Here is a 60,948-nt window from a genome sequence, read left to right on the forward strand (position 1 = left end):
AATACACTGTGGTTTTTATTTTCAGTGGCAGCAACAGCTATTTCTAAATATTGCCGATCTGCTGAGATGTATGAGGGTATTGAAAACCTAAGGGGAAAATTGCAGATCTTGATTTTCATTCTGTAGTTTCCAGGTATATCTTGCTTAAAGCACATCAATTTGCAATGGAATTTTCCCTCGAAGCTTGAAATGAAATGTCCGATTTCTCAGCTGTTGGCAGTGCGATCGGTGGTGGTAGCGACAGCGCCGCAGTGCAAAGGACATCAAAAGAGACTTTTCTAGCAACAACAGCCAGAGTAACCATCGCACTCAGCAGCGCGGGGAACGCAAGGCCGGAGCGTTTGCTTTCCGGATGGTTGATTTCTACTGGTGATGCGTGTGAACGAGCGGGAAAGGCGCCGGGTCGCCACACGTGTGCGTGACCGTCCCCGCACGCTCCGCTCGGCACACGCGTGTTTGCACCGCCCGGCGGGGCAGCCTCCCAGCGCCAGGTCCTGAGCACGCGTGAGGTGCTGAGCACTCCAACAGCAACGGGCGGTTGGCGCTTTGGAGCCCGAGCCGGCTGAGCCGCGGCCGACGCTGCTGCAGCGCCATCCCGGGCCTGGGCGTCGGGAGCTCGGCCTCCGGTCAGCGCCATCACGGCACCGGGGTGCTCAGCACCCTCTGGGGAGCTCCGGGTGGTTTGCTTGTGTTTCTCGTGGTACCCGAAGTCCTGGCGCTGCCAGCCGTGCGTGGGGGTGGGTCCGGCGGGCGGGCTGTGTTGCTGGGCTGTGGGTGACAGGTGACAGATGATGTGCTGTGTGTCGGGAGGCCACAGGGACACCGACCCGCCTCTCGCAGCTCTCGTGTGCGTGGCTCCGGCGCCAGAAAGGGTTAAACATAACAGAAGTGAGTTTCTCCTGTATCCGAATGCATCTGATCCTCCAGCTTTCACTGCAGAGATAAAACAGACCCAGTTTTCCACCTGGCTGGTGCTCTTCATAATTATTTTTATTAACATGTTCTGCATTAGATGTGGAAAATAGAAATGTGTTTTCTTTGTGGTCTATTGATTTCCCAGGACTAAACAATTAAATTGAAAGACGAGAACAAGCTTTTAAGTAGATGTTTTGAATGAGTCCTTAAAGAGTTGCACTGGAGATCCATGGAGTTTTCCAAGGTTGTGACTTAGTCTTCTTTCTCGGTTAAATTTAATGGTTCAAATTCAAGACTTTTTGTATGATCCAGTAATGATAATAATTACCAGCAGTATTTTGCAAGAGGCCAAGTACAAATGGAGGGGTCGGTACATTTAGAACCCATAGAAGAAATGTTCTTCCCGCAGAGCGTTGCATCTCTCTGGAATTCACTGGTGCAGAGGATCCAAACAAGTAGGTTGGCCAGCATAAAAAGAAAAGCTTTGGCTGGATCATTTTATGTCCATTTATAAAGAACATCTGTGCTCTGCAGCGCTGCCCGCCGTGCCTGAGTGACCAGACCCCCACGCTGGGACGGGCCCATTCCGTGAATCTGTGCTGCGATCCTAAGATGTGGTTTGGGCTTTTTGAAAAGAATGCGGTTTCACTCAGATGCATTTTTGTGATGGTCTTGAGTTTATTGCGATGAATGGGCTGAGGAGCCAAAGCCGCCGGGGCAGCTCTGCGGGGTCAGCTCTGCGGGGTCAGCTCTGCCGGGGCAGCTCTGCGGGGTCAGCTCTGCGGGGTCAGCTCTGCGGGGTCAACTCTACCGGGGCAGCTCTGCGGGGTCAGCTCTGTGGGGTCAGCTCTACCGGGGCAGCTCTGCGGGGTCAGCTCTGCGGGATCAGCTCTACCGGGTCAGCTCTGCGGGGTCAGCTCTGCGGGATCAGCTCTACCGGGGCAGCTCTACCGGGGCAGCTCTGCGGGGTCAGCTCTGCGGGGTCAGCTCTGCGGGATCAGCTCTGCGGGGTCAGCTCTGCGGGGTCAGCTCTGCCGGGGCAGCTCTGCGGGGTCAGCTCTGCGGGGTCAGCTCTGCTGGGGCAGCTCTGCGGGGTCAGCTCTGCCGGGGCAGCTCTACCGGGGCAGCTCTGCGGGGTCAGCTCTGCGGGGTCAGCTCTGCCGGGGCAGCTCTGCGGGGTCAGCTCTGCCGGGGCAGCTCTGCGGGGTCAGCTCTGCGGGGTCAGCTCTGCCGGGGCAGCTCTGCGGGGTCAGCTCTGCTGGGGCAGCTCTGCTGGGGCAGCTCTGCCGGGGCAGCTCTGCGGGGTCAGCTCTGCGGGGGCAGCTCTGCCGGGGCAGCTCTGCGGGGTCAGCTCTGCCGGGGCAGCTCTGTGGGGTCAGCTCTGCCGGGGCAGCTCTGCGGGGTCAGCTCTGCGGGGTCAGCTCTGCCGGGGCAGCTCTGCGGGGTCAGCTCTGCGGGGTCAGCTCTGCCGGGGCAGCTCTGCGGGGTCAGCTCTGCGGGGTCAGCTCTGCCGGGGCAGCTCTGCGGGGTCAGCTCTGCGGGGGCAGCTCTGCCGGGGCAGCTCTGCCCGCGCAGGTGGCTCCGATCACAGTCACTTGGAACAGCTGCTCCTTGGAGAGCGGCTTAGAGACCAGGGAAAATGGCTGTGATGCTGCTTGTGGATGTGAGCGAAATGAGAAAAGGGAGGAGAAGAACACCGACTTGGCTGTTTGCGGCCGCTGGGCTCTGTGGTGTTTACCGGCGGGAGCCGCGGCGCTGCCCAGCGCACCATGGGCGGAACGGCCGCTCCGCTCGGCACGGCTGTTTTCGCTTACTCAGGAAGTAGCTGGAGCCTGCACGGTGCTTCCCAACGGAGGAGAAGATGGCGCATTGTACTTCTAGTGAAGTCATTGTTTTTGTTACGAAAAAAGAACGGACTTGCTGTGTGTTTTTGAGTGTGCAGTCCGTCCCATTCCCCGGGCGGCTATAAAAGCGTCCAGCTGGTGGATAGGAAATTGTAGCTTAGTGTGTCCAAACCTGTGACACATCAGGCACCTTTCGGGAAAGCGAATGTGCGTTTCTGGTGGCCGGAGCTGCTGTTCCAGTGAACCCGCAGTGCCGAGGCCGCGGCAGGAGGGCGGTGCCACCGCCGGGGACCGCGGCGCCGGTGCCACCCAGGGCTGTGCTGGCACAACACGGGCAGAGCTGTCGCGTCAAACGTTTCTGAGGCTGAAGCAGAGACGTGGAGCTGCGGAACTGCTTCAGAGGGCGTCCCTGCCCCGTGCCACCGAGGCAGCTTTGTGTGGCCGCGTACCAGTGTCCCCAGTGTCCCCACGCAGCATTGCCTGCCCCTCGGGCAGTGACACCAACGCTCAACCGTGCCTGGCTGCTGACACCAACGCTCAACCATGGCCTGGCTGGTGACACCAACGCTCAACCGTGGTCTGACTGGTGACACCGACGCTCAGCCATGGCCTGGTTGGTGACACTGATGCTCAACCATGGCCTGGCTGGTGACAGCAACACTCAGCCATGGCCTGGCTGGTGACACCGATGCTCAGCCATGGCCTGGTTGGTGACACTGATGCTCAACCATGGCCTGGTTGGTGACACCAACGCTCAGCCATGGCCTGGCTGGTGATACCGACGCTCAGCTGTGCTGGCCTGGCTGCTCCAGCAGCTCCTGTCACGATTCGGGGTGCTGGGTGGAGATTTGGAGCCGGCAGCGGGGGCTGTGACCCCCACCCAGCCCGGCCCTGCTGCTGCCCATGGCTGGCAGACACCCAGTTAGTGACTTCCAGGCTTCTCTTCATTCATTTTGGGTTTTCTTTTCCTTTTTCTACCTTTTGCCCTCTCTCCCCATGCCCACCCTCCCATGCCCAGGGCCCCCGGTGCGTCGTTAGCACGGGGAAGGGTTCATTAGCACAGCGTCATAACCTCCAGGGAGACAATGGCTTTCAAAGCCATCAGCTTAAGAGGAGCGTGTTTGAGAGGACATCACACGACCCTGTCAGCAGTTTGGCTCCTTGGGTTATTTTAGCAGGGCACTGTTATTATCTGGTGTGATGGGTGAGAGGCACCTGGGCAGGTGCAGCTCGCCGGGGCGGTTTGGTGGGCGCAGGGAGGCTGTGAACCCAGCAGCCCTGCCCCGGCCCCCGAAACCCGCGGTGCCGAGGTCCCTTCAGGGTGGCGCTGGCAGCGTCCCGTGATGTTTCCAATTTGCAGGATTTCTTGTGTAATTATTTCCTTGGCCACCCCTCGCTGTTAACAGTTTTTCTCGTGAGTCACTAAATAATGTGTAATCTATACAGCTGTATTTTTTGTTTGGAATAAGCATTCAGCTTAGCAAATATTGCAAATAAATTTTAGGATTTATGCAGCAATCAGTCTCAAAGCCCATCGAAAGCAGCAGAGACAATATTGCTGTAAGATGAGCAGAAACGAATGTCACCTTTGCGTAATTAACCACACAGTGCTATGCAGGTGAGCCTCCTGCTTTAGGAGAGTTCTAACTCACTATTAAATGTGGTGTGACTTTCCTGCGAGCATCGTGCCCTTGTCCTTTGCAGTTTAGGTTACTAGCAGCACCTTTCTGCCCACTGATTTCAATTAGGCAGCTCCCCGTAGTCTTTGAAAACTGGTGTCACACCAGGAGAGGTGAATGTCACGTCGTGGCAGCTCTGACTGGCGGTGGTGGTGCTGGCGGCGGTGGCGGTGCTGGCAGTGGTGGTGCTGGCGGTGGCGGTGCTGGCAGTGGCGGTGCCGGTGGTGGTGGTGCTGGCAGTGGCGGTGCTGGCAGTGATGGTGCTGGCAGTGGCGGTGCCGGTGCTGGCGGTGGCGGTGCTGGCGGTGGCGGTGCTGGCGGTGGCGGTGCTGGCAGTGGCAGTGGCGGTGCTGGCAGTGGCGGTGCTGGCGGTGGCGGTGCTGGTGGCGGCGGTGCCGGTGGCGGTGCCAGTGGTGGCGGTGCTGGCAGTGGCGGTGCAGCCGGCAGCTGCCGTGCCGTGGGTGAGTCAGTCTGGTGATTCACTGCTGCGCCCAGGGATGCCGCTGCAGGAACCCGGGGCTCAAGGTGACATTTGGGGACATTTGGGGACAGGTGGTGTTTGTGCTGTGCTGAGGAGCACCGATTCCTCCTGGGGTGCACAGCCCCGTGATAAAACCCAGCACCACCCAGGCGGAGCGGGTGGTCGTGGAGGGTGCGGGTCCAGGGGAAAAGTGCCGTTTAAAACTCCAGTTTGTCTGTGGTGCTGCAGGCGTTTGTGCCAGGCCGAAATGTGTCCCAGCAGCTTTCGGAGCAGCGTGCCCGGGTGTCACAGCCGTGTGGGCTGGGCAGGGGACCGGCGTTCCTGGGTGCCACGTCCCTGTGCCCATCACTGCCCACGCGCAGGCGGGCTGTGTCCTCAGCAGCCAGCTCGGGAAGCTGCAGTAGCTTTTAGAATGGATTGGATAAAACCCGAGGGCATAAACCACAATGTGGAAATGGGCTCGTGCGACCCCTGGGAAATGGCACCGGCTGTGCTGTTTGTCCCGGGGCAGGAGCGGCCGCAGAGCTGCTCCCGCTCCCCTCGGCTCTGCCAGCGCACGCGGTGACGTGTCCCTCGGCCACAGGGCTTCGCTTGTCTTTCCGGGGACTGTGATGAGAGCTTTAGCTTGGGCTAAAATTCAGGTTTTGGACTACGTCTGAAATCTTCTGGCTGTCCCCGGAGTCATAGTATATCTGGGCAAAATTTGTTGGATAATCGCAAGAAGACCCAACAACAAGTAGCTGGAATATTATGCCCATAGCAAGAGGCAGATGTTCGTTAGCAGGGAAATGGCCTTATACAGATCTACTATATACACTTCATTAATCATTTATTATGTAACAAAGCTGCGGTTCCGCTGGAGGCTCCTCTGGCCAGCGCTCTGCTGTGTGCTGCAGGCAGCTCTCGTGTGAGCCGTGGGATCCTGCGGGTCCGAACTGGGCTTTCCTTGGAGCTGGGGAGTCCAAAGAATGTTCAGAGGCCCTGTAGAACCTGCAGGGCTGACTCCGTGCTCAGGAGATTCAATCTAAGGCTTGGCTCTTGGCTTCTTCCTGGCTTCCTTCCTCCTCTCCCAATCAATAATGTAAAATATGTTGAACAAGGAAAAGATGTTACAGTTCACCTCATCTCATCGATGTTCTCGTTTATAGGTACGGAGAACAAGATGACTACACACAAAGGTCCCAAGCCTCCATTTCTTTGTGATAAAAGTAGATTTTAGAGGACTCATTCTTTAAAGTGGTTTTTCGTAGCTATAAAAAGAATATGGCAATGTTTCCCTTTGGTATGTCTGTATCCTTCCGCCCAAAGAAGCGATTTCCGTTTTTCCTTGCTGAGTAGGGAGTTCTCCACTGCAGGTTCAGCTTTGATGTCTCGGGAAAAGAAAAATCAAATTAGCAAATCTACAGGAAGGGGTCAGCACAGCGCTGCTGCCTGGGCCCGCGGGCCAGGGGTCAACCCCGGGGTTCGCGTTGGCGTGGCGCGGCTGGGCGGACGGCACCGCGCGGCTGGGCGGTCCCTGCGAGCCCCCGAGGGCAGAGCTGTGCCGTGCCGTGCTGTGCCATGCTGTGCCGTGCTGTGCTGTGCCGTGCCGTGCCATACCATGCTGTGTCGTGCCATACCATGCTGTGCCGTGCCATACCATGCTGTGCCATGCTATGCCGTGCTGTGCCGTGCCATGCTATGCTGTGCCGTGCTGTGCTATGCCATGCTGTGCTGTGCTATGCCATGCTATGCCGTGCCGTGCTGTGCCGTGCCGTGCTGTGCCGTGCCGTGCTGTGCCGTGCCGTGCTGTGCCATGCTGTGCCGTGCCACGCCATGCTGTGCCATGCCATGCTGTGCCGTGCCATGCTGTGCCGTGCTGTGCTGTGCCACGCGATGCTGTGCCATGCCATGCTGTGCCGTGCCATGTCATGCTGTGCCGTGCCATGCTGTGCCGTGCCATGTCATGCTGTGCCGTGCCATGTCATGCTGTGCCGTGCCATGGGGCTGCCCTCACCACGGCCCCGCTCGGCAGCCCCGCTGTGCTGCCGCAGCTGGCCCCAGCTGGGCCTCTGATGCAAAACAGGCTCAAATAAAACCCTGAACGCCTCAAGTCTCTGGGCGCAGAAGCCGAGGGAAACCCCTGGCTGAGATGCATTTGCTGTGTGTTCCTTCTCCCGGGAAAACTCAGCTGGACTGATTTAATTTACTGTGTTTGGGGTTGTTGGAAGGTGGGTGACACAGAGCTGCGTTCTCTATGTTTCACCTTGTGAACAAACCCCTTTTCTCCCGCCGCTCTGACCCGTGTCCCGGCGTCCTGCCCCGGGTGCCCCCAGGCCGGTCGGAGCCCCCTGTTCCCCGCGGGGCGGCAGGACAGCGTCCCCTCGCCCAGCCGCCGTTAGTGCAGAGCCGAAATCCACGCTCGGTGTTGGTGCGGAGCCAGAAGAGCCCTCACAGCCCAGAGCACTGCTGGTGCCCAGCACTGCCGGCCCGGTCCCGGTCCCTGTCCCTGTCCCTGTCGGCAGGGACCGCGGGCACCCACAGCCTCCCCAGCCCGGCAGGGGCAGCGCGTTCAAGGTCTGTGTCTGAGCGCTGTTTTTCCATTTCCTTTCGTTGAGCAAAACCTCTGCCTTGTTTATCTGAGCTATAAATAGCTTCCTCGTGTCTGCTTCATCTCGCTGTGGTCGAAGACGCCGTGTTGGGGGTTGGAGACGGGCTTTTTTAAAGCTGGTTATTTTTTTGCTTATCACTAGTATCAGAATGGAGTGCAAAACCAGATTAAACAGGGAGAGATCAAAGTGAGAGATCTAGAAATGACTCCAAAAATAACCCCTGGGCTCCTTAGGCCAGCGTGGGTCTGTTACGCGGTGCAGCTCGGTGCCTGTAGAAGTGAGGAGTCCCTTGGTTTCTGTGAATCCTCTGACAGCAGAGCTCGGCTCTGTGTGTAGGGCTGGGGAAGGGGCTGAATAAGCTGTTTCAGTGGCTTTTACCAGTTCTGATGGAGCTGGTTTCCAGGCCACCTACAGAACACTTATATGGACTACTTCTGGGCTCAGTTGTGCTGACTTTATTTAAGTTTTTATCTGTTTAAACCACCAGTAACTCTCACAGAGAGAGATGAATTTTCATTGTCTCCCTGCTGCTGTACACCTCCTAACCAGAGCAAAAGCCCTTGGACCTCTGCATCTGCTTGTTTCCCCCTCTTGCTACGCTAAGTGCACCGAGAGGACCTGGAGAAGCGCCCAGCGTGTGAGCACAGTGTCCGCAGTGCCGCGATGCGCAGCGTCCCCCCGTGCCGCGGCCGGGAGGGGAGGTGGCTGGGGACCCACCGTGCCCCGCCGGGCGCTGGGTGAGCGCGCAGGGCACGGCCAGGGCTGGCACCTTTGCCAAAATGATTTTAACCTGGTGTTTGTTCCTTAAATAGCACTCGTTCTTCCTTAGGGTGACGCAAAGCCTGGTTCCTTCAGCCGCGTGCTGCTGGGCTCCCTGTGCACCCGGACGCACGGTGCAGGGACAGCGCTGGTCACTGGCTACGCTGCAGTGCAGAAGTCACAACTGTTTTCAACACCCTCTCATGCAAGGGGTGTCAGAGTGGTGCCAAACCCCACCAGCAATCCAGGAGTTGGGGCTTTCGTGGTTCCTGACCTGTGTTTTGCGTTCCTGGCCAGGATGGCCGGTGCTGGGGCAGGAGCTGGCACTGGGGATGGCAGCGCTGGTCCCTGCCCCGCGGAACGTCCCCAGCCTGGGGACACCGCTGGTCCTGGGGATGGCAGTGCTGGTCCCTGCCCCGCGGAACGTCCCCAGCCTGGGGACACCGCTGGTCCTGGGGATGGCAGCGCTGGTCCCTGCCCCGCGGAACGTCCCCAGCCTGGGGACACCGCTGGTCCTGGGGATGGCAGCGCTGGTCCCTGCCCCGCGGAACGTCCCCAGCCTGGGGACACCGCTGGTCCTGGGGATGGCAGTGCTGGTCCCTGCCCTGTGGAATGTCCCCAGCCTGGGGACACCAGCTGATCCTGGCTCCAGGGGCAAGTGCCATGGCAGGGATGGAGCCACACCGGGATCACGGAGCAGGACCTGCCAGGGAAAATGGGAAATCCAGCTCAGGGAGGCTGCAGCTGGTGTCCGAGCGGGAGGTCACGCCTGGGGACGGGAGGAACCATCGCTGCCGTGCTGGTGCAGCCCGGCGGGACGGGACCCACACAGACAGGCCCGGCGCCGTGATTAGCGTGTCTGTAATTGCCTATCGGAGGCATTAGCAATACGTCAGGTCTGGAGTAATGGAAAATGTGGAAAGCTGGCACACTGGCTTGAAAACTAGCTAGACAAGAAATAACCTTGTGCTTCTGTAGGTGTATAATTGGGAAGTGTCAATTATATACAGTTGGCGCATAAGAGGATTACTGCGCCACAGAACAGACTTCTTTGTCTGGAAAAATTACGAGTTGATAATGGAGCTATTCCCCTCCCTTCTCTATTGTGTAAACAGTGTTGGTGTATTTGCACTGCGTCTCTCTTGTGAAAGCAGAAATGCATTTGCACGGCCTATGTGTCCCCACGCTGCCGGGACGGTAACCGCTGCACTGTGGCACCTCGCGGCTCCTGCTGCTGCACCTCAAACTGCTTCTGCCACACCTCGCTGCTCCTGCTGCTGCTGCACCTCAAACTGCTTCTGCCGCACCGCGCTGCTCCTGCTGCTGCACCTCAAACTGCTTCTGCCACACCTCGCTGCTCCTGCTGCTGCTGCACCTCAAACTGCTTCTGCCACACCTCGCTGCTCCTGCTGCTGCTGCACCTCAAACTGCTTCTGCCGCACCGCGCTGCTCCTGCTGCTGCACCTCAAACTGCTTCTGCCGCACCGCGCTGCTCCTGCTGCTGCACCTCAAACTGCTTCTGCCGCACCGCGCTGCTCCTGCTGCTGCTGCACCTCAAACTGCTTCTGCCGCACCGCGCTGCTCCTGCTGCTGCTGCACCTCAAACTGCTTCTGCCGCACCGCGCTGCTCCTGCTGCTGCACCTCAAACTGCTTCTGCCGCACCGCGCTGCTCCTGCTGCTGCACCTCAAACTGCTTCTGCCGCACCTCGCTGCTCCTGCTGCTGCTGCACCTCAAACTGCTTCTGCCGCACCTCGCTGCTCCTGCTGCTGCTGCACCTCAAACTGCTTCTGCCGCACCTCGCTGCTCCTGCTGCTGCTGCACCTCAAACTGCTTCTGCCGCACCGCGCTGCTCCTGCTGCTGCACCTCAAACTGCTTCTGCCGCACCTCGCTGCTCCTGCTGCTGCTGCACCTCAAACTGCTTCTGCCGCACCGCGCTGCTCCTGCTGCTGCTGCACCTCAAACTGCTTCTGCCGCACCTCGCTGCTCCTGCTGCTGCACCTCAAACTGCTTCTGCCGCACCGCGCTGCTCCTGCTGCTGCACCTCAAACTGCTTCTGCCGCACCGCGCTGCTCCTGCTGCTGCACCTCAAACTGCTTCTGCCGCACCGCGCTGCTCCTGCTGCTGCACCTCAAACTGCTTCTGCCGCACCGCGCTGCTCCTGCTGCTGCTGCACCTCAAACTGCTTCTGCCACACCTCGCTGCTCCTGCTGCTGCACCTCAAACTGCTTCTGCCGCACCGCGCTGCTCCTGCTGCTGCACCTCAAACTGCTTCTGCCGCACCGCGCTGCTCCTGCTGCTGCTGCACCTCAAACTGCTTCTGCCGCACCTCGCTGCTCCTGCTGCTGCTGCACCTCAAACTGCTTCTGCCGCACCGCGCTGCTCCTGCTGCTGCTGCACCTCAAACTGCTTCTGCCGCACCGCGCTGCTCCTGCTGCTGCACCTCAAACTGCTTCTGCCGCACCTCGCTGCTCCTGCTGCTGCTGCACCTCAAACTGCTTCTGCCGCACCGCGCTGCTCCTGCTGCTGCACCTCAAACTGCTTCTGCCGCACCTCGCTGCTCCTGCTGCTGCTGCACCTCAAACTGCTTCTGCCACACCTCGCTGCTCCTGCTGCTGCACCTCAAACTGCTTCTGCCGCACCTCGCTGCTCCTGCTGCTGCTGCACCTCAAACTGCTTCTGCCGCACCTCGCTGCTCCTGCTGCTGCACCTCAAACTGCTTCTGCCGCACCTCGCTGCTCCTGCTGCTGCTGCACCTCAAACTGCTTCTGCCGCACCGCGCTGCTCCTGCTGCTGCTGCACCTCAAACTGCTTCTGCCGCACCGCGCTGCTCCTGCTGCTGCACCTCAAACTGCTTCTGCCGCACCTCGCTGCTCCTGCTGCTGCTGCACCTCAAACTGCTTCTGCCGCACCGCGCTGCTCCTGCTGCTGCTGCACCTCAAACTGCTTCTGCCGCACCTCGCTGCTCCTGCTGCTGCTGCACCTCAAACTGCTTCTGCCGCACCGCGCTGCTCCTGCTGCTGCACCTCAAACTGCTTCTGCCGCACCTCGCTGCTCCTGCTGCTGCACCTCAAACTGCTTCTGCCGCACCGCGCTGCTCCTCCTGCTGCTGCACCTCAAACTGCTTCTGCCGCACCGCGCTGCTCCTGCTGCTGCTGCACCTCAAACTGCTTCTGCCGCACCGCGCTGCTCCTGCTGCTGCACCTCAAACTGCTTCTGCCGCACCTCGCTGCTCCTGCTGCTGCTGCACCTCAAACTGCTTCTGCCACACCTCGCTGCTCCTGCTGCTGCACCTCAAACTGCTTCTGCCGCACCTCGCTGCTCCTGCTGCTGCTGCACCTCAAACTGCTTCTGCCACACCTCGCTGCTCCTGCTGCTGCACCTCAAACTGCTTCTGCCGCACCTCGCTGCTCCTGCTGCTGCTGCACCTCAAACTGCTTCTGCCGCACCGCGCTGCTCCTGCTGCTGCTGCACCTCAAACTGCTTCTGCCGCACCTCGCTGCTCCTGCTGCTGCACCTCAAACTGCTTCTGCCGCACCGCGCTGCTCCTGCTGCTGCACCTCAAACTGCTTCTGCCGCACCGCGCTGCTCCTGCTGCTGCTGCACCTCAAACTGCTTCTGCCGCACCGCGCTGCTCCTGCTGCTGCACCTCAAACTGCTTCTGCCGCACCGCGCTGCTCCACTCCTGCTGCTGCATGTCAAAAACTGGCTTTGCGCATCCCAGCGGCAGAACGAAGGAGAGAACCAAAGAGCCCACGTGGTCCTACGTGTTTCATTTAACACGCAGCATCAAACACTTGGTATTAGTTACCGTGAGAAGCTTTCAGTTCCCACTTTTGTTTGCAGAAAAAAAGATGATTGGTTTGGCTATAGACTTTGCATAAGTTTGTTAGTACTTATTGACATTCAGGGGTTTGTTCAAGGACAAAACGTGACATTTGAGGAAATGGAGATCTTTAAATGTAGTGAATCTTAGGAAAACTAAGATGTATCCTGAATTAATTTTCAGGTCGCTAAATCTAAGCTGGCACCTACCAGTTGACTCAATGCCCTCTGCCCCACAGATTAGAAGCTGTGGCTGGAAATCATCTGAACTGCAGACGCCTGATGTATGTGTGTGCCATACCTGCAGCACCAGCTGCCAGCTGGGTTAGTGGCCTAAGAGGGCATTTGGGTTTGTGTGACATAAGTTGTGTCTAACCTGTAAAACCAAGCTCTGTGTGAGCCATAAGCTGAAGAGTGAGGGCTTTTCCCAGCTCTGGGTTGAAACCCTTGCAGCTTTCTCCGTAACGGCTGTTTTTCCTTGTAGACGGGTTGGCTTGGCGTGAAGCTGTACCTGATGGTGCAGAAGACGAGATGAAAGGAGGTAGAAAACCCGCGTCACCGAACCCTGCGAGGACAGCGGTGACCCCTCACTGGAGCCCGTGTGCAGGTTCTCAGCTCTGAGTCTCCGTTCCAGCACATTTTTGTACGAGTTTATCTTTCTACATCAGATGACAGTTTGATAACAACGCCTCATTAGAAGTATGCAGTGAGTTCTCTTGATTAAACAGTTATGACTATTCCATCCTCCCGTGCTGTGTCCGACACCGGAGCAGAGCCGCCGTTGCCGTTACCGCGGCTGATGCTCCTGGACAAGTCCCCGGACCTGGAGCCACCGGGCACCCACTTGCAAGGGCACTTGGTCCTGGACGGGGACGTCATGGCCGTGCGACAGCCCCACACAGACCTTCACCTGCAAGTGCTGTATTTTGAGTTAATAACTCTAATTTGATTCTTGATGTCTGATCTGGGGTGAGTCTGAACCACATTTTCTGGTGACACCTTGAGTTTTTCTTTAATAGTTGAATTTTTACCTTCAGATTTGCCCAATTTCTGCTCACAACCAGGTGTTCTCTGATACCCTCTGCTTCAAAATGTGGAATATCTCTGGCTTTGCTTCCTATGTAGCCAAAGAACAGACTCAATCACTCTGGACGCCACAACTGTCCGTGAAGCACAGTGAATCGTAGTGGCAGTGTCACAGTTCTGCGTGGCAGAGTAATGTACACCAGGCTGGTACGCCAGGGCTATTGTTAGTGAGCTGTCGTGATCTGAAATGGAGCCTTGGAACGGGCCCTCCTGGGGCTGGTGCGGCGGCAGCGCCGCGCGCGTCCCCGGGCACCGGCTCCTGCCGTGCTCCCCGTGTCCCGTCGGAACTGGGGGAACGGGGATGTACATCTGCAAAATACTCTTTAGCTTCTACATCTTTGGTGCACGTTTCTTTAAAACTTTCTGTTCAGTCAGGCTAACCCTATCACCTTTTCTCTGATCTGATGTAATCCCAGGTTTGCGTTGTGTTGAGCAGTGATCTCAAGCGCAGTGCGATGCCGGGAGGAGCGCGCCACGTGCAGCAGCGGGAGCCGCCCTGCCCTGCCCGAGTGTCCCAGCGGGGGCCACCGACCCTGCCCTGGGACGGACACAGTGTCACCCCGATTCTCAGGTTTTCCTGCTGGCTAAACCAGCTAGAGGTGAACATCCTCTTCGGAGAGGAAGAAAAAGAAGAGCTCTGTAGGCCATGTGTGTAAGTCAGGGATGGAGTTTCAAAGGCTGGATTTCAAAATGAGAGTCAAAGGCTCTGCCTGTGTAATCTGTGGCTGAAACCATGCCGGTAAATGAGAAAATCCTGAATCATTCCTCAAGTCAGAAAATGTTTTGTAACTTCCCTGACTGCAGGATAAACCCTCTGCATCCTGTTTGCTGCCGACCTTTGTTCCCGGCCTCTGCCTTACTCACCCATTCGGGAGGTTTCCCCAAAAACGCGGTGCCTTGAAACTTGTCTTGGAGAAAACGGAGCAGAGAGGGATGCGGTTCTGAGCAGAATGTACGTGTGTATGTGCACGGATGCTTCTCCGTCGTTCTCCCGTGAGGAAGGGGAACACCTGCGTTCCCTCATTTCCCCAGTGCTCACCGGACACTGTCCCGGGGACCCCGCCACCGCGCTGGGCCGTGCCAGAGCGGGACACGGTGCTGCCGCGGCACCCTGAGCGTGCCCTGCCTGCAGAGCACACACAATGGCAGCGGATGATATTTTTAAAAACAGAAGGTTTGTGTGTGTATGCGTATATATATACACACATATATAGCTTGCTGTGGTTTCACAGAGAAATATGAGAGATTCTGGCCCTGGTTAGTTTGCAGTTTTGAATATGGCTGTTCGCAGACTTGAGGAAGTACCTTCTGGCTCACTGGATGGCAGCCGAAGGGGACTTCAGTTTTCCGCAGTCTCGTAGCAGTCAGGCGCTGCTCAGTGGATCTTCCTCCCACCAGCAATGGCCCATCGCAGTGATTCGGACCTGGGACACCGAGATCCCCACTGGGAACACCTGCACCGACCCATTTCCTTCCCTGTCCGCGAGCAATGGTCTGCAGCATAAAATAACCCTTGCAGCAAAGGCACCGCTCTTGTGTTGGCTTCGGTCTTGTCTCTCCTCGTGCAGGTCCCCAGAAGTTCTCCATCGGCGGCCGGTGGATCCCAGTCTGCTGAGAACAGTCCTGCCTTTTCGGTTGCGTTTGGTGGCCCCCCGGACCTGCAGGGCTCTGGGAACCCCAGCCCAAAACCCAGCTCCCCTGCAGGTAAAGCTCTTGGATTTTGCACGGCCCGGCTGAGGGGAACCGCGGCTGCTCCGGGTTCCCCATCTTCAGATGCCATTATTTTACAAATGCTGAGGAGCAAATATGAATTATTGAATTATGCTTTAGGAGAGACGTTAGGGGACGTGATTAGCACCTTGCCTTTCAGGCTGAAAAATAATTGCTTTACATAATAGATCCTCCCCTGGGAGCCCCTCATGCGCTTCCATTTGCTGCAGCTGTAGGAAAATCAGCAGCCTCCCAGCAAGGCTGTTTGTCCTGCCGGTGCGGGAGCTGCCGCTGCAGCGGCTGCCGTGCCGTCCCAGCGAGAGCCTGCGTCCCAACCCGCTTGCACCGGCCCCAAAACCACCCCTTTCCCTCTGCTCCCCTCACCAGCCTGGCCCATGGCCTCGGCTAAAACCCAGAGAGCCCCCACCCCCTTTTAGGGGTGACTCAGGGGTGATGGGGTGGCACGTGTGGGGTGACAATAGAGCCCCTGTGTGCACAGGGACAGCAGGCACAGAGCCCGGGGTGTGTGACACGTGGGGTCTGCCCCTGGGGACACCCACCGCAGAACACGCCGGAGCACCCCATCCCCACCGGGGACACCAGCGTCGTGCCGTGACAAATATGAACAAAACTCGTAATTATACATTGCTGCAGGGCGAAATGTCTTTCTGGGGAATTAATTAGAGGAAATGTGGGGGCAGCGACCATGATATGCAAATGGCATGAATCATGGTGACTGGGTGGCAGTTCCGGTGCGCCTGGTGCGGGAGAGCCGGGTCGGCGCTGGCCGGGCCGCGCTGAGTCGGGGTCGCGGAGCCGCTCTCGATGGGCTGCACTGCAGGCCCGGCCGCAGGGTCCGCGTGCCCGTGTGTCAGAAAGGGGCGTTTCTGCCCCGCACACCAGCTTTGCTCCCACGTTTTGCTGTCACGCAAGGTGCCCTTTCCCAAAGTGGATTTCCACACCAGAAAATGCAAATTTCATTCCTTGTGGAAGACAGTTAATGAATGCTCCTCAACACTTAGCCTTATTAATAGCTCCTTAATTCTCTAATGAATATTTATGAGCAGTTGCCTGAGAGCAGTGAACCTTGGACTGTGCGGACTGATGTTTCCTATTGATTGTGTTAGAGATGAAAAGAATGGTTTGGGTTTGTTTTTTATGTGAAAAGTGCAGTGAAACAGCCGAACAGGATGAGGATAGCTACCAGTTCTTCTGTTTTTTTTCAATTTATGGCAGTCAGTGAATGATTGAGGGGTCCCTTGCCAGGAGCGCGTTGGGGAGGGTGGTTGGGTGCCAGCAGCAGGGTGCGCAGACCCAGCCCCGGCTGCCGGCGCAGCCAGAACCAGGGACCCAGTTCGGTTCCAGCCCCACGCCGTGGGCCGGGGTCCGGCAGAGGCTGCAGTCCCCGAGGTTCCCGCTGCAAAGCGGCAGCTGAAGGTGACATTTTGTGACCACGGCAGATTGTAGGGATTGGTTTGTCTGGGCACCTTTTTGGTCTGATTTTCTTGTTCTGGGTTGGAGTATAAAGCAAGCGAGCGATGTGTTTGAGAGAACTGTCAAACACACCTGATGCTGCTTACCCCGGGGAAGCTGGGTGGGCTCATCTGCAGGGGAACTTCAGCCTACGTGCCGTGCTGGCTGCAAACCCAGGGTGGGGAGAGCCAGGCCCCCGCTTACCCAAGAGCAGCCGCGGTGCTGCTGGGGACACGGGCACCCTGGGGACAGCACCCCTGGGGCAGGGACAGCACCCCTGGGGCAGGGACAGCATCCTGGGGCAGGGACAGCATCCTGGGGCGAGTACAGCACCACCGGGGCAGGGACAGCATCCTGGGGTAAGGACAGCACCCCGGGGCAGGGACAGCATCCTGGGGCAAGGACAGCACCACCGGGGCAGGGACAGCATCCTGGGGCAGGGACAGCATCCTGGGGCAAGGACAGCACCACCGGGGCAGGGACAGCCCTGGTGGCCCTGCACCCCCACCCACCAACAGCGTCCCCCAGCGTGTTGCGGTCCAGGCGCTTCAGCCCTCGCTCTCCCGGGCCCCTGAGCATCCTCTGGATGCCACGAGTGAGAGCCGATGGCAGAGTTTTGTCACCAGAGGTTTAAAACAGTGGTAGAAAAGCTCGTGCCAGGGGGTTATTGACTTCCTTGCTGTGTTAGCTTTAAAAAAGTAGTAATTTAAAATGCCAGTAAATGCCAGAAGCTGCAGGTTTTGGTTCTCTCTCCGAAAGCAAGGCAGGAGGGGTGTGGGTAGGACAGGAGTAGCGGGCAAGGAGGTGGAAAACCAAATAGAAAATCTGAGCTGGAAACCACAGAAACACGGATCTGAGTGTGAGCTGGGGGTGGGAGCGTGGCAGGAGCAGGGACCTGGCGAAGGTCTGGCAAAGCACCTGGCAAAGGTCTGGCAAAGGCCTGGCAAAGCACCTGGCAAAGTCTGGCAAAGCACCTGGCGCCAGGCGCGTTCTGGGACCCGCTGCGCTGGTGCTGGGGTGTGCGAAGCGCTGGGGCCTCATCTGCAAACCCCCGGCCGTCCCGCACACCAGGGACAGGGGGTGTGACACCCACAGTCACCAGCTCATTAAGATGTCGTGAGGGGCCCATGGAGCACTCGGCCCCCCAGCCCCCTCCTGCCTTCCTCACCAGCTGCATCACAGGCAGAGTCCGGCCACAGCCTATTCGTGCCAGTCCTTCCTGCCAGAATGTTCTGGAATATCCCATGTATCAGAATACTCCAGTTCCAAATATTTTTTTACCCTTGAGGACTTAAAGTCCCCCGATTTGTGAGTGAAAAGCAGCTGTTTGCAAACAAGAGCAGCACAGTTTGGAGTCACTGGCTGATGTCAATCTCCAGCCTTAGACGGTCCTGATCAATACAAATTAACTGAGCAACAGAAGTTGATTAAAAAGCACACAGTCAGTGTTTGTGAGCATTCATTTGAATTTCAGATGGGGTTTCTCTGATAGCACCCATCCACATTTCCCTGCAATTTACTTTTTCTACACAGAACTTCATGGAAGAGAGATGAGAAATAGCTGCTCTTCAGACACAGAAGAGCACACTTGTGCACAGGCTAATTAGTTATTGCGTATTTAGCTCTTGCATAATCAGGATTCGAGTCAGTTGAGACATCTCTCCCTGGGATTGTTTCAGCGGGAGGGTACAGCTTTCCCTAAATTGTGCTTCTAAAATGGTATTTTGAAATGAAAGGTTTTGAATTAGAATTTCACGCTGAGATTTCAGAATGCCGAGACAGCTCATTTAGCTATTGCCTGAGCAGAAATCTTGTGAAACTACTCAGTGTCTCCACTTCTCACCCTAATTTTGGATAAAATCAAATGTCAGAGTGATGGCATTTCCCACAGCAAATGCCTCTGTTGCCTGGGTGAATTCATCCCTCGCCACGCGTTGCTGGAGCCCAGGGCAGGTCCCTGCGTGCCGGGAGAAGGAAGCAGCAATCCTTGCGGGGCCGGGGCGGGCGCAGGGGAAACTGAGGCGGGAGCAGCGCGGTGCTGTGCGCGCGGCGGACAGAGTCACCGGCTCGCCCCACGCTGGGTCGGAGGAGGAGAGGCTTTGCCAGGACCAAGTCAGGGCTTAGGCAGGCTGAGCCTGGCTTTGAAAGCGCCTTTCTGTCCAGCAGCAGTGGGGCCAGCAAAGGACCTGGCCTGGGCTCACCAGTGGCCACTGAGTCCTGGGCGGGCCAGTTGAACAGGGTGACGGGAGCGGCAGGAATGCGGCTCTGGCGCTGCCGGTGCCTCTGCCGCGGGCCCAGCGGCGTCTCCGTGCTCGGGGCAGGAGCTGCCCCAGGGACGGCAGCGCCAGCGGAGGCAGCCGGGAGGTGGGAAGCTGCCCCTTTTCTCTCAGTGTTGAGCAGGAGACCCCCGTGGCACCGCTCTGCAGAGCAGCCTGCGGGGGGGAGCTCATCCGCAGCTTGCACGGCTTGCAATGCACAACCTGAGCAGCTCTGGCAAACACGGAGCTGCCGAACGACCCCGCAAGGAGGGACTTTTCCCTGGAATATTAGCAAGCTTGTTAACTTTAGCGATGGAAATGGAAGATAATGATGGGCTTTTAAGTGGACTCGGCCTACCCTAGTGCTTTACAGGGAGGGGAAGAACAGCACCTGTGGTTGCAGTAGCTAAACTAATGACTAGTAACGTAACAACAACAGTGGATCCTCCTGATGTGTGCTGAGAACCACTCACCAAACCTGAGGTGGGATCCCAGAGCTTGACAAAGCACAGGCAAAGAACTTGGCCAAAATCCGCTGTTGTTGGAGCGTTATGAAGTTGATGCGGGACGTTGCTGTGCTGGGCAGATGCTGGGGCTGGGGCACCCGCAGCAGGGGGCGCGGGGGCTGCGGTGCGGGCAGGGGCTGCGGTGCGGGCAGGGGCTGCGGTGTGGGCAGGGGCTGCTGTGGGGGCAGGGGCTGCAGTGAGGGTGGGCTCTGCAGTGCGGGCAGGGGCTGCGGTGTGGGCAGGGGCTGCGGTGTGGGCAGGGGCTGCGGTGTGGGCAGGGGCTGCTGTGGGGGCAGGGGCTGCAGTGAGGGTGGGCTCTGCAGTGCGGGCAGGGGCTGCTGTGGGGGCAGGGGCTGCGGGCAGGGGCTGCCGTGCGGGCAGGGGCTGCTGGCGCTGCCGGGATGGAAAGGTCTCTGCCCTGTTGTCAGCTGGGCAGGACGCTGCGTTACAGCCCAGGGTGGTCTGTGTGCGCAGCTGCGAGGGTGCGGGGGCAGCGCGGGGTCTGCGGGAGGACGGGCAGAGCCGTGGTCCCCGTCCCGTTATCACTGCGGCAACCGCTGACCGCACCTTGCAGTTTGTGGAGGGCACGTTTCTAAGAATAACAACTGATAATTTCGGTAACAATGCCTGGCACCGTATCACTGCCGGTGGAAATGCCACACGGTGCAACGATGGCGTGTGACAGGGGTTATCTGCCTGCCCGAGGGGACGGCGGTGCTACCGGGCACATCGAGCTGCTCCTCCGGGAACCGATGGCTCCCGCAGCCCAAACGTGCGGAGCAGCCGGTGCCATGGTCAGAATAGCGATCGGTCCGCACGTTAACAGCGGCTCATCAGGCACTGATGCGTTGCTGGGTGCTGGGGGCACTGGGCTCCCGGTCCTCCCCGTCTCTGCTCCGGTGCTGCAGCCGGGAGATGAGCGCTCCCGGAAACCACCGTCCTGTTGCGAAATGGACTTTGTCTGCATTTATTGTATTTGCGTGTTCCCGGCTTCCTCCGCTGCCCAGCGAGAGGATTTCCTTCTCACACGTCACCGCAATGAACACCTGCACAGTATTCACTGCCTGTGGTTTTAACTCTTGTGTGGCTGCTTTCATTTCACGCAGGAACTGACCCACGCTGCCCGTTCTCTATCCATCCTGCAACGTCCGAGTCAAACCATGACACGGAGACCTGCCGGGGCGATGCCATCTCTTTGTGCTTTTGTTTTCCAGCCCCGGCTACCGAGGCTCGGTCTGAAATGACAGAGTCTGTTCTCCCAGAAAAGTCTGAAGTACTGTGACGCTCAGCAGCGTTTTCTCACGTCATCCCAAACGAGGTGGGCTGAGATCGGTGACACCAGGGACGCATCTGCTTTAAACGTTCGGAGAGCTTTGGGTCAGAGGCATTTCTGAGGGTGAGCTGCATGTGCCACCGGCCACTGCCACCGCGGTGGGACCGTGCGGGACCCTGCCATTGACATTTAGGGAAAAACAAACCCAAACAGAAATCAAAGAAGAGATTACTGATAACGAGGAGTGAGCAGAGGCAGAGGAGCGGCTGTCAGGCTGGACAATGAATGCTGCACAAAAGCAACAACAAATCTGCTGAAAATAATGCCCAGGAAGTTAAAGCTGCATCACTGGTGTGTGGGTAGAATTGTGAATTTTGTGTTTTCTGAAGCAAATGTATAAGCTGTTTGGAAACATCTGATACTTAAAACCAGAATACATAAACCCTATTTCATTGAGCTTTTGGAACACGCTGCATTAATGTAGTGGTTTATCACATTAAACTGGGACATTGGTGTGTTCTGCAGGACCACATGTTTACACCTCGTATCTCCTCAGGAGAAGGTGCCCCTGCCTGACGGTGCCAGGTGGTTTTGGTGCCTTTCCCTGCTGGCAGAACCCCTGGGAGGTGTCGTGGGACGGGCACAGCATGGGACCCTGCGGATGGACACGCGGCCGCAGAACTGATCTGCACGCGCCAGCTGCCGAGGAAGCGGTCAGTGATCCGCAGAGCCTGTCCCAGGCACCGTGCCGCCCTGGCGGCTGCGCTGACGTGCGGTGTGACCGGCCCCAGACCGGCCGCACAGCTCCGTGGCCTGGCCCAGTGCTGCGCTTGTGTGGGCAATGCCTGGTTTGTGTGGGCAATGCCGGGTTTGTGTGGGCAATGCGTGGTTTGTGTGGGCAATGCTGGGTTTGTGTGGGCAATGCTGGGTTTGCGTGAGCAATGCCGGGTTTGTGTGGGAAATGCCGGGTTTGTGTGGGAAATGCTGGGTTTGTGTGGGAAATGCTGGGTTTGTGCGGGCAATGCCAAGTTGGTGTGGGCAATACCGGGTTTGCATGGGCAATGCTGAGTTTGTGTAGGCAGTGCCCCTTTGCGTGGCCGGTGCCCGGTTTGTGTGGCCGATGCCTGGTTTGTGTGGCCAGTGCCCGGTTTGTGTGGCCAGTGCCCGGTTTGTATGGCCGATGCCCGGTTTGTGTGGCCAGAGCCCGGTTTGCGTGGCCGATGCCCAGTTTGCGTGGCCGATGCCTGGTTTGTGTGGCCAGTGCCCGGTTTGTGTGGCCGGTGCCCGGTTTGTATGGCCGATGCCCGGTTTGTGTGGCCAGAGCCCGGTTTGCGTGGCCGATGCCCGGTTTGTGTGGCCGATGCCCGGTTTGTGTGGCCAGTGCCCGGTTTGTGTGGCCGATGCCTGGTTTGTGTGGCCAGTGCCCGGTTTGTGTGGCCGATGCCCGGTTTGTGTGGCCAGTGCCCGGTTTGTGTGGCCAGTGCCCGGTTTTTGCAGCCGATGCCCGGTTTGTGTGGCTGACACCCGGTTTGTGTGGCCAGTGCCCGGTTTGTGTGGCCGATGCCCGTTTTTTGCGGCCGGTGCCCGGTTTGTGTCGCCGTTTGGGCACAGGAGCGGTGCCCCCACATCCACAGCACCTCGGTGCCGCAGCCGCCCTGCGCCCTGCCCGGCCTGCAGCGCTGGCGCTGGAGTGCTGCTGTCTGCACGTCCTCCTGTCACAGGAAAACCCAAATGTGCTGATGAGCTGGATCAGAAGATCTGGCCGGTTTCCCGGCGAGCGGCCATGTGTCTCTGCGTGACCCAGATGTCCCCTGCTCAGCTCCTGAGCAGCAAACACCATCTCCCCTTAGCGCCGGGACAGCTCTGCTCTGCTGTGCAGTACTGACAGTGGCCATCGGTGGGTCCTGGCACTCCAGTTCTCGTGAGGGCAGGGAGACACGTCGGGGGGAGGAAAACAAACAGGCAAAAAAACATGTGTGAGCAGCAGTTGGTAAAATAGTGCTGATGGTAGGAGCAGTTACATTTACACAGCCCTAAAATTACATTTGGCCCTTTGAAGGCAACCACAAGGCTGATGTGGCCCTGGTGGAAATGAGCCTGACAGCCCTGCTGTAAAAGCAACAAGGAAATGATACCAGGCTGTATTCTCACAGCAGAGTGAGGAACCCTGCCTCTTCACTGCCTGTTCTGCTGCTGTTCGCCTTCTGACAACGTCGGAAATCACGGAACTGTGACAAAGGAACTCAGCTGATTGTTACAGGACTTTGATCGCTCGCGAAAGTATCTGTAGAGGGAGAACTTGCTCACGGAATGCACCGAGCTGTTTGTGGGGGAAGGAAGGGCCAGCCCTCGGGATGAGAACCCGGATCAAAATGTGCTCCCTCTGCATTGTGGCATAGTAAAACGCTAAATATATCAACAGGCCCTTTATCCAGAAACACATTACAAACTCCTTCAGCCCCATTGGCCACGCCATCACCGTCACGACTTCCCAGAGCTGGTTTGGGTGGGTGAGAGGCTCCTGGTGCGGGAAAGCATCCTGTTAGTCCTTTCAGCCTGTTCACGGGGGCTTTCCAGCCTGCCCGGGCGCTGTGTGGCTGGAAAAGCTGGGTTATGCTGCTTGGGCTCTTCGTGGTGCTGGAACCAGGGCGGGCTGATCAGCTCCAGGTTTAAACTGAAGGCTTAAATCAAAGCGTTCCAGGTGCCCGGCTGCCGCAGTGGCTCCAGCGGGCTCGGAGGTGTGAAGCTGCCTGACTCCGCTGTTCCGCGGGTCGATGCACAGCGGCGTGAAGCTGCCGCCGCAGCAGCAGCGTGGCTCCCGTGGGGACCTCGGGGGTCCCTCGGGTTTCAGCTCTGGTCCCTCTGGGCACGGGTTCCCGCTGCGCTCGGGCTGTGTTGCACCTGCAGCAGCTGCCAAATGCTGCTCCGCTCCAAGTGCTCGTTAGAAGCCAACTCTGTGCTCAGATATGTGCTATTCTGAGAGTCGTGGTTCCTCCCAAGGTGGTTACAAAGCATCTCAAACCCACACACCAAAGTGCTCCCAGCAGTGAACACGAATGCCAAAGATTTTGGCTTAAGAGCTGTTCAGTTGCAATGATTTTGGTGGCGGTGCAGATGGAAGTGGATGGGGGAACAGCACAAGCAGGACAAATAATCCTGTGCTGCAGTGAGCCTGGGATCCCTGGAACAGATCCTGGGATCTGCTCATGCTGTGAGCTCTGGGCTAGGCGCTTCTACAGGGGAAGGGTTTTGGAACAGTGTTAGTTTGACCTTGTAGCAAGACAGCAGTGGTGCCAAGCACCAGCTGGCGGGGTCCAGGCGGGGGGCAGATCACAACAGCCGCTCTGTGCCCCAGATTTCGCACCCCAGCCCCAGAGACCCCGCAGCTTTCGCCCAGCACAAGGAGCTGCGCTGCCGAGGGGCTCACAGCCTGGCTGGGGGTCAGCGGGCGGCAGGACAAACCCTCTGCTTTCGCCCCAGAACAGGTCCCCCTTCCCAGGACGTGCCAGGGCCGTGCAGGCAGAGCCCCGAGCACCAGGCTGCGGAGGGCAGTTAATCACTGCGGCTGTTTTCCCAGCTGAAGCAGAACCACCTCCCAGCTCACAGCATCCCCTGGACACACAGGCGCAAGCGGGGTGTCCCCGGGGACACCCTGTGGGGACAGGTGCTGGTGATGCTCCACCGAGGCCACGTCCCCCTCCCCTGGTCCTCGCCGTGCTGCGCTCCAGCAGAACTGAGTTATCCGGGTGATTTCTGTGTAACCTGGTCGTTGTTCAGCATGTTTCCCTCAGTCCCCTCGGCACCACCATCCTCACCAGCCCGCACCGGTGCAGCCATAGCGGTCCGAGCACCCTCACCGCTGTCCCCGGTGACCTGCGGCCCCGGCTGCTCGGGCTGGGTCCGGGGTGACGAGGGCTGCCCTGTGCCAGGCCCCCATGAGCTCATTTTCCCTGGGACATCACTCACAGCTTTTGGGCCTGGTTTTGTGCTGCAGTGTGTCGTGAGGGATGAAGCCCAGGCAGACAAAGCATGTATTGATTTTGCTGCAGTCTGATGCATTAATATGCTAATTATTAGCTATTATAAATCCTTTTTATGAGATCCTGAGCAATAACATCTACTGGTCTAAAAATATACCAGGAAAGTAAAGAGTCACAAAAACATAAGTGCCAAAAAAGCTATTTTAATTTCTTAATATATTTCATGCTATTAATTTACAACAAAATGGCTTGCTGTGGGTATTAAGCAATTAAATTGCAGCTGTGGGCTGAAAATGTCAAATGAGGTAACATTTTCCCCAAAATGGCCGCTTCCTATTTGGAGCACAACCTGCGCCGGCTATTTTGGGGTTGTGTTTCACTTGTAAAATGTAAACACGTATGCAAAGAGCAGCGTTTCCATCCTGGCCACGGCGCAGCTGTGTCCCTAAACCGCAGAAAATCAGATCTGCACCTGCGGCTTAACTGACCCAGTGCAGGGGACGGGAGCGGGGACCCGGGGAGCTGTGATGGGGGGCAGTGGGGAGCCCTGGGTTTGGGGGGCAAAGATGGGGGGAGTGGGGAGCCTTGGGTTTGGGGCAGTGATGGGGGGCAGTGGGGAGCCCTGGGTTTGGGGCAGTGATGGGGGCAGTGGGGAGCCCTGGGTTTGGGGCAGTGATGGGGGGCAGTGGGGAGCCCTGGGTTTGGGGCAGTGATGGGGGCAGTGGGGAGCCCTGGGTTTGGGGGGCAAAGATGTGGGGCAGTGGGGAGCCCTGGGTTTGGGGCAGTGATGGGGGCAGTGGGGAGCCCTGGGTTTGGGGGGCAAAGGTGGGGGGAGTGGGGAGCCTTGGGTTTGGGGCAGTGATGGGGTGCAGTGGGGAGCCCTGGGTTTGGGGCAGTGATGGGGGAAGCGGGGAGCCTTGGGTTTGGGGCAGTGATGGGGGGAAATGGGGAGCCCTGGGTTTGGGGGGCAGTGAGAGGAGCTTTTTTACAAGCCCCACAGAGCAGTTTGGGTTGTTGGACGGGGCTGGTTGGAGCTGTGGCACATGGTCCCTGGTTTTCCCAGCGGTGGCAGCTGACTCCGCACAAAGCTGCTGTTGGAACCCCGGGCACCGCTACCGATGTGGATCTGCGTTCGGTTCCAAGCTGAGCGCCCCTCTCAGCGTGTCTGGAACACGGCACTGGTCACGCAATGAACGGGAAAGCTGCGGGACGTGGCGGGGCTGCAGCTGCAGCCCCCGAACCCTGCTCGGAACCGGGGGGGGCCGGCAGAGCCTCCCCCTGCCGGCCGAGCCGTCAACTGCAGCGGGACCGGCCGGGGCGTGCGGGGAACCGGGCGGGAAAGTGGCAGGAACGGTGCGGGAATGTGCGGGGATCATGTAGGGAACGGTGCGGGAATGGTGCAGGGAACGGTGCAGGAAAGCAGCAGGAACGCTGCAGGGATGCTGCGGGAAGGCTGCAGGGATGCTGCAGGGATGCTGTGGGAACGCTGCAGGGATGCTGTGGGAAGGCTGCAGGGATACTGCAGGGATGCTGCAGGAATGCTGCGGAAAGGCTGCAGGGTACTGCAGGGATGCTGCAGGGATGCTGTGGGAACACTGCAGGGATGCTGCGGGAAGGCTGCAGGGATGCTGCAGGGATGCTGCAGGGATGCTGTGGAAAGGCTGCAGGAAGGCTGGCTCCACTTTTTTTTTCTGTTATTTACACAGAATTTTACTCCTTTGGAAAACGTCACTTTCTCAAAACTGAAGTTTTACAGGGAGGAAAGGGCAGTTTTGCTTCATCTGCTGACTCAAAGATTATGAGAAAGAACTTGGGAGCTGTAAAAACATTTCCTTCTGGCCTTTTCTATGTTGAAAGCTCAGCTGATGCATTTCACAATGATTTCTGGTTTACAATAAACCGAACTGCAGCTGAAATCCAGATACAGGATCCGTTCCAGCACGGCAAGCAGTGCGGAAACCATCCCCAGAACAAAGCGTCTGCCCCGGAGAGGCTCCGGGGCTGGGGGACGCGGCACCCCTGCCTCACCAGCACCGCAGGGCGGCAGTGGCGCTGCTGCAAGGCCCCCAGGCTCTTCGGCCACCACAGCTGGCCCAGCAAAATTTTGGCAGGAAGTTTCAACGTTTGGTGAGTTTCCAGGTAGGAACTTCATCCTGTGCTAAGAGGAGGAGAGTGTCACAGGGCTCTCACCTTCATGGCTGTTAGAAGTATCATAGTGAGTATACAAGAAATATCACCTGTATCCACACAGACGCACGGTGTCAGACACCCGGTACCGGGGAGCCACCCGCCGCCGCTGTAGCTGCTCGCTCGGTGTGATTCCCCACGCTGGGTTTGCAGCAGCCAGAGGCTGGAAGCAGCAGCGCTGCCTCTTGCTGACATCAGTTGGCTCTTTTACACCTTATCAAACATTGTATGTGCCCTGTTGAATTGGAAAGAAGTCGTGGGCAGACATCGGAGCTAGCTTGGGACGTGGGTGATCCTGCCGCAGGGACCTCCAGCAGCACGGGTTCCCCAGCAGCTCAGGACCTGCAGCTTTGATTTACGGGCCCTGTTGAGACCCACTGCTCCAAACCCTTGTGACTGTTGGCTTCTCTACAGCACACAGGATGGACTCCTCAAAGCCTTACGGCTTTGGTGAGTGACTTGCCAGGACTGAACTAAACTGAGACAATACAGTCTGTGGACTAAATAAAAGCTTCTAAAAATACAAAGGGAATTCACAAAATGAGAAAATGGTTTGTACAGTGAAACACATCACTCTGAAGCAAGAGGAAACATCAGCTTTGGAGCTAAGACCATCTTGTTCCTGGAGTTTAAGCACTGTCAATGTGTGGTGCTCAGAGGGAGGTGACATCAGTCTGCCAGGATGCAAGGAAAATGCAAAAATAAACCACTTGCTTTGTGTGCTCAGAGAGCTGTGCACCAGGCTCCTAAAGCTGCACCGTCCTTTCGGTCCCTCTCCCCAGCATTCCCCCGGCTCTTGCTGCATCCTTCACAGCAGGAATGACTTCAGCTCTGAAATACCGCTGTCCCAGCCGTATTGCTGCCCCTCGCTGCCCCGTGTGCCAAGCAAAGCTGTGCTGCTGGCCCCAACTCTCCCCAAGCGCTGGCCGGAGCTGGATGCTTCTGGAAGGGCTGCTTTGTGAACTCAGTTCATCCCCTTTGGCAGGGCAATGCTAAAAGCCCTTAGGAGAGCAAAGCTCCCAATGTGTTTTTCCTGTCTGTTTGTACTTTTTTCATTTCTGAATTGCTGCTGACATGTTCCTCAGCAGCTGAGGGCGACTGGGCAGATGGAAGATGGTTACTGCCTCGGGGCACAGCTCCGCAGTGTTTCTGCTGGCCTCCAGAGCAGTGTTTCTGCTGGCCTCCAGAGCAGTGTTTCTGCTGGCCTCCAGAGCAGTGTTTCTGCTGGCCTCCAGAGCACGGGCTGAGGCAAGAGGCTTCTCAAGCCAGAGCAGCAGAGTGCTGCCCCTGTCTCCCGGCTGAACGCGGTGACACCACAGGCAGCAAAGTCCTCCCGGTCAGAGAGCAGGTAGCTGTTCGCACGGGCGGCGGGAAGAGGAGCTCGCGGGGCTGCGGGGACCGGGCACCGCGGTGCTGGCACATCCTGGGGCTCCGCGGGGTGCGGAGATGTTCCAGCCGCTCAGAGCGAGGGGCAGACGGGACTCAGGTGAACCAGCCAGCAGCAATCACCCACTCATCATTCCGCAGGCTTTAATAACAGTAATTACCTTCAGCACACTGTGCTGGAGACAAGTTAATGAAGCTTCCAGGGAGAGCACCAAGGTCTCGATAACCAGCACCCTGCCCCGATGGGATGCGGGGCTGGGGCGAGGAGGGACAGGGACAGGGGCTGGGTGCCCTCGGCGTGGCTGGGGTCGGGGCGGCCTCATGGGACCAGCACAGGAGCGGGGTGGCTGATGGCCACGGGTCCCTGCTGGCCCACTCGCCACCCCACGGGGTGCGGGGGAGCTCAGGGCTGTCGGTGACAGTGGGACATGCAGCTAACCAAGCCAACACTGCCATGCAAAAATTCAGCAACGCTTCTGGAGGCTGCAGCTCGTTCGAAGCATCTAGTCTGGGCCTAGAGGTAAAGTCAGACTTTGTATGGATGTCTTCATCGCCATTGTTTTGTTTGCCGTGGTCAATGAAGTAGGAGCAGGAACGCGTCCCTCTGGTGAGCCCCCTTTTCTATCTTCAGGCATGAGACGAGTAGCCGCAGGGTGGAGCAGATAATTGAAAATGAGCTTCTGTAGGAGAATGAGAGACTGAGAACCTGCTAATTACGCATCTCCATCCTGCCCCCACCGCAGCCTGAAGCCAAATTACGCGGTGCAGCTCAGGCGCCCGCTCGGTGTGCACAGACCCTCCCTGCCCGCACACCCACAGCTGTGCTTGCAGGAGCTGTGCCAAAATAAACCTCAAAGCATCTGAGAGCAGGAACGGTGGGATTTCAGTCCGCAGCGGTTTCTGCTGCAAGTGTACTTCAGGGAAGGAGGCTCAGCTGGGTGAGGAGGGTTTTTTCAGATGAAACTCTTCTTTATCATGTGCAAATTAAAATCCTGTTCCCACCCTCTCCAGTGGTCCCACAACTGCCAGCATTATCTCAAATGTCTGCAAAATGCGGCCTTTGCAAGCTGCTGTTACGGGATGTTGGCAAGAAAGCCGCGTGTGGGGTCTGGAGGTGACTGCAAGAGCTGGAGCCGCAGGGAGGGCCTCCTGCCCAGGGAGGGCGAGCGGGTTTGGGAGTTGCAGTGTCCGAACCGGGCAGCTTGTTCTTCCTCGCCTGGCAGCTCATGGGAAGCCCTGTGCTCCGGAGCACAGCCCCACTCCTGTGAGAGGGGCTCCTGGGGTAGCGCCGGGAAAGGCTTTGGTGCAGACAGGTGGAAGATGAGAGCGTGAAGTTACGTTTCAATGTAGAAAGTGTTGTCTGAAACACACAGGTGTGATTTCGTGGTGCTGTGTACTGAGCAACGTTCGCAGGTACGCTGGTACGGGAGCAGGATGTTTTCGGTACATAAATAAAACTGTGCCAAAGGCTTCTGCCTTGAGGTGCAACTCCAAATGGTGAAAAATTACAATAGTTTTCTTCTTAGTATTTTTTTTCTTAAATCTATATGGAAGTGGGACTGGTACTGTGATTTCAGCAGAAGAGAAGATGAAATTAATAAGCAGTTACTGTATTCTGTGCAAACAACCCAAAATAACTCAGAGACTGGTACTAAGACACGAGACTGTCCTACAGACACGTGTTCTCTGACACGCGGGTATTTGTGTGCACCGACCCCGACCTGCTCGAGTGCCTCGGGCTGTGCCAGCGCCGCTGACCGGAGCGTGCGCTGCTGACCGGAGCGTGCGCTGCCCCGCAGGCCGCCCGCACCCACCCCACGGCACTGCGCGATGTCCCCGCTGTCCCTGGGGCTGGGGACATCCCCACGCATTGCTGGAGCTCGTGACGTGGTGACACCACCCACGCGGGGGTGCGTGGGCAGGAGATGGCGTGAGTGGGTGCGGGCTGTGCCGGTTCCCGTGTCACCCGGTCTGGGTTCCATACACCTCCTCTGCCCTTAACTCTGCAGAGGCGCCACGACTCGTGTTTTCCGTGGAATTTCCAGCACCATATGAAGCTGATTTTCTGATACTGGGAAGGTGAAATGTGGGGTATTTCTGAATCCATTTTGCTGAAGCTGAAGCAGGAAGAGCATGTGTGACATGACAACTCAATGTTCAGTCTAACCTTGTAGCTGGGTATTATTAATGATAAATGCACACCAGGTAATCTCATGATGACCTTGAAAATGAGTAAGAAATCTTGTCTGCCGGGTCATAGTTCCTCAGGCATTTTTAAAAAGGAAATCCATATTTTACTATTTTTTTTAAAGTATTTTCTGCTGTTCTGCACACACAGAATTTAGTGCAGTGTCATGGCGAGATTTTCATACACACACAAACCCCACTGCTTTGGGTGTTCTATGGGTAAGCACTGTATTTACTACGGGTAAATGAAGAAGAAATAAAATTCAACTTCAGCTACACTTCAATTTGCAAGTTCTGAAGAACGTTTCTGGAAGGCAGCTAATGGATGTGACCGATGTGCCCAGCGGTAATCGATCATTTATTTAAAAAAATCCTGGCAAACATTTAATTATATTATTCATTAAAATGTTCCCCTTGCAAGACACCATCTATAAAAATGATCTACCTAATAACTATGATGTCAGCGAGCTCAGATAGAGCGTGAAGGTAAACTGGGATTCCTAAGAGGCAAATTACGAAGGCGAATTCTCTTGCAGGTTAGTGCAGGTGGTCCCTGTGTCTGCCCAGCACCCGTGTGATTTGTGCCGAGCCGCCTCCTCCCCGTTGTCTGGAGCACATTGTTTTTAAACACTCCGAACAACTCAAGGTTTCCAGCGCTGGGAAGGCAGTACAGCAAGGTATGGGTGGGTACAGGAGGCACGGGTGGGTACGATGTAGATGGTATAGGCAGTGTGGGCTGTAAGGATGGTATAGGCAGTACAGATGGCATAGGTGGTATGGGCAGTTTGAGTGCTATAGGTGGTACAGGCAGTATAGATGCTATAGGTGGTAGGGGCAGTACGGCACTGCTGGGGACAAGGCCACAACACTCAGCCCGGGGGCCGCTCGGCTCGGGCCGTCCCCACCGCTGGCAGGGGGGACCCGGCGGGGGTTTCTGCCCCGTCCCGGGCAGTGGCCAGGAGCAGCGTTGTGACCAGGTACCCGCAGAGGACGGGGAGAGGTGACACAGACCTGTCGGCATCACATGAGGCCACGTGGCTGTGGGGTGGGGTGGCCGGGGGCTCCAGGTGTGTCCCTGGCCCAGGGAGCCCTGGGTGCGTCAGATGAGCCTGTGCACAGGCTGCTGGCAGCTGCCACCCCCTACCTACATCAAAATCCTCATTAAAACGAGCAAGGAAAACATTGCCAGGTAGCTCTAATTAGTTTGAATGGCAGGAAAAAAATAACCCCAGTTAAGGACTAATGGAAACAGTTGCCCTATTTTAGGCGGTGGTGATCTGGTTATGAGCAGATAAACAATAAAGGGTTCATCCATGCTGGGGAGCTGTGGTGCATTGGGGAGGGATGTAATGTCTGTGACTCGGTATCTCACAGGAAAGGAAGCAAAGTCCTGCATTAAAGTTCGGTTTAGAAAACGGACAGAACTTAGGCGCAGACCTAACAAGGGACTGGCACGCCTTAGAGCAGTGCCTGCCTTCTCAGTGCCAGGTGTTGGACACGAAATGCAGCCCCCGGTGCGTGAGCCACCTCTGCAGGGCACAGGGACCCCCGGCCCTTCCACCAGCAGCTGCCCACCCTCAACCTCTAACGAGCCACCAGCTGGCCAGGGCTCTTAAACCAGGCCTAGAAGGGCTGTGTTCAAGGCTACAGGGAGTGCTCTGCTTTGGTGGGAGCTGCAAATGCAGGTAGGAGTGTCTTATCTTTCTTGAATATGGGTTGTGAAGGAAGCAAGGGTGGTGGAAGCACTTGTTTCTGCAGTGAGCAGGGTTTCAGTGCATCCTCTGCTGAATGAGACCCAAACTGCTGGATCTCCTGGGTACAGGATGGTCTCCAGACCCACCAGCCCTGCAGCTCCTCCTGTGCTTGTCTCTGGGGGGCAATAAATGCTCCAAGTGAACAATGAGGTTTTGGGTGGCTTGGGCAGCTGCTGGTGCTCGTTTGCTTTGCTGCCAGACCCTTGGAACACAACCTAGCTCAGGCGCCCTGGGCAGGTCTCCTGTCTCTCTGCCACTCGCTGGGCCGCTGCAGCCAGGTCCTGTCTGACCCAGCGGGAGATGGGGTTTGGTGTGCGCCTGTCCTGACACCTGTCACCTTGTTTGTCACTGAGCCCAGGGCTGCAGGTGCAGCAGCAGCTCCACATCCCACAGTGCAGGTGAAGCTCTGTCTGGCAGGGGGCAAGCTGTGGAAAAAAGGGTGTCTATTTGGTGCCTGTGGTCCCCCCGTGTCAGAGTTGTTCGTCTTACTGCTCAGACTGTGCTTCTCTTTCTGTCTTGTCTTCCCTTGTGACTCCTCAAAGCCTTGGTGTCCTTGAGGACATCAGTGAGATGGAGAACGGAAGGTTTTAACAGAGCAGCCTCATCCATAGAGATGGAATTAGAAGGTGAGATGGGGTATATCGAAAAAAAACTGTAAAAAAATAGAGAAAACAACCCAAAAAAACCCAGCCAAACCCCCTGCATCTGTTTATCAGTGCTGGAATCACTTTTTTTCTCCTGGGGGAGTGAGACATGCCGGCGCTCTTGGGCTGGCGGCCGGTCCGGCTGCCGCACAGCGGGACGGACACCCGGTGCTGGCGGGTGCCCTGTGCTGGCCGGCAGGACGGGCGTGTCCGTGGGACGTGCCCCGCGGGACCTGTCCCGGCGGGGACAGCCCGTGTCCCTGTCCCCAGGGCGCCGGCCGGCAGCGCTGCTGTCGGGAGCTGCGCGGCAGGGGGCGCTGTCGGCGAGGCGGAGTCGCCGCTCGGGCCGCGCTCCGCGGGATGGGGACAACGGGGACCCGCGGGATGGGGACAACGGGGACCCGCGGGACAGGGCGGACCCGCGGAACGGCCGGCACGGCGGCTGCCGGAGCAATGGAGATGCTGTGTGTGCGCATCCCCCGCGGGAAGCGCAGATCCTGCGGGTTAAGCCCCCGTTTCAGCAGGACAGAAACGAGACCGAGTCCCCAGCGCCCCGGTCCGTGTTCCAGCTCGGTGCGAGTCCCGGCCCGGTGTCCCGCGGCGGACGGGCAGCGGCGCTGAGCGGGGTGTGCGCGGTGCCGGCAGGAGCGGAGCCAGCCTGCTCTCCTGATAGAGTACCTGCAAGTCACTTCGGAATCCAAACAGTATTGCTTGTCTCTGCTGTTTGTAATAACCTGATTCCTTTCCCACCATGAGTCTGGAATAACTTCAAGCAATTTGACAAACTGTATCTGTACCACCCTGGAGCAGTGTCTGGGGAGGCACTGACCACAACCCACCAGATACTTCTCTGCGAGCACAAGCCCTGTCTTCCCTTGCGTTCACTTACTGACTTTTCCACACTGTCCATGGGAAAATAAGGTGCATTTAGCTGTACCAGAGCCCAGAGAGGCAACACAAGAACACTGTTTGCCCCTGCACAGCTTTCTAAGTCAAGGCATGGCTGAGTTGCAGAGAGAACACAACCCTCATGGCTGATGTGGGCAGAACCCAGACCCAGGGATCCTGCCCTGGGATGTCCAGAGCAAGAGTCTCACCCTGCCATAGTCACTTTTGCAAATGTCACAGTTACGTGTTGCTTCAAAATTCCACATTTCCAGGACCTTATCTCTCATGTGTAATCTTGTACCTTTCAAGTAAAAGTTTTGTCCTGGGCAAGAATAATCTCTATCGACCCTGGTGATGCTCTGTGGGCTTTGAGGCACTGTACCGATGTATCGGTGAGCTGTTCTCATTTGGGCAGTGCTTTCACTGCCAGATTAATAGTGCTGTGGCTTCTGCTGCCATCTCTGAATGCTGTGGTGTTGATGCCTGGTGACACAGGTAACTGAGATGGGCCCTGCAGCTGCTGTTTAAACACAAAAAACCCAACATTGTGTTCAGTAGCGTTACAGAAATACGGATAAATGGCATATGGGATAAATAAAAGTGAAAATGAAGCATGACTAGTCAGGCACTGCACAACTGATGTTGAAAGGCAGCCTGCGCTCCCCACAGCACCTTCCTCCGCGTCCCTGGCACTGGGGTTTTGGCTGCGCCTCTTGCAGATTTCTAAAGTCAAGTTAGCATTTATGTACTTGTCAAACTACAGAGCAAATCTGTTTTTTCAGCCCGAGCTGAACAGCATTGAACACGTGTGATATGCGGCCATTGACTTGAGTGGGGGACCCTGCGGCTGCATGGGGAGCAAAATGTGTCATTTCAGTGTGTTTTTGCCTCCTGTTTCCGTGTTTCCCAGTTTTGTTGCCTGTCGCCACCCCTTGCAGCATGCCCGTGTCAGACAGCGGCTTCCTCCGAGGGAGCCGTGCCTGGTTACCAGGCACAGCCATAGCGGAGGTGGGAGCGGGGTTTGCACCGCCCGGCTGTCCCATGCTGGCGCTGATGGACATTGCTCTCTGTTACAAGTCTTTAATATTGCAGCTTGTATCTATAAAAAAGTTCAGGCACCGTAGTGACCTTTGTGCGTAGGTGTGTGTGTCAGCGTGACCCCGGCTGCTTTTAATTCCTGTTTCAACTGCTGCTTACACAGGCGTTATTTTGGGAGAGGAGCGGAGCAGGAGCCTGAGCATGGCAGAGAGGGTCAGAGTCTGCAGGATTGCAGCCTGCAGGGGAGAGTTAATCAGCTCACACCACCATGTGGAGATGTTCACCGGAGTATTGATTTCAATAAGTTTTTGCTCAATTAGTGTCTGTCTCAGGGCAGATGTCACTACCCTTCCACTTCCCGGGGCACTGGGAACCTGCTTCCCTGGCGTGGGCTTTGCCCCGGCGATCTGTCTCTCTGTGTTTCCTGCCGCGGGGATTTTCCTCATCTGTGTGCATTAGGATCTCCTGTGCCCCTTCTCCTGGGCACCTCCGGCTTGCCTTGGGCCACCCCCTTCCTCCCACCCTCCTCCTTGCAGAGAGGCCACCGAGCGCGTTGTCCCCATGGCATGCATGGGCTGGACAGGCCATGGGGATGGAATGTGGCTGGGGATGGTGCCAGTCACCCCAGCCAGGACATCCTCATGTGGAGCTGAAACGCCTCGTCATCCTTTAGACAGATTTTTCAAAGTCTCTTTTCTTAGTGTTGTGTGCTCACTGCTGTCCTGCCCAAGCCCCAAAGACGGGGCTGGAGGAGCGTGGCTGGTCCCCTGCACCACTGAATGTCCCCAAAAGCCGCAGCACCAGCGCTGGGTGCCGCACAGCCCTTGCAGCAGGGAGGGTTCTTGCCACAGTGCTCTGCGCGCTGAGCTGAGGAGGTGGGAAGGCGCCGTGGGAAGCACTGAGGATGTGTTATGTGAGTACATTTCACTTGCTGCTTCATCACGACGAAGCCGGGCGGCATCCAGCCCGGGAGCGCTTCGCGCAGGAAGGTCTCGCTCCCCGGGGACGCTCCACCGCGAACGTGCTCTGCCAAGAAGTGACTTATGGGGCTGGGGAGATCACGAGGAGTGGGAAGGCCACGTAATGCTCAAGCAGGCTGCTGCCTTTGGAAAATGTCAGCCAAAGGGTGATTGTGGAGATACGGTACTTGGAGGAAATACGCTTGGAAGGAAAGCGCGCAAGCTGGAGTAATAGCGATGAGAGTTGGCAGGACCCAGACAACCCCCGGAGCGTTCTGGTGTCTTTGGGATTTACAGGGAAAAGAAGACATCTGTTGCTGCAGGGAGCTCACAGCCTCTGTATTTTCGGTTGCTATTTGGCCAGACTGCCAGTTAAACTGTTCCCCGGCTGCCCAGCCCTGCGCTGTGGCTCCCGACGCACACCCCGCCTGCCCTGCACTGGGCAGGTAACGCAGCCTAAAAAGAGGCAAACAAAGGGGTTATTGCTGGGTGCCGCGTGCCAGCAGGGGTGCAGCGGCGGGGACACCCGCCCCGCGCTGAGGCTGCTCTCGGGGGTTCTGCCGTGGCCGTGCTGGGCGCGGGGGTCGGCGGCGCGAGCTCCACGGGGGTGAGTGGGCGGCAGCAAAGGCCTCAGCAGGCAAACCTGAACCAGCATCGCTGGCTTCATTCCTGATTAAGTGAGAGGGCAGGTTTATTGCAACAAAATTGTTTGTTCTTGGTTAAATCCCGTTACTTCAGAGCTTTATGAAAAATAAACATGAATGCCCTTTTGGAGCCAGTGTTTATATCATCGTGCAGCTGCGTTCCAGAGCTCGGTTACGGACGAGTTCTGGGTTCCAGAACAAATCCTGCCATACGTAGACACTTGCATTCCTGAAAAATGAATTTGTTTGAAGTCACAGCATTTTCTAGAAAATCTCAGATCAGTTGTGAGGATTAAGTGAATTATTATCATTCTGAAGTGCTACATGGGAACAAGGGGTGTAAAAGACTTGCTCTGAAGGAAGCTTAGTTGCTGGGGCAATTCAGGCTGAGGTTGCAATGGAGGTTGACCTAATTAGACAATTTCTAGATATTCAGTTACCTAATTTAAATTGACTGTGGTGTAGGTGCCAAAATAAATCCCATTTCACCTCCCCTCTGCCAAGCCTTCTGTTTGCAAATGTATTCTGTTTTAAAACAACACTGGAGCAGCATTCCGTGTTTATTTTCCAAGGCTGTCTCATTTTTAAGGTCATCATTGCAGTGCACCACACACAAAGTGGAATTACGGTCTTGCAGAGGTATGTTCAGGCAGCAGAGCAGTTCAGATCAGCTGCTCCAGCTCAGCGCTGAGCAGAGCCCCCGCGGGGACATCGGGGCTGGGACACCAGGGCAGGGACATCAGGCCTCCGCAGACAAGCACGTCACGTCACCCCCGGGCTGCTCCACCAGCTCTGTGGCCATCAGTGCTGCGCGTCCGTTCCCGGCCCCTCGCGATGGGGTCCCATTCCCATGCCCCTCGTAATGCGGATCCATGCCCCTCGTGATGGGGTCCCATTCCCATTCCCCTCGCGATGCGGATCCATTGCCCTCGCGATGGGGTCCCATTCCCCTTCCCCTCCTGCTTCAGTCCATTCCCATTCCCCCCGTGATGTGGTTCCATTCCCATTCCCCCCCCGATGTGGTTCCATTCCCATTCCCCCCCCGATGTGGTTCCATTCCCATTCCCCCCCCGATGTGGTTCCATTCCCATTTCCCCCCGATGTGGTTCCATTCTCATTTCCCCACGATGTGGTTCCATTCCCCTGCCCCTCTCTGGGTTCATTTGTGGTGTGAAGGGCGGCAGCTGGGGCGTCATGCTGGCAATGGGCACTACGTATGGAGTGGTTTAATTTGGAAGTCCTGACGGATATACTGGATATTGGGAGCTTAATGTGTTTTTATATTTAGCACTGGTACTGCAACTATTCTAATCTTCTTAGCAAAATCGTATTCAAAAGGGTATGATCCATATAATGAGGTGAAACAGGCAGTCTCACTGGGAAAACAGTCTGGTGCAAATGTAAATTGCAGGCATCTCATTAGTCTGGTAAATGACCCTGCCAAGATACAGCCTTTCCTCTGCACAAGGAGCTGGTGGGGCTGCAGAAACGCCGTCGCCCCAGGCCAGGAGTCCCCGGCCACAGCCGCTCCCCGCTCGGCTCCGGTCGGTGCGGATCTGGTACCCGGGAAGGGCCGTGGCAGCCGGGGCATCACTCCATCGCGGGTGCTGTGTGAGCACGACGAGCAGCTGCTCTGTAATGTAATCTCTAACATTTAAATGCTGAGAAAGAAGCAGCTGACAGCTTGGATTAACCTAGCATTTGAGGAATGAATATTATTTCCTCTGTATTGCCACACCACGGGGAGCCAGGGCCGAGCTCTCCTGTGGGCGCGAGCCCCAGGCGCTTGGATCTGCATCCACTGGACTGGCCAGAGATGAAAATAAAACATCTTGGCTGGTGTTTTCTTACGGCAGTTCCCACGAAGGGAGGTGGTGGATGGGAATGCAGTGAAGCAACAAAGGGCGGCCCGAGCAGAGCTGCGTGTTGGAGTCAGATGGAAAAGCTGCAGCGTTAGGGGTGTTGGAAATGCAGGTAGAGGGTCATTCCTGGGCTGCGGGTGAGCAGGTGCAAGCGGCAGAGACACCGCGGGGAACGGCTCACTGTTGTCACCAGGGAACGGCTCATTGTTGTCACCGGGAATGGCTCTGGGCAGCTCCCGAGTGTCGGGATGGCAGCAGCGGCTCGTGGAAAATGCGTGTGGTGCTCTGGCTGCTCCTTTTGGCTGAGGAGATAGAACATGGACATAAAATCTGGCTTGCTGCAAGAGCTAAGAAAGAAAGGTGCAGCAGTGGTGAGGTGTGAATACTTGAATTCAAATATTGCCTATTGTGAAAAGACAAAAGTGACTTAGACTGTGGGGTTCATCTAATGCTTTCAGATCATTAAAACAGATAATTTATTGTTTCTACTAGGACTTTGCTATAGCTGGACATGGATGGATTTAGATCACCTTTTCCAGTTTTTCTTCTATGACCTGAGAGCTGTAACCTTACTTTTGTAAACTCACGAGTATTTCCAAGACGTGACACTGTGCAGCATCGAGTTGTGTGATCAGAGCACAAGTGCTGGTGGTGTGCTTTCTGCCAGCAGCATTAACAGCCTTAATTAGCTCTCTCTTCTCCAACTGTTATGTGCGCCCCCAGGGACCCACCGTGTCACCCACAGACACCACAGCCCTGGACATGGCTGATGTCACCCACAGACACCACAGCCCTGGACATGGCTGATGTCACCCACAGACACCACAGCCCTGGACATGGCTGATGTCACCCACAGACACCACAGCCCTGGACATGGCTGATGTCACCCACAGACACCACAGCCCCAGCTCCTGCATGTCCCTTTGGCAGGCTGATCATTCCCAGTCCCTCGGTGGCATTTCAGGGTGGGGGCAGGAGTGGTGTTTGGGGGCTGGGGGCGCGGCTGCAGGACCTGCCGTGCAAACCCCGCTGTGCCCAGCCCTGCTGTGCCAGCTCTGCCGTGCCAACCCCGCCTTGGGTGCGGGAACTGAGAGGGGAGAGAGGGACAGTCCTGGCGAGGCGCAGGCGGCTTCGTCCAGCACCCCAAGCTCAGTTCTGCCCTGGCAGGCGCCATCCTGGGGGCTCTTGTCTCTGATCTGTCTCTTGCCTGTGTGGCAGAGAATAGTAAATTCCCACTTTATTTAATAAGAAAAAGCACCAATCTCTTGCTGTTGGAAGAGATCTTTGAAAACGTGGGCAGGCGAGTGCTCTGGGGCAGTTGTGGGGCTGGGAGGAGCGGGATGGCCAAAACGTGGGCAGGTGAGTGCTCTGGGGCAGCCGTGGGGCTGGGAGGAGCGGGACGGCCAAAACGTGGGCAGGTGAGTGCTCTGGGGCAGCCGTGGGGCTGGGAGGAGTGGGACAGCCAAAACATGGGCAGGTGAGTGCTCTGGGGCAGCCGTGGGGCTGGGAGGGGGGCTGGCGTGTGCACGTGTGTGTAGACGCAGCCGCAGCCGCAGCCCCTGCCCGCTCCTGTCCCGAGTGCCGTGCGGAGCGCTCGGCGTCCCGATGGCTGGAAGCGGCGGCAGGGCAATGGCAGCGGGGTGGAAAAGCAGGCTGAGCTGTATTTGCGTGGTTATTTGCATTGAAGTGTTTTGATCAAACCATCTTTACCCTGCTCTCACAACGATTTCGAGCACACATTTAAGTACGCTGGTTTTGCGTGTTTAAATAACGTGGTTCCAGTTCTGCAGGCGACCCGAGTACCCCGGTGCGGTCAAGGCACCGAGGCACAGCCGCAGTGTTCGCTCTCTGTGTGTAAGGCACCTTGCTGTGGACCCCGGGCTCGTTGGTGTGGCCAGACAGAGTCCTTGGCTAGTGTAGAAACTGCAGTGCTTTATGGAACAGAAGCTTCTTTCCTCTTGCCCGTCGCTTCATTTAAAATTTAAAAAGCGTGTACCTTGGTAAACCTCCTCGCGCGTTTACATGAAAGTCTCTGTAGGTGACGCATTAAGCTGCTTCCCTGTCATTATTTGCAAATTTGTAACCCCTGAACAGGGTGCTGGTTTCACCCACCGCTCGTGATCTCGCCCCGTTCACATCACTGTTTCCAAGCCATCAGGACAATGATCGCTGTCACGGGGGATTGTTCCCTGCTGCAGGCAGGGGGAGCCCGAGCGGCCGCAGCCCCCGCTCCTCATGTTCAAAGGTTTGCTGATGTTCGCTGCCTTGTTCTGCCCCATGTTCAAAGGTTTGCTGATGTTCGCTGCCTTGTTCTGCCCCATGTTCAAAGGTTTGCTGATGTTCGCTGCCTTGTTCTGCCCCCATGTTCAAAGGTTTGCTGATGTTCGCTGCCTTGTTCTGCCCCATGTTCAAAGGTTTGCTGATGTTCGCTGCCTTGTTCTGCCCCCATGTTCAAAGGTTTGCTGATGTTCGCTGCCTTGTTCTGCCCCATGTTCAAAGGTTTGCTGATGTTCGCTGCCTTGTTCTGCCCTGACGTTCGAAGGCTTGTGTAGGAGGCAGAGGAGTTCATGAAAACAAAACCAGAAATGACAAACCCATCTGTGTGCTCATTTTCAGCCGGGTCTGGTGCCCAGACCAGAACCAGGTCAGGACGCAGCAAGGTGGAGTGAAAAAGAAGAAAGGGAAGAACACTGCATGGTTCTCGCGTTCATTTTGAAGTTGTTGAAAGTGTAGTGACCCAAAGGATGAAAGAATGGGTGTTGAAACGAGTATTTTGAAGGGATACAAGTAATGATGCTGAATCTTTGGACGCAAGCATTGATAATGCACCATTTTCCTCTATGTCGATATTGATAAATGTCTTGAGAACCTACAGTACTGGAGGTTAAAACATAAAATTAACTTGTGTCTGAGAAATGAAGCTGTTTTAATTTATATTTATTGTTTAAAAACAACCATAGAAAGCTTCTTGTCATAATTAATTCTTGAAATGAGTCTTGCCTCGAGGGTTACCATAGTTACAGATGTTTCTGTCTTTGTAATGTAAGCACCATCAACATTTACGGCACAACGAGAGCCTCTAATTGATTTTTGTACGTGGAGAGCAGAAAGCGAGCGCTGGGCAAGGCGCGCGGGGCGTAATTGCAGGTTTCTGGGGGACCCACTGATGTGATCGTGCGTCAAAGGGCTGCGATGGTTCCAACAACAAATGTTCGTGCTCATAAATAATTTGACAAATGGCGAGATTAACCTTAGGAGCTGAGAGCAGCCACGGATGGAGCGGAGGGCAGTTAAGAACTGGGGTTCAGCTGCGGTATCCCCCACTGAGCCCCAGTGCTGCTGGAAGGGCCCCAGCGTGCTGGAGGGGGGGAACAGCCCCCCCGGGACCCCCGGCATGGGGCTGTGGGAGGGGAACAGCCCCCCCGGGACCCCCGGCATGGGGCTGTGGGAGGGGAACAGCCCCCCCGGGACCCCCGGCATGGGGCTGTGGGGGGGGAACAGCCCCCCCGGGACCCCCGGCATGGGGCTGTGGGAGGGGAACAGCCCCCCCGGGACCCCCAGCATGGGGCTGTGGGAGGGGAACAGCCCCCCCGGGACCCCCGGCATGGGGCTGTGGGGGGGGAACAGCCCCCCTGGGACCCCCGGCATGGGGCTGGGGGTGGTCAACCATGCTTGTTTTGTACATGAGAATGGGAAGCTGGATTGCGTGGAGCATCCCCAAACCAGAAGCCTTAATCTGAAATGTAGGAAATAGTGTGGGGAGGAAGGCAAGAGCGGGAGGAAGGCACAAGGCAATGTCACAAGGTGCCTGCACCCTGTGATGCTGCTGTCACACAGTCTGGAGAACTGAAAAAGCGCGTGGGTGTCCCACGTCCCCTCCTGTGGGTGCTGCAAACTCTTTGGGTGGTGCAGAGGTCTTTTCCGTGCTATTGACACCTATTTGCTGTGGCTGAGCGTGTGGTTTGTGGTGAACAACAGCTGTGAGAGGCTGTAATCCATCTGTTTTGGAAACCTTTCAAACCAGGCTTGTAGGGTTCCAGCGGTGCCCGGCTGGGCTGGGCCGGTGGTCCGACCCGCAGGTCTGGCACCCGCTGCAGCATCTTCCCCTCACCCAGCCCTGACACGGCTGCAGCTGGGGCCGCACAGCGTCACAGCCCCCCCACCCCTCCCCCGGCCGGTGTCACAGCCTCCCCCCTCCCCCGGCCGGTGTCACAGCCTCCCCCCTCCCCCGGCCGGTGTCACAGCCTCCCCCCTCCCCCGGCCGGTGTCACCCCGTCCCCCTGTCCCCCGCACCGAGAGCTGTCAGCTCCCCGTGGCCAGAGCAGCCACCTCTCTGGTCACCAAGCTGTTCCCACCGCAGGCTCTTCAGCTGACCTGGAATGTCAGCTAGCAAGGAAAAAAGTGGGTTTGCTATGAAATTTTTAAAAATAGTATTTTAAAAAGTGGTATTTCTAAATGTTTGAGCCAAGCTAGCCATATTAACAACGATATTTAAGTCATCAACGTGAAGATCTGGTTATGTAGTGTATTATTTTTCACAATTGCCCTGTTCCACCTTCATGATAACAGAAAATAGTGATTCACGTTGTGCAGAAACAGCATCGATTTACACCAAGAAAAGTAAATCCATTCTCCATGTCTGCGACCCGAGGGACTGTCACTTCAGTAAAACGTGCGAGGTCTTTTTTAAATGTAATCTCGTTTTCTGAAATTGCCTCTCACCAGGGCCTTCTTATTCCTTCTTCCCTGTTTGATTGTTTTGAGCTACTCTTGATCAGGAAACAATGGGATCAGGAGAGAAGTATCGGAGGGAGAAAACGAGGTGGATTAAGGAGTTAAGACTGTAGAAAATCACGAAAGACGAGGAATTTCAGTTTGTGCCACCAAAGGCTGACACTTGTGAGCTTTGTGAGAGCAGCGTAGGGGCTGATGTGAGAACATCAGGCTGAACCCGTCTCCTTAAACCCGCTTTCCTCGCCTCCCGCTGTCACCCAGATACAACTTCTTTGGGGTTTTTTTACTGTTTTGAGGAGATTCAGGCCATGAGATAAAAGCAAATGGTGCAAAGAGACACACGGCACAGTGATGTGTGCAATAACTCGCGTTCCCAGGCTGCCCGGGGCGGTTCTGGTGATCGCATCCTGGAGCCACCGGCGCGGCCGCGGTGCCACGGAACCTGTGCCAGTGCGCCCCACAAACCCACTCCTGGTAAAGCTTCAAAGACAACAGCAATTCCTTGAGAAAACAGAAAATACTTAGCAAAAGTATTAACGTGTCACGAAAAACGCACAAACTGGAGCTAGACCTGAGGTGCTATAAGAATTAAATTACGTTTTTCATTGAATGGTGACAGGAGCTGTTTCCCGCATGGAGAGTTGCCTGGGAACCCACAATGCTCATAAACCCCGTGAGGTTGGATATTAACCACAATGGTACAGCCGAACAGAACCGGGAAATGGAGGCGGAATCAAGGTGTTCACCTACAGGAGCCCTGCTGGGAAATGAAACCAAAATACGCTCAGCCTCTTTGAAAAAGGAGGTAAGTCCTATAGCTAAATAAGTATGGAAATGAACTTTATTCTGCTTCTTTCTGACTTGAAATACACATGGAGCTGTCAAGTTGTGACAACTGGAGCCCGCTGTGCGAGGCAAAGAAATAGCTCGAGAGAAATATGGAAAGCAGAGAAATGCACTGAAGTGTCACTGAACGCCTGTCTGAGGGGACTGAGGGGCTCAGCCAGTAACGAAATCAGTGCCTGCAGGGAAAGGGAGCAAAGTACCCAGAAAGCCATCATGCTGTGCCATGCCGTTAGAATAAGCACTTCACAGCAGCCCCGCGGCGCGGCCCGTCAGCCCGGGCACTGTGTCCGGATCCAGGGCACCATCCCTGTGGGGAGGGTGAGCAGCGCGGGCTCGGGCTGAGGAACCTCCCGGAGCCCATGGACACGGGGTGGGGGGTGTTGGTGGTCCCTGTCCCACCCGAACACCACTCTGTGGCCCCAGGTCACCTCCTGCAGGTGGTTCCGTGGGCTTGCCTGGGAGCGAGAAGAGCGGCACACAGCAGAACACCACCGTCCTTAAATCCTGACATCAAGAGGTGACGGGGACTGGAGTCTCAGGCCAGCTGCAGTCAGGACTCGGTGTCCTGATGGTGAATGAGCCGTGCTGGGCTGTGTGAGAGGTGTGGGGAGCATCAGTGGTAGGGCACCACTCAGGTTCCATGTGGAAAGCAAGGGGAAAGGGAGGCAAAGCAATGAGACAGAAACACAGCCTTGATGCAGGGATCCCGAGAGGATGCAGGGATGCACACTGGAGCCTGGTGTGCTGTGCTGTTTGATAGACCCCTGCTCAAACTCTCAACTGTGTATCTCTAAATTCGAGTGCCAACTAACCAGCAACAATATTGCTGATAAGAGTGAGGGCTGATTAGGCTTTTTCTGTTCTATTAATTTCTGTTCTGCAACTTTCATGCTTGGTTTATAGCCTGCAAACCAGGGGTTACTGCATGGGTCAGGAGAGCAGCCAAGAGAAACCCCAGCTCTGCGGGCAGGGACAGGCAGAGGACCCATCTGGCCACACTCCTCGGGCATGGGGGTCCAGAACGGACACTCGGGAGCGCACAGCGCAGCCCAGGTGATGGAGCAGAACACTGCACTGCAGAACACCGCAGAAATTAAGACACGTGCCAGCAAGAAACAGGCAGCAGTGCCCCCCGCCCCGGGGCGCTGCCGTCCCGCTGCCCCCCACCCCGGGGCGCTGCCGTCCCGCTGCCCCCCGCCCCGGGGCGCTCCCGTCCCACTGCCCCGTCCCGCGCTGGGCAGGACTCCCCGATCCACCTCGCAGCAAACTGACAGCTGGAGGTTCTCCAGTCCCACTTTCCTCACGGGTTCATACCTCTCATGTTCAAACAGTAGTTATTTAAATCGGCTGATGGTAGCAGAATTAATTTGGTTTGAAGGCTGAGCCAGAAAGTATTTGGCAGTTGGATGGGAAAATCTGAAACAAACAAACAAAACCCCTTAAACCATAAATCGTTGCTTAATTCTCCAGCTTTAAGCACGAAACACCTTGGAGAAGTCATTGGCTCTTTCAGAGTAACGAGGCAGGAGCTGTTCCGTGTCGCAGCTGCAGTGTCAGTGTGCGGTGGTTGCTCTGCGGTCGCTGTCACCGGGTGCCAGGAGCTGTGGGTGGGTTCCCGTGGAACCAGTCAGGGTAACCGAGCGGAACCGCTGGCCGGCTTTTCTTTCTGTGTTAATAACAAGGGCAAGACAAGAATCAGAGCTTTAATCTCCGTTCTCCGAGAGCGTAGTGCCGTTTTGGCTATAGGTGTCAAGGCCATGCAAAATGGAAATGGGAAATAAGCAAGAGAGAGCAGTTGGAAGAAAATGTTTAATATTTCATTGGGATGTTTCCTACACAAGTACCGTGGTTTGTGACTTTCATGCTGCTTTGACTACTGGTGCAATTCAAGGTTGTACTCCAGCAGCACAGATGCTACAGGGACCCTGGAAAGTTGGTTTCAGCACCCATGGCCGGGGCTGGGGTGTCTGGGGGTGACACAGGCCATGGCCGGGGCTCTGGTGTTTGGGGGTGACACTGGCTGTAGCTGGGGTGTCTGTGGGTGACACCGGCCGTGGCCGGGGCTCTGGTGTCTGGGGGTGACACCGGCCGTGGCCGGGGCTCTGGTGTTTGGGGGTGACACTGGCCGTGGCCGGGGCTCTGGTGTCTGGGGGTGACACCGGCCATGTCCAGGCCCAGCGCCCAGCCCTGCCACCACGTCGTCCTCATCTGGCTCTGCCAGCAATCCTGATCCCCTGGCATCTCAGAGCTGGGGTGTCTTTGGGAAAAAAATACGGGTGCTGCAAGAACCTCCCAATACTTCGTGAGGCAGATAAACTTCTCCATAAACAGCTCCAGGCTAAGAATCCCATTCTGGTTTTACTTGTGTCCCAAGACACTTGAACAAAAGTTTTCAGAAGGGAAAGACTAATAAATCAAGACTGTGCTTCTCGGAGCTGCCCGAGGGAGCTGGTTAAAATTAGCACGGAATGTGGGCTGGAGGAGCGCGCCTCGCCTCCCTGCGCCCGCGGGGCTGCGCTGCCAGCGCTCCGGCTCTTCCAAAAAAGGCGAAAAGCAGCTGTGGGGCAGAAGGGCCCGTTCCTGCTCCCGCACAGCCCCGGGCGCTGGGGCAGGTGCCCACCTGCGGGCTGAGAAACCAGCGCTCGGGCACGGCGGAGGAGCCAAGGCTGGAACTGCAGTTTGAACACTGGGGAGGGGTGGAGTGAGCCATCCCTGCTGCCTTCAAGGGGCTTTTCTATGTATTGCTGAATGTTAACGGAGCATGCAGCCAAAACAAGTAAACGGAGGCTGTGAAGTCACTGGTTGCTTAGAGCTTGCTGCATCCCAGGAAGGAGCGCGGATGGAGGGAGGGAGGGAGGGATGGATGGATGGATGGAAGGAGCGAGCGCCTCGGCCATGGCAGCAGCTGCCAGCGTGTGGCAAGGATGAAGAAATGTCCTCTGGAGGATGTTTCTGAGCAAGGTCCCGCAATTTGAAGTGTGCAGTAAAAATCAGTGCAAAGCATCAGTAGTCACAATACCAATGGAGCTAAGGGCGGGTTTGGGGGGCAGGGAGGAGTGCGGTAGCCACGGGCTGTGCTTTTGGCTCCCGGCTGCACCGTGCACTGAGCCACCGCTCCTGGCGCAGGGAGGGCAGGAGCGTTTCCCAAAGGCTCCCCAGAATTTGGTGCCTTTGCCTGTTGGCAGCCGAGTGTGCGCAGGATGTCCCGCTGCCCGTGGCTGTCCCGCCGGCAGCAGCAGGCGCTGGCGCATCCTCGCCTGCAGGGACGAAGCCGCCCGGGGCGGGTGTCCAACCTCGCACCCCAGCACGGCGGCTGCAGCTGAGCAGCGTCCGTTTGCAACACCACCTGCTGCTTTTTCTTGGTTGTTCCCAAGCAACAAATAATCTGCACTTTGGGAAAAAACCTCCATATTTTTCTTAAGAAAAGACTGCGATGGTGTCGTGCCCACCAAGCAGGGCACAGTCCTCTGCGGCTGGGCGGCCGTGCCGGCTGCTCCGCCTGTACCTGCTGTGTGCACCCACCAAGGTACGGAGAAAGGAGAAAACGTTCTGCGGGGTGTGCAGCTCCTGTGCACGGCCTGGGCCACCTGCTGGATCGCTTCATTCTTCTCTTCTGCTTCACCTCTCTCGTCGGTTTGGCCCACAAGCTTTACAGAAGTTGGGACTGTCCTGCCCGTGGAACAGGACCGACGGACCCCTGCAGATCCACCTGAAACGCTCCAGTGCGCAGGTACTTCTCTGACTTTCTTGTTCTGTAGCCTGTATTTCTTTATTGTGGGAGTTCATTGCAATAGCGCTCAATTGAGCGGCAGCAAGCCAGAGCCAAGGGCTCTCTTTACTATTGCCTTTCTATTTTAAGAACAGGGCATTATTGTTAATGTATTTCTGATGTTTGGTTTCTTCCAGGGTCTGTTTGTGTAACTAATAGGCAGATTCACTTGCTGGAAGGAGGGGGAAGCAGCAGTTGAAAGGATGCAGCCAATTCAGCGAACGTTAATCTTGTCCCCAGCGAAGCCACCGCCAGCACCTTGGAAGTTTTTCAACTTTTCCACAAGGTCCTTAGGTTGGAGTCGCAATAATGGCTCAATGTGCGCGTTCCCAGCCCCACGGTCTGCGGCGGTGAGGGCCCGTGCTGAGAGCAGTCCTTGCCACAAAGAGAGTGGGAATCTTTTAGAAACTCAGAAACTGATGTGGAAAACAATAATCCCCATTTATCTCAACAGATGATTCCTCATTGCGGCTCAGGACCTGCGGTATAGTCACTTCTCTGATTTAAAAGAAAAATACCTCCAGCAGGAGAGAACAGCAATTTGGATTTAATCTTGTCTCCTCGCTTTTACCAAATAAAGTGGTTCCATTCTGTTTCACGAGACCAGTAAAATCAGGATTTGCCTTTGCTGAGAGGTGACACAAACTTCACATTTCCGTAAAAATGGAATTTGTATTTAAAAAAGAAATACAAAACCAAAGGAACAGCGCCCACGTAGCCCCTGAAATGAAGAGCCTGACACAGCCAGCGGAAGGCTCAGCTCTCCCCGGGGGGGTTCCCGGCTCCCGAAGGGAGCGCGTCCGCCCCAGCACCCGCGTGCTGGAAACGCCCTTGGAAGGGTAAGTCCCAGCGAGTTCTGTTCGGTCCGAACATCCCGTTTGGCGAGGTGCGGGTTCCTCGGTGAGGGTGGTCGCCCTGGAGCGGATCGGCAGCCCGGCGGGGCCGTGGGGCGGCATCCAGAAACACCGGAGATGTCCCGGTTACGGTGAGCACATAAAAACTAGACCATGTATTCAAGTTCTTGGCAACCTATTGCTATCGCTCTACACGCTTATATCAGTGCAGAAAAACATCTGAGTTTTGTCAAGCTAAATTCCTTGGGGCTCCCTGTGGTTAAAAAGAACGGTAATGTCTGAAGTTTAAAAAAATATGCTGTCAGTTTGAACATCATTTGGCTGGAGGTGCAGGCGGTAACTCGCTTTTAACTTCAAAATCCATGATTCCAATACTGATGTTAAAATCGACACTGCCCACCTTTGGTTATCCTGAGAGTCCCACTAAAGTCAGTAGGACTATTGACATGAGTGACAATACGTGTGATTGCTGCAGTTTACTTGGATTAGTGGTTTATACGGTGTGATAGCACCAAGAAGTGCAGAATGTTTCTATGCTTTTCTTGAAGCCGTGTGAAGGCAGGAGATTTGAGGAGCTTGAGTAGTTAGCAACACAGCACAAAGAAGCCCTTGTCTCTTGGATCACACCCAAAGGAAGGATCCTTGCTCACTTTCCCATTCTTTTCCCTTTTGAGAGGCCCTGGACACCGCTTTGCACCTGGGTTGACGTCCAAGGAAAGTGAAATTAGTCTGTTCAGAAAATAAACCAACAATTTCTTTGCTCATAGAATTTATCAAAAAGCTTCCTCTCTCTCATCTGCTTTACAAGATGTTAATTTACTTGAACGTCAACAAATAGCGTTTTGTCAAAGAAAATAATTCTTCTTTCATTAGGGTGTTTCTGTTAAGAGGAAAGAACGAGCAGCTTTGTGACAAAGAAACATCTGAGTTTCCCAAAGAGGAGGAGCAAGCTGGGTGTCACCTACTGTTTTGCCCTGTTCTCCTATTTGCATGTCCGTGGTATTTGTGAGAGGTTTGCAGGTGAGCTGTCGGAGACTCATTTCTAGTGCACAGGGTGGCAGCAGCGCGGGCACTTGGATGAGACGGCGGCAGCCGCGGCGGTGCCGGCGCTCACCGGCTGCCCCGGGAGAGGTGGGTTTGTCCGCAGCCTGGCTTTGAGCAGCGAGCCAAGCGCTCTCAGATGGTACCTGATGTGATCTTCCATCGCCCGTTTGCAGCACAAAGTGCTCTCTGATGGTACCTGATGTGATCTTCCATCGCCCGTTTGCAGCACAAAGCGCTCTCTGATGGTACCTGATGTGATCTTCCATCGCCCGTTTGCAGCACAAAGCGCTCTCTGATGGTACCTGATGTGATCTTCCATCGCCCGTTTGCAGCACAAAGCGCTCTCTGATGGTACCTGATGTGATCTTCCATCGCCCGTTTGCAGCACAAAGCGCTCTCTGATGGTACCTGATGTGATCTTCCATCGCCCGTTTGCAGCACAAAGCGCTCTCTGATGGTACCTGATGTGATCTTCCATCGCCCGTTTGCGGCGCCCTGCCCTGGCTTGCTGGGGGTTTTCCTGCTGCCACGTGCACTGCTCCGCTCCCTCTGTAGAGATGATGGGTTTCTGGTGGTGAGCTCCCAACACCGCCGTTCCCCGGTGTCGGGACCCTGGTTCGCGTTTGTCTTGCTTGTGCCTTGTCCTGCTGTCCACCAAACAGCTGCTTTCCCGGGGACCGGGCTGTGTCCCTCCAGGCAGCCGAAGGGATGCTCACACTCACCCTGCCAGGTCACCCTGTGCCCTCCGTCCCCACGGGATCTCTGCCCAAAGAGATGGGATGGAGATGGGACAGATGCCTCTGTGTGCCGCCCACCCCAGTCCTCTCTTCTGACACCTCCAGCCACACCTGACAAGTTAATCAGGATTAGGCCTTTCTCCTTCTTGAGAAGGCTCATCAAGAGAGAATGACACTTCTAATTGAGATATGTCAGTGATCTGAGAGGCGAAATGTTTCCTCTTACAGCTACAAAACAGCATCTGGAATGCTTCTAGCTGGAAGACGGTGGAGCACTGATCTTTAGAAATCCCGTGATTTGTTTGTCTTGATAATCCTGATCGAGTACTAACTTGACCAACATTTTTTCTGCTTTCTGCCATCCCTTATTGTTCTCTTGCACCCTTCGCAATTTGCCTCCATCCATTCTGTTCCTCTCCCAGAAAGGCTGCTCAAAGAGCAGCCTAAACCTTTACAGAGGACACAGTGAGTGAGTGTCTGTGAGAATTCCCTCCCCGTCGGCGGTTTAACTCGTCTCTTGAAGCGCGAGGAACGCCGCAGTGGTCAGCGCAGGTGTGCGCGCAAGTGGCCCCTGCAGGGGAGCGATCTTCCTTCCCCAGCTGCTTCGTTGATTGATTGATTGCTTTCCTTACTGACTCTTCTTGATTCTGGGTTCTGCTTGCTCCCTTGTTATTTGCTGCCCAGAGGCCGATCATTCTGAGGATCGGCCCCTGAGGAACCGCGGCAGGGCGGGTTTGTCTCGGAAGCCCCAGAGCCAGCCGGGTCCCCCCAGCCGGGTCCCCCAGCCACCCCGGGGCCGCTGCAGCCAGGCACCTCCACCCAACCCTTTTTAGTGTCCTTTTCAGCAGAAATGATGAAGGCATCTCTGCACAGTTTTTATAGGACTCGTTCCCAGTAGCATTTTGAACAAAAATACCCCAGCGGGTCAGCAGCGGCTGGATGTGGAGGCCTGGACAGAGCTCCTGTGCCAAAGCAAACGAGCCCGGACGGTGGGAATGGACGAGGTCGCAACCAGGGGCGAGTCCTTCCCTCGATGAGCTCTTTCCAAGAGGCTTCCACTGCAGCCTGGGTCTTGTTTTACATCGACTTCATCGGGTGCTCCGAAAAGCCCAATTCCCACCCGTCCAGATGCAGTGAAACCCCCTCTTGCTTGTTCTCGTCAGCTGGCTGCCTCCTGGAGGAACGCACGACCGAGCAGAGAGGAGCTGGGCTAAGAGTGGGTGTGTGTTTACGCATTGGAAAACCCAAACAAGCAAAACCCCCAACACACATAAAAGAGACAACAGGAGTCAATGATAATGTAGTTGCAGAAAAGAGCACAAAAATAGCCTCCATGAGAGCGTCAACATCAAAGGCAGTGCGGTGGAAGGGAGGCCGTGGCAAGCGCAATTAGAGGCAGATAAAAGCACACCTGGGGAGAGGGAGACACAGCCAGAGGAGCTTGGTCACAGCAGGTGTGGAGCTGGCTCCATAGCGACTGGGAAGCCCCATCACTTAGAAACCAACTGCAAAAGGAAAACAAGCATCCCTAAACCGCCCGCCTTTCTCCTCAGCAAAGAGGACTGGCAGGCGGATTAAAGAGCAACCCATTCTGTAAACTTCTCTTGTCTTCTCTGCCACAGCCACAGCAGGTGTTCCGGTTAACCCAAACTGTCTAAGGAATATCGGCTTTAACTGAGTCAGAAGAAAAAAAAAGCAGACTTATTTTGTCAGCATCACCACAGAAGTGAGCGCAGGCAAGAAATGAGTGAAGTCTTGGTATCTGACGGACTCGAGGGGAAAGGAGGAGGGGTGCGATCTAGGAATACTTCACTCTTTTTTTGCCAGAACTGCGGGTTGAACTTTCCTCTTTGAATGTATCCTTAATGTCTTTATATAATTAACGTCTAAGTTGGTCGCCATGGCAGCAATGGCAGACCCACATGAATGAAAAGAGACATTAGCGAAGGCGAGGCTAGAGAGCGGCTGGCTGAGGGTTTTGTGGTCTCTGTTGCTCTGGGATGCGCAGGTCCTGGGAGAGGGCTCCCTGTGGCCAGGGCTGATGGCCACGGCACGGCTGTGGCACAGGGCGCCTCTGCCTCCCGTCCCCTGCTCGCGCCGAGCCGAGCCGAGCTGAGCTGAGCCGAGCCAAGCTGAGCTGCTCCTCCCAGCCAAGGAGCTGGCTCTGTCTGGGCAGAGGGAGCTGCAGCTGGACGGGCACTGTGTCCCTTCGGGGATAAAATACCCACAGCTGGACGGGCACTGTGTCCCCTTTGGGGACAAAATACCCTCAGCTGGACGGGCACTGTGTCCCCTTTGGGGACAAAATACCCTCAGCTGGACGCGGCACTGTGTCCCCTTTGGGGACAAAATACCCTCAGCTGGATGTGGCACTGTGTCCCCTTTGGGGACAAAATACCCTCAGCTGGACGGGCACTGTGTCCCCTTTGGGGACAAAATACCCTCAGCTGGACGGGCACTGTGTCCCCTTTGGGGACAAAATACCCTCAGCTGGACGCGGCACTGTGTCCCCTTTGGGGACAAAATAACCACAGCTGGACGTGGCACTGTGTCCCCTTTGGGGACAAAATACCCTCAGCTGGATGTGGCACTGTATCTCATTCAGGGGCAAAATACCCACAGCTGGATGTGGCACTGTGTCCCCTTTGGGGACAAAATACGCTCAGCTGGATGTGGCACTGTGTCCCCTCTGGCGACAAAATACCCACAGCGGAGAGAGAAGAGCGCAGGTCCCTGAGGAGCAGCTGGCTAGCCGGGCGTTAATGCAAACAACACAAAGTCTGGTGAAATTACATTATCTTTGGCTGGATAAGGACACTGCAGAAAGTTGTGCAGTGAGAACTGAAACATTGCCGTGGACTCGTGGCAGCAAGCGGAGCAGCACGGAGACAGATGTGAACACCAGGTTGTTCTCAGACAGAGGAACCCCAGGAGGGACACAGCCGGCTCGGTGCCGGGGTCCCCGGGGACAGCGGGAGCCCCTCCTTGCCGACACCATCCCAGCGGCACAGCAGGAACGGGGCTTCCTCTTGCTCTGTGCCTTGACTTTCTCCTCGAAGGAAACCTCTGGTGGAGGATTTGCATACATCTACGTGAACATAAACACAGAGTGGAAAAGGAAGTTTATACTAATGGAAAGAGGGGACAGTTTTCCAACCCCGCAGTTTGCAGAGCCTTATCTGAATAACCAGCTGCGCTTGGCCATCCCGGGGCTGCGTGCGGACCGTGGGCACCGGGCACCACGGAGATAACACTGGTTGAGATCAGAGGCACAAGGGATTAGATAAATAAACTGCTTTCCTGCTCCAGGGAAGAGCTGGACGTTCCAGTCATTAGGCAGAAGAGAAAAACACATAGCTGAGAAGGGGTGCTGTGTCAGTTCCGTATCCATTTCTGCCCCGTGTTTAGCAAGGGGAAGAGCCGTGGCATTTCTAGACTGTCAAGAATGTGTTTTCTGAGGGCGATGAGCTGAAGGGCTGATGAGCGTGGATGGCGGTTCCGTGCTCCTCAGCTGGGTGGCACCTCGGAGCGGCGGCTCTGTGGTTCACAGAGCACGTTGGGACTGTCCCACCAGTGGGACCCGGTGCCGCAGCGGGGCTGGAGCCCTGGGTGACGGGGATGGGGTGCAGGTGCCACCGCGCACCCCGGGCCGCCCTGGCACAGGTGGCTGTTGTTGGTTGTCACCAGCCTCCCGCCACCCGGGGCTGTGGTTTTGCTCCTGCTCGCGCCCGGCGGTGCTCAGGCAGCCGGCTGTGCAACCGGGATTTTAAATTCAAAAATTTTTTTTTTTCTCATTTTTTATTTGTTTCTAGGAAACTGAAAGACAATTCTTATCAGAGGAAAGTTTGTTTCCATGACCGTGGACGTTTCTGCCAGAGGCGAGAGCCGTATCTCTAGGAAGTGAGGTTCAGGCAGCCGCTCTCTGTTTGTGGTTCTTCAGCTGGTTGGTTTGTTCCGGACCCACTGCGCTAGTGTTCCACTCTTTGATCGGCTTCAGCGTCACTTGATGGGCCCTGAAGCACATGAACCAGCTGGAGGCTTCAGCAGGAGCTCCCGCCAGGAGGGACCCAGGCGCTGGCGTGACGGACACTGCTCTGGACAGACAGACGGACCGCGGCTCAGCCCAGGCTGGGTCTGTGGGTGAGGTGGCTGCCTGGGCCAGCCCTGCTTCTCATTCACTGCTCTGCCAACGGGCTTGGGATTAACGAGGGGATCATTTGGGCTCCCAGGTGCTGCGGCCGAGCCCCAGCCCCCCCAGCAGAAACTGAAGCACTGAACTATTTATGTTCCAGTTCCCACAGCTATTTTTAATACAGGTTCAGAGACTTTGCTGTATTATCCTTCCTTTTTAGTGGCTGCTTCTTTTCTTAATCTCATCTCATTTTCCCTGCCCTTTCTTTATCTTTGGATCAATTTATACCATCCTTTTTATCATGGTCTAATCAGAACACACTTTATAATTTCAGATAAATGTAGTCATGGTAATTTTCCACTCCATTTAGGTCAAGCCAGGATGAAGCAATTTTTTTAAATCTTATCTAGTAACCACCAGAAATGGCTCCTTGTTAAACTGTTCTTTGCTCTTCTAATGTTATTAGATTTTAATGTCAAGTGTCAGTCTCCTTTTTGGTATTTTTCAGGATATAGGTTCTATGCTGCAAGTCAACCTGTAAACCCTGGAGAGAAGTGCCCGGGGCCCCGTTTCCGTCCCACAATGGGCCCGTGCAGAGCGGGGCTGGCTCTGGGCTTTGCCGGCAGCGGGCGCGCGGCCGCCGCGGTCACCGGCACCGGCTGCTCGGGCTGGGACCGGCCTGGCACCGGCCCTGCTGAGAGGGTCACGCTGGGGCTGACCCGCTCGAGTGCCGGGGACACGCGGCAGCGGGTTCAGGAGCCGCGGTGCAGGCGGTGAGGAGCCCCGAGCCCTGTCCCGCTGCACACACCGCGTTTTGGTGCTGCCGCAGCAGCGGCGCGGCCGTGGGCACGTCCCGGGACCCTGCCCGGGGTCTCGCCTGCTTCTGCAGCCGCAGAAACCTGCCCCGCTGCCTGAAACACTTCCAACAGGGCTCTGCTATCTTTGGGTGACAGACGCTATCTGAGCTTTAATAATATTACGCATGATAATATTATTCCGCTTGAAGCAAGCTAGCAAAATGTTAACAATATTTTAATTTGATACCGCATGATTTCAAAAACATTTATGTGCCAAATTGTCATTCTTGGCCTCTATTTTATCCTTTCTCTGAGGGTGGTTTTTGTTCCCGCTTTGTAACGCAAACAGCAGCCCCGGTGCTCCGGCTGCCCTCGCAAAGGTTAAGAACACACGCCCGGTGGTGTCCTGGCCGTGGCAAAGGGCGGGCGCTGGCCCGGGCCCGGAGGTCCCTGCTCGGCACGGGGGCCGCGCAGCCCCCGCGCTGGGGCTGGCCCAACACGTCCAGTTCAGGGCTTGTTTACAGAAGGGGCTGTTTTGATTGAATGTTGTAGCTATTGGCAGAGATACGGACCAGCCTTCTGAACGTGTGCGAAGTGAGGACAAGAGTGTTCAGGATAAACATTGTTTTAAAGCCTCTGAGTACTCAGTGTAGCTAGATGTTTGAGTGCTAAACCCGCGCTGTGGCTGCTGGCCAGGCTGCTGTGAGGATGGGCAGCGGGGCCCAGGGCACCCTCCGTGGAGGGGGAGTTCGGCAGATTCGGCATTGCGTCCCTTGGTGTCAACAGAGCTTGGAGCAAGGGATGGACACTGGCATCCGGGACCCGGCAAGCCTGTTCCCCCGGCTGGACACCTGGATGGTGGCTGCGTTTCCCCGAGCAGCACAGAGCTCCTGGTGGGTCTGGAGGATGTATGGGCAGCACTGTGGATCCAGCCACTGGATGTGCTAAAAGAAACGGTCTGCTCCGTGCCTCCCAGCCGGGCGATGATGCGAGCACGCGCCGGAGCCTGCTGGAGGGTGCAGGCGATCCCGAGCCACCAGCACCGCCTGCGTTCAGCAGCACACGCAGGCCGTTTCTGACCTGTCTCAGCCCCCTCCTGCAGCCCGGGCTGGCAGCGGCATCTCCCACCCCTGCAGGCACTGCAGAGTGGGGACCACGCGTAGAATCACAGACTGGTTGGGTTGAAGGGACCTCTGGAGATCCCCCAGCCCAGCCCTGCTCACGCAGGCTCACAGAGCAGCTCACGCAGGATCCCAGGGGTTTGAATGTCTCAGAGAAGGAGACTCCACACCCGCTCTGGGCAGCCTGGACCAGGCTCTGGCACCTCCCGGCAAACAAGTTTCTCCTCATGTTCAGGTGGAACGCCCTGTGTTTCAGCCTGTGCCTGTGGCCCCTCGCTGTGGGTCCCCAGGGCAGCTGCCAGCAGCAGAGATGCCAGCTCAGAGATGTCCCTGCTGTCCCAACCAGACATGCCCAGCGAGGGGAGGAAAGCAGAGGGGGAGCTGACAGGGGACACGGCACAGCGGGGACGGCAGCCGCTCCCTGCACTGTGCTGGGCCAGCGCTGCCCTGAACGCGCCAGACGCTGAGATGTTCTGATGGCGTCCAAATGGCTCATTGTACTCAGCCACGCCATCTCTCCTCTGTGAAGGATGGGAACTCCTCTGGAATAAAACAAAATCCCCGCTTCCCAGCAGTCTGCAGAGTTAACATTCTGAAGATTACGCTATGGATGTTGCTGCTTAATAATTACAGGTGGCAGCACAAACTAGTAGCAAGAGTGCTACAATCAAAGGGAAGCAAGGGAAATTACTTGGTGATGCTTTTATGGGGCTCTAACGGATACGTAAGAAACTTAAGCTGTGTAATCTCTACTTTCAAAATGAAACTGAAACAGGTAAGAACTGACTGCCTAAGCATCTGTTTCATGTCTTTCACTGAGTTGTCTAAGACACCTCGGGACACCTGAGTGCCACAAACCCCCTCCTTGAGGAGCCACCAGCCGTGACATGAGGCGGTGACTCGGACACGGCTCGTGGGAACCCAGCAGCAGCTCAGCCGCATCTTCAATAACCACGCGAAGCTGCTTACAGTCCACAACACTACCTCTGGTTTAGTGCTCGTTCCAAACTGCTCTTTGACTTTGTGCTTTTGAATTGCTTTAAGGTTGTGACTCGGTATTTCTCTCCCTGGTGCTGGCAGCCAAGGTGTGCGCTGGTGTGTGCTGGGCCGGTAACCAAAGCACCAACACCCGCGTCTTGCAATGAGACCAGAAATGACAGAACAGAACAGCTCCATGCCAGCTTGTGCCATCGACATCCCAGTTCGCTCTGGATGGACCCCAGGATCAAGGGCAGTTCAGGTGGGCACAGCCCCCGAGATGGGCAGCCCGGCCCCTGCTCCCCGCCGGCCCAGCTGGGGTCTTTATCCAGCAGATGCAGGTGCAGAGGATGGACCTGCAGATCCCTCTGGGGCGAGCAGCTCTGTCTGGGGGCCTGGGGGAATGTGTTTCTTCATAAGCCCCTGAGCCCCCTCCTGCTGTGCCCACGGCACCCGCCCTGCCCGGTGGCACCGGAGCCCTGCGCTGTCCCGGGAGCTGCTCCGTGCCCACAGGGGCGTGCTGGGGGCTGGAGAAGGGGTTTCCATTTGTGAGCTGTTAGTGATTCACCCGGGGAAGGCGGCTGAGGTACGAGGGGCTGCTGCACCCAGCCCTTGCCCAGTTCCACGTGTCCTGCTCTCACAGAGAGGATAACGCCACATTTCCTCTCCGCTCCTCTTCCCGCAAGGGCGCCGGTGGCAGTCCCCGTGGGAAACGTCCCGTGACAGACCTTCCCGGCAGGTCGCGGTTACCGCAGAGCGGCTCTGTGCAAACACAGCTATTGTAAGGACTGCTTTAATAACCTCTGAGCAATTAGCTGTTTGTTTTGGTTTGCGCTTCAGTGGGGAGAAGGGAACTGTTTGTTTGGGTTGTAAGTTTTCTTCTAGGTACAAGTCAGGAAGTAAACAGTCTTTAAAGAAATTAAGCGAATGTTATCGAGAGTATGGTGCTCTAATTATCATTACATAACTCCTATTTCAATTTGATGGGAATATTAAAAGGATTCCTAGGAGAGTTCTGAACAGCCTAAAAGTGCAACAGCATAAAACCCAATAAAGCTTGCCTTGTTTTAGAGGACGTTTCCTTAAAGGGGCAGGTTCAGCTGCCAGCGCTGCGGGCTTGCAGAAGGGCAATTTCCTTAGCACCCAGAAAGATAAACTGACCTTCACACCAGAACCTTCCCGGGCCCTGTGATGGAGCAACGGCAGTTCTGCTGTTGTCAGGACTGGAATCCAGGGCACTGTGGGCGTGGATGCAGTGCATAAATATTTTCGGTGCATGCCTTATTTGTATAGGACACCGGATGTATTTATAGCCCTTACGAATGCAAGATGGATGTGAGCTGAGAGCGCAGTGTCAGAGCGGGCAGGGGGCAGGGACGGGGACAGGACCCCGCATGGGGGCAGCTGAGCCCCCCGGCCCCTCGTGTTAAACTGACCTGTTCCTACCACGAAGAAAAACCCACCCTTCCCTTCGTCTTTGGGCTATTGTCATCTTTTAGATCTTCAGACATTGCCATTTGGGGGCTTGGGTGTTTTGTGGTTTAACTGTTCCATGACCTAGAGCAGCTGCTGAAAGAAACGTATTTGACAATCGTACTTTTCCCAAACAGAGCCCCTGGCATTAGTGTGCAATAAGACAAAGGAATCTATGTAAATTCTCTTTCTTATAACTTCTAATTTTTTTTTGTTTGTTTTTTTGTTTAGGTTTAATTGAATTTCCTGAGTTCCTGGTCATTGGGCTACTGTACCCACAACATACTTACCAGTTATTCCGCTTTATTTCTCCATGTATTCACAATCTTGACCCAGTCATAGTGACATTTCCTGCCTGGAATGTAAAGTCAGTTAGAAGTCATGCTCTGAGAGCTGTCAGCCTTCCCAGGAAAGCTTGTCACAAGCAGAATTGCATAGAATATTATTATAATAATAGCTGTTGGTTCTAGTGTGACAAATTTTAAACAAAATAAGGCTTGATAAATCATATTGTATACTATAGTTTATTGTTTAGTATTATATTGAAAACTAGAGGATTAACTGAGATCTGAAAACCATTCCTGAAATGTGCACTTATTTGTAAATGGATAGCATCAAATATAGCTACAGGACGTGTCCCTGTGGCATTGCTATCAATATGAGCTACTAGGAGAGGAGCCAGACTTCGGACGCGCTGCTGAACCCCATCCCGCTCCCTGTGCGCGCTCCCACCGCCCCGGCAGCGCCGCGGGGACCCGGCGGCGGGAGAAGGGGCACTGCCCTGTTCGGTCCCTGCGATGGCTGCGGCGCCCGAGCAGTTTGGGGTGTGTTGGGACACACCAGTCCCTCACGCCAGGGCCACGCGCCCTCCCCTGGTGACACAGGTTTGCCAGTTATTGACCAACCCCGCTCCTCAGGTGAGGCACTGGTGACGGCACCACTGCACCCTCCCAGCCTCATGGACCCCCCACCCTGCCAGGGCAAGAGAGCTGGTGGGCGCTGTTTAGCATGGAGGGGCAAATCCCGAGAGTTGGAGAGCGCTTCTGCCTGAGAGAATGTGATTTAGATCAGCTATTTTTAACTGGATCTAGTAGGAGTTGGAGAACGAGAGTGTCTTCCAGGAGATGCAGAATACCACGCTATATCAGGCGCCAAAATAAGAGCAGATGCTTCCAATTACATTTAATTCACCTCAATTATAGAAGAAGTCAAAAAAATCACAGTTACACTAAGAACATCTTTTTCAGAAGTTAGAAATGTTTGGTGCTGAAGGCTGTCCGTGTTAAAGAGCCGTGACGCTCGCGGTGCCGCTCGGCTCCCGTGCAGCCGTGACTTGGCAGGGCGCTGCTGCTGCCACCGCAGGAGCGCGGGTACAGCTCTGCAGGGGGTCCACCTCACACTCCCTCTTTGGGACAGTTCACCCTCTGCCCGATTCCTGACATCGACAAGCTCCGTGATGTATTAGTACACCCAGGAAAAAGGATTTTGTTAGACTTCACACAGGAAAACAGTCTGGTGCTAGTCCTGAGTCAGGCAGTGTCACAAGGACACCACCAGGTCACCCTGTCCCAGTGCCACAGGCTGGGGTTAATTTCTGTCTTACTAGAAAACACAGTAAAGCTGAAACCACCATAGGTCACAGCGACCAGTGACAGTCTGCAGCGTGCTTGGCGAGTGGGAGACGTTTTGGAGCAGCACCGTGCGTGTGCTGCAGCGGTGCCTGTGTTCCAGCCGTGCCCACGTTCCAGCCGTGCCCGTGCTGCAGCGGTGCCTGTGTTCCAGCCGTGCCCGTGCTGCAGCGGTGCCTGTGTTCCAGCCGTGCCCGTGCTGCAGCGGTGCCTGTGTTCCAGCCGTGCCCGTGTTCCAGCCGTGCCCGTGCTGCAGCCGTGCCCGTGTTGTTCCAGCCATACCCGTGTTCCAGCCGTGCCTGGTGTCCCGCAGTGCCGCGCGGTGCCGGCGGCGGCTCCCGCAGCCAGCAGGGCCGGGGACAGGAGCGCACGTCCGCGCCGCTGTGCCGGTTCCGCGGGGAGGCGGAGGGCTGGGATGGCACGGCTCGGCTGCCAAGCCGTGACTCATTGTTTCCTTTGGCTTTCCCCTCTGACGAGCAGTTTCCATGGGCTGCGCTGCTCTCTATCAGCTGGAGGCAGACCTCCAAGTGCAGGTCTCCCCGCTCAACACAGGTGCCCCCACCAGCCCCGGCTCTGCCAGCACCCAGGGGTCCGTGTCCCAGCCCAGCACCCCCTGCCCCCGGCGCCCTATCCATTCCCCCTGCCTCCGTCGTTGTGCTAGACAGGCTCTTGACATTTGGTTGGACTTAGGGGGGAGAAGCAGTCATTCAGGCAGTGCTGCTTTCCTAATTCAGTGTAACCTTTTCACTTCCGAGCTAAGGACAACTTGACATTTCCTCTGCCTCCCAGGGAGAGGCTGCAAAGCCTCCCAGCTTTGCTCCCGCCGCCGCTGCACATCTCTGCCACACGATGTGCATCGTCAAACGTTTGAACAACATGAAAATAGTTTTTCAAGCCCTTATTCAC

At 56.2% G+C, this 60,948-nt stretch overlaps 1 long non-coding RNA gene across 2 annotated transcripts; it reads left to right on the forward strand.

Annotated features, from left to right (window-relative positions):
* The first annotated feature begins 46,395 nt into the window (after window positions 1-46,395).
* LOC139828583 (uncharacterized) lies at window positions 46,396-59,103 on the forward strand. Of its 2 annotated transcripts, XR_011740370.1 has the most exons (4): window positions 46,396-47,239; window positions 47,416-48,117; window positions 53,726-57,722; window positions 58,646-59,103. It is a non-coding gene; the product is annotated as an uncharacterized lncRNA (long non-coding RNA). The 2 variants fall into 2 exon arrangements; XR_011740369.1 differs by having other exon boundaries at window positions 53,726-59,103.
* Window positions 59,104-60,948: the final 1,845 nt, after the last annotated feature.

The sequence above is a fragment of the Patagioenas fasciata genome, chromosome 8 (genome assembly GCF_037038585.1).
Source record: "Patagioenas fasciata isolate bPatFas1 chromosome 8, bPatFas1.hap1, whole genome shotgun sequence".
NCBI classification, from domain to species: domain Eukaryota; kingdom Metazoa; phylum Chordata; class Aves; order Columbiformes; family Columbidae; genus Patagioenas; species Patagioenas fasciata.